Source organism: Mustela putorius, unplaced genomic scaffold, assembly GCF_011764305.1.
Source record: "Mustela putorius furo isolate JIRA1106 unplaced genomic scaffold, ASM1176430v1.1 tig00000580_pilon_pilon_pilon, whole genome shotgun sequence".
Lineage (NCBI taxonomy): Eukaryota > Metazoa > Chordata > Mammalia > Carnivora > Mustelidae > Mustela > Mustela putorius.
Window position 1 is genome coordinate 14,935,867 of NW_025421423.1, and position 60,948 is coordinate 14,996,814.

A 60,948-nucleotide genomic window follows, 5' to 3' on the forward strand; every position below is an offset into this window, starting at 1 on the left:
ATTTACTCTTTGCCCCCTCTACCAAACTATACTATGTATACATTTTTATTGCCTGCATTCTCTATTAGAATACAGGCTCCATGACAAAGGAACTCTGCTCACTGCTATTTCCCCATTACTCAAAACTGTGTCTATTACATAATAGGTACTCAACAAGTATTTGTTAAATGAGTGAATAGATAAAAGTGCTTAGTCTGCTTTGGAGCCAGAAGAGGATTTCAATAAAATTTTGGGAGTAATTTGGCTCAATGTGGAGCAGCCACTTTCCCTAATATTAATAACGAGGAGATTCCATTGCAAATCCAAGAAAGGTATAAAATTTGTGATTCTGCCTCTCATTCATTCTCTTCTAGGGATCTAACCAATAGTCCTTCTTGGAAGAATTATGAATTGCCAAAATTAACACAACGATTTTCCTTTTATTCCTTCTTCAGAATACCGGATTATCCCCCCCCCCTTTTTAAGGTTTTATTTACTTATTTGAGAGAGAGAGAGAGAGAGAGAGAGAGAGCATGAGAGGGGAGGGGTCAGAGGGAGAAGAAGATTCTCTGCTGAGCAGGAAACCAAAATGGAACTCGATCCCAGGACTCCAGGATCATGGCTTGAGCTAAAGGCAGTTGCTTAACCAACTGAGCCACCCAGGAGCCCCAGAATATTGGATTATTTCCTCTTTCCTGCATATACATTTTATAGTCCTCTGACAGGATTCCAGTTCTACCGATAAATGTATGTATCCTAGGCAAAATTACTTGGTAATATAAACCATGGAATACATCATTAAGGCCCATGTGCAAGATGAGCTGATTAACGTGTTAGGAGGGCATAGACATAAGAAAAGTTTGGGAAACTGACTTTAACATAGGAAGTTATAAATGCTGGTAAAAATTTCCCTTTCCTAAGCAGTCTTAAGATATAACTTAGCTCCCATTTTACTATGTATGCTAAGTGGTTAAATATCACAACCTAAAAATATTAAATTCTATCTTTTGAAACACTAAAAGCATTGTGAACACTAGCAGAAACTGTCAAAATTAGTTTTTTCAGAACTCTGTAAGTTTTACCAAAACCAACAACCATCTGAGGAGACATTATTTAAGAAAGATGGCTGAATCTGAGTAAGAACAGTTTGTTTTATGATATATTCATTTGCCCTATTTGCATACTTTGAGGTGAATGGAAGCAAAACTACAATATCCCAGAACTTATGAGGAATACTAAGGCACTGCAGAGAGAAATTTACAGCTGTAAACATCTATATTAAAAAAGAAGAAAGATCTCAAATCAATAATCTAAACTTCCACCTTAAGAAACTAGAAAGAAAGGGGTGCCTGAGTGGCTCAGTTGGTTGAAAGACTGCCTTCAGCTCAGGTCATGATCCTGGAGTCCAGGGATCCATTCCCTCATCGGGCTCCCTGTTCACCAGGGGGTCTGCTTCTCCCTCTGACCCTTCCCCTCTCATGCTGGCTCTCTCTCATTCTCTCTCTCTCTCTCTCAAATAAATGAATAAAATCTTTTAAAAAAAGGAAACTAGAAAAAAAGAAAGAGCAAGCTAAACTCAGTGTAAGCAGAAATAGGAAACTAATCCACATGAATGTGGAAATAAATGAAACCGAGATTTAAAAAATAGAGAAAACCTGTGAAATGAGAAGTGGGTACTTGGAAAAGATAAACAGAACTGACAATATTTATCTAGACTGACCAAGAGAAAAGAGAGGACTCAATTACTAAAGTCGACTGTGAAAGAGGGGACTTTGCTACTGAGCTTACAGAAGTAAACAAGGATTACCAGGGAGTTATGAATAATGGTTTGTCAACAAAGAAGATAATCTAGATAAAATAGAAAATATTCCTAGAAAGACATAAATTATTGAAACTGATTCAGGAAGAAATAGAATATCTGAATAGACCTATAACAAGTAAAGACATCAAAATGATAACTTTTTTTTAAAAAGACAAAAAACAAAGAAAAACTCAAGCCCAGATGGCTTTGCTAGTGAATTCTACCAAACATTGAAGGAAGAACTAACACAAATCCCTCAAAAACTTTCTAAAAATTAGATAGAGGAGGTAATGCTAACCAGTTGTTCTATGAGGCCAGTATTGTCAATACCAAAACCAAAGATGTTGTAAGAAAATAAAACTACAGACTAATATTCCTTATGAATATAGGCATAAAAATCTTCAACAAAATACTAGCAAACTGAATCCAGCAATATCTAAAGAGGTTTATACAACATGACCAAGTGGGATTTATTCCAGGAACACAAGGTTGGTTTAACATCTGCAAATCAATCAATGTAATACACTGTATTGATAGAATAAAGATCAGAAACGGTATGATCCTTTTAGTAGATGCAGAAAATGTATGTGACAAAATTCAGTACCCTTTTATGACAAAAATATTCAAGTCTGGGAATATAAAGGAACTTCCTCACCCTAATAAAACTCACAGCTAAGAGCGTAACTAGTGGTGAAGGACCGAAAGTTCCCCACTCCGCCCCATAATCAGGAACAAGACAAGGATTTCTGATTTTGCCATTTCTATTCACATTATGTATTATACTAGAGGTTCCAGCTGGGGCACTTAGGCAAGGAAAGGAAATAAATGCACTCAGATTGAAGTGAATGAAGTAAAACTATTTTTTTTTTCCTAACTAAAACTATTTCTATTGGAAGATCATGATCTCACATATAAAAATCTTAATGAAATGACAAAGAAGCCAGTAGAACAAATAAACAAGTTCAGTAGGGCTTTATGACATAAGATCAATATATAAAAATCAGTTATATTTCTAAATATTAGCAATGAACAATCCACAAATGAAAAGAATTCCACTTACAATAGCATCAATGAGAATAAAATACTTTGGAAATAAATTTCACAAGAAATAAAATACTTGGGAATAAATTTAAGAAAGGAAATGTAAGACTTGTGCACTAAAAAGTAGAAAACATTGTTGAATGAAATTAAAGAAGACCTAACTAAATGGAAAGTTATCCCATATTCACGGATCAGAAGACTTATGTTAAGATGGTAGTACTACCCAAATTGATCTATAGATCCAGTGCAACCTCTATTGATATGTCAGCTGTCTTTTTTTGCAGAAATTGACAGGCTGATCCTAAAATTCATAATGAACTCAGGAGCCAAAGCAATCTTGAAAAAGAACAAATCTGGAGAGCTCACATATCCCAATTTCAAAATTACCGCTTATCTATAGAGATGAAGACCACATGGTAATAGCAATAGAATTGAGAGTCTAAAAATAAGTCCATACATTGATGGTCAACTGATTTTCAATGAGCATGCCAAGACCTTTCAAGGGGGAAAATTGTCTTTTAAAGAAATGGCGCCAGGAGCAACTGGACGTCATGTACAAAAGAATGAGATTGGACTTCTATGTCACATCATATAAAAATTAATTTAAAAAATTAAATCAAATTGGATCAAAGACCTAAATACAAGAGCTAGAACTATAAAAGATGAAAGCAGAGGAGGGAGTCTTGTGACCTTGAATTAGGAAATAATGTCATTGATACGATACTAAAGCACAAGTGACAAAATTAAAAGTAGATAAATTGGACCTTAAAATGAAAAACTTTGTGTTTCAAAGGGCACCATCAAAAAAGGAAAAAAGACAACCCACTAGATGGCATAAATGTTTACAAATCATATATCTGATAAGGGATTTGTATCTAGAATATATAAAGAACTCGTACAACCCAATAATAAAAAGATAAAAAACCAATTAAGAATCAACAAGGGAGGGGCAACAAGGCTCAGTGGGTTGAGTCTCTGCCTTTGGCTCGGGTCGTGATCTCGGGGTCCTGGGATCGAGCCCTGCATCGGCCTCTCTGCTCAGCGGGGAGTCTGCTTCCCCCTCTCTCTCTTTGCCTGCCTCTCTGCCTGCTTGTGATCTCTGTCTGTCAAATAAAGAAATAAATAAAATCTTTGAAAAAAATACTAATTTAATATCTGTCTCTATAGATTTTGCTATTCTGGTTATTTCATTAAAATAGAATTATGCAGTTCATAACTATCGTCTTTCATAGCACGTTTTCAAGGTTTATCCACATTGTAGCATTTATCACTACTTTATTCCTTTTTCTAGCTACATAATATTCCACTATATGGATATACAACATTTTACTTATCCTCTTATTAATTGAGTTGGATTTAGATTGTTTTCCTTTTTTTGGCTATTATGAATAATGGTATAATCTTTGAAAGAGTGAGTTTTATGGTATGTGACTATAACTCAATAAAGGTGTAATAAAAATAATAAAAGTTGAAATAGGTTAAATGGGATTTCATATTTAAGACTTTCTAGAAATTTTCCATTGTTTGAGAAAAACTCTGTAGTGAACATTGTGGTTATCTCTCCAGTTCTATTTTTTCTCCATTCATTACATAACTGCTATGCAGTTTGAGTGTGATTTCCTCTACTACCAGCTTCAGTGGGTCCTGATTTGACCATTTTAGTCTCTTGCCATAGCCTAACCCAGTTAACAAGTGACATCAACGGTTTTTGTTAGGTGGGTTTGAATAACTAACACATTTTCCTTCTTCTTGCAGGGAAAACTTTCTTTTTGAAGGGAAAACTATAAGGTACAGGTAACTGTTAGCTGCCATCTTACAACCATGAGAGAAGTCAGCTGGAAGATAAAACTGACACATTGAGAAGGAAAAAGCCAAGATTATTACAGAAAAAATGGAGCTAGAGCCCTAATGGAGCTTTGGCTAACTCCTGAGTCTTTTATTTTTTAAACACTTTTATTTATTTATTTATTTGACAGATCACAAGTAGGCAGAGAGAGGGGAGAGGGAGAAGCAGGCTCCCTGCTGAGAAGAGAGCCCAATGCAGGGCTCGATCCCAGGACGCTGGGAGGCAGAGTCTTTAACCCACTGAGCCACCCAGGTGCCCCCTCCCGTGTCTTTTAAATTGTGTGTGGCCACATGACTAATTTGCTTAAGGTAGTCTCAGTTTACACCAGTTCTCCTGGCCTGATTGGTAATTGTGCCCACTTTCTTTCTTGAAAGGGTACCGATTTAGACAAATCACTTATATGGTCAAATTCCCTATAACTGGATTTTCAATTACCTATCAATTCAATTCTTAGTTAACCAAGGCCAACTGTTTCTCAGGTTGCATCCATTTAGACTGTTTTTGGCTGACTCCTGGTGTGCTCCCTCAGATTATTCAGTTGTTTAAAATACTGGGAGTCACAAAGGAACCACATGAGACATCTTGCTTTCCTCTCATTTTACTCTTTCTTCAGGTCCCAGGACTTCTCCATGAAGTCTTTTTAGACTTTCCTAAACAAAAATAATCATTCCCAATCCCAAACAGTTTCCCTCGTGCCTCTTTATCAACACTTATAAATTTCATATAATGATCTGTTTTCATGTTTATCTTCCATAGTACCCTGCAAACTTCTGGGGGGAAAAATGATTATATCAACTTTAACTTTATATCCAAAGCATGAGAACAAAGTTCTCCTGCAGCATAGTGGTTTTTTTTTTTTTTTTTTTTTTTTTTTGAAATTTGTTGAGGAGTAAAGGAAAAGGAATAACTGAATAGGAAAGCCATTTATTTACCTTGTTATCTGAACAGTCTTGTTCCTATAATTCTGCTCAGTATTTTCCATTGTACAGTGACTGGCTCTTAATGATGTCTCCCAAACCCAAATGATTACAAAATAATTACAATGAGCTATTGAGATTAGGGATCAGCTTAGTATAAAAGAGGCCCCAATAGTTGTTTCTATTTCCTGGAATTGAACAATGGACTGTTTCATGCTTCTTCACACTTGAGATAACACTTCAAATTTATGCTCACAATAAAATAAAGGTTTAAAAATAATCTCATAGGATTTTTGAACCACAAAATTGCTAGGCTGGATGGAGGGCTCATCTTCACACATTCATTCTTAGTTTGGTGCTATGCAAATGTTGGAATTTTTTTTTTTTTAAGATTTATTTATTTATTTATTTATTTATTTATTTGGGGGAGCAGGCGGGGGGGGGTGGGTGGAGGGTAGAGCACAAGCAGGGGGGCGAGGCACAGGAAGAGGGAGAAGCAAGTTCCCCACTGAGTAGGGAGCCTGAAGTGGCACTCCATCCCAGGACCATGGGAACATGACCTGGGCCAAAGGCAGATGCTTAACTGACTGAGCCACCCAGGTCTCCCATTGTAATCTTTTTTATTTTTTTTTTAAACCCAGTCTGAGCTTTAAAAAAAAAAAAAGTATATATATACATTGTCATTTAAACCCGACTCTGGCAGCTTTGCCTTCTATTAATCCTGATAGCCTGATGCATTTTATTCGGAGTATTTTAAGGTATTATTACACCAACTAATGTGAACACTTATTTGATATCACTGTTTCTTACATGTCAGAAAACCCCCTGTATATCTAAATACCTTCTTAATCTTACTCTTTGCTTGGTATAATATATATTTCAAGGCCTGAAATAAAAGGAATTTATTCATGGAATAAAAGTATCTTTGTTTGTTCTTTACTATTCAATTATATTGTTCCTATTCCATACAATTGTCATTGAGTTGCACTTGTTTCTGATTGACTAAAACAGTTATGTTGGCAAGAAAATGATAGCTATAGGATATTCTTACTTGTGTAAAATGCAAGACTTAGGGAATGTTACATGCTTCTATTACAGATAGACTGATTTGCTAAAAAAAATCCTTATAATTTTATTTTTTATAGGTAAAAACAGTAGAGGGAGAAGTGGAGGAAACAAGTGATCTAGATGAAATTAGAATGAATGAACTCTACTAAGGGATAGTAAAACTTTCATAGAATTTACATGTGGTTGAAACTGTTCTGAATATTTAAAATATGTTAACTTTATGCCTCATAACATATAGCTAGTAAATGGTAGAACTGGGATTCAAACCCAGTCATTTTGACCTTCACAGTGGATGTGTTTAAATCATAGCCTACACTAAATTCTAAAACAAAGCATTCTTTTTTTTTTTTTTAAGATTTTAAAATTTATTTGACAAAGCAAGAAAGAGACCACAGGTAGGCAGAGAGAGAAGGAGAAGCAGGCTCCCTGCTGAGCAGAGAGCCCGATGTGGGGCTCCATGTGGGGCTCCATCCCAGGACACTGGGATCATGACCAGAGCTGAAGGCAGACGCCTAATGACTGAGCCACCAGGCACCCAAGACTATTCTTTTTATTTTTTAAAATTTATTTATTTTTTAATTAATTTATTTATTTGACAGATAGAGAATACAAGTAGGCAGAGCAGTAGGCAGAGGGAGAAGCCGACTCCCCGCTGAGCAGGGAGTCCCATGTGGGGCTCGATCCCAGGACCCTGGGATCATGACCCAAGCAGAAGGCAGTCGCTTAACAGACTGAGCCACCCAGGTGCCCCAAGACTATTCTTTTTAATTCTTCTACTTGTTGTACTCTCTTAGATGAATTGTTCTGAAATGATGGCATATTTTATGAAATTCCTCTTAACTGAAACAAAAAATGTAAAAAGAAAAGAGCAAGGTGTTTAAATGGCCAGTGTATCAGCAGAAGTATATGATCTATTCTTAATATATTTTTCTATATCTCTGATGGTGAAAATGACCCTTACAGAACATTGGTTTCCAAACTAAATAATGCTAAACAAAAATCTCCTTTGCAACCTGAACTGAGGATTGATCATCTACTATATATTGTTTAAAATAACTTAATATTTTCTTGCTTATACAAAGACTATTGGTTTTGAAGTCTGATAGAGGTTGGTCCAAACTCCACCTCCCTCACTTACCAGGTGTTTGTTATGTTCTTGTGTTCAGAAAACATTGGCGTCTCATCCTCAGTTCAATAAATATTAGTGTCTCTTTCAATAAACTACCAAGTTTGTTTACACACACATACACACAGACACACACACACACACAGCTTAGGTGAAGTTTTAAACATTATAAACTTTAATAAATTGAATTGAGTCTATCTAAAAAGAAAGCAATTTTAGGGATACCTGGCTGGCTTAGCCAATGGAGCATGTGATTCTTGATCTCAGGGTCATGGGCGCAAGCCCCAAGTTGGGGTTGGAGATTACTTTAAAAACAAAAATAGCCTGGGGCTCCTGGGTAGCTCAGTCAGTTAAGCAGCTGCCTTTGGCTCAGGTCATGGTTGCAGGGTCCTGGGATCAGAGCCCCACATCGGGCTCCCTGCTCGGTGGAGAGCCTGCTTCTCCCTCTCCCTCTGCTTGCTGCTTTGCCTACTTGTGTTCTCTCTCTCTGTCAGATAAATAAATAAAATCTTTAAAAAAACAAACAAACCGAAAGTAGCCTAAAGAAAGTAAATCAATCAATCAAAATTCTTTAAAAGTTAAACCAAATTTAAAGCAATTTTTAAAACATTATGAAAAAGAAATTTGTTGACATTTATATGAGACATATTTGCAAATATCTTAAATTTAGCCTCCTTTAAGAATAAACATTAACTCTGCAACCTAGCACACTAGCACACTATGGATTAAAATAAAATCAGATACAAAATTTGAAAAGAAAAATGAGTATGAGGCATATCTTTTTAATTAGCCGTTTGGATAGAAGTTAGCAAAACACCAGTGAATGAAATGAACTCTAGTGCCCTCTGGGCACTCCCCTAGACCACACCCATACGAACAAACACACTCAACCTGCGGATTGGCAGGATCAGGCTCGGAACTGAGAGTTTGCCCAGAACCTTTGTGCGTTTGAAGGCTATACACAGTATAGTATCTCAGGATTTGTTGCTACCCATTTCGTGGGTAACAAAACCAGCGTAAGTTTAGCACCTGAGCCAATAAGTAGATAAGGCATTTTTCTAACTAATTGCAAACATGCTAAGAGGGGAAAAGGGAACAAGAATTAAATTGTTTCTTTTGTTACTAACACCACAAATTTCAAACCAATTGATTCTAACTTTGTTTTTGAAACTTCAGATTTACTCAACTTCTGGAAGATAACCTTTTTTTGTTTCAATTAATCTTATTTAAAAACATTTTTTTAACAAGGCTGAAAATTTACAGTATATCTGTCTTTTTATAATAACACATTAACCATATGGCCCTAGATATTTTAGTTTATAAAACCTTAACAAGAAAAGTTAAGGGAAACAAATCGTGATTTTAAAAATGTGTCTATGGAAGATTCTTTGTAATAATGACAAAGATGGAAAATATGTCCAATGCTGACATAAAAATCATGCTGTTGACTGTCAAGGAGAGCATGGGCATTGGAATAGGTCTTCAGGTTGTGATTAGGCAAATTAATGGGTAGTTACTCTCACTCTGTGATCTAATTGTATAATATGAAGGAGGGGTTACCGTAGTTAATGTATACATGTGTATTTTTTCAACAAAGAATATATTTTTTTAAGATTTTATTCATTTATTTGAGAGAGAGAGAGAGAGAGAGGAGAGAGGTCAACGGGAGAAGCAGACTCCCTGCCGAGCAGGGAGCCTGATGTGGGACTCTATCCCAGGACTCCAGGATCATGACCTGAGCTGAAGGCAATTGCTTAACCAACTGAGCCACCCAGGTGCCCCAAAATATTTTTAAAGTATTGGCAAACATGGGAAAAAGGTGAGCAATTTTTCCAGTGACTTGTCTCAATGTAGATTTTTTACTCATTCATTCAACAATTTTTTTTAAAGATTTTTATTTATTTATTTGACAGACAGAGATCACAAGTAGGCAGAGAGGCAGGCAGAGAGAGAGGAGGAAGCAGGCCTCCCGCTGAGCAGAGAGCCCGACGTGGGGCTCCATCCCAGGACCCTGGGATCATGACCCGAGCCCAAGGCAGAGGCTTTAACCCACTGAGCCACCTAGGCACCCCTCATTCAACAAATTTTTGAGGGACTAGAAGGTTCAAAGCCCTAGTGTTTGATGACAAACTAGCTTACAACATTTTCAATATATTTTTGAGTGGAGTACTTACTGATTTTTTAGAAGATAGACTTTATTTTCTGGAGTTTTAGGGTTACAACAAAATTGAACAGAAATTACAGACAGTTCTCATATACCCCCTGCCCAAACACATGCACCATCTCCGCCACTATCTACAACTCCACCAGAATGGTGCATTTGTTACAGCTGATGAGCCTCCACTGACACATCATTATCACCCAAAGTCCCCAGTTTATATTAGAATTCACTCCTGGTGTTGTAAATTCTGTGGGTTTTGACAAATGTATAATGCGTGTATCTACCATTACAGTATTGTACAGAATAGTTTCACTGCTTTAAAAATCTTCTGTGATCTGCCTCTTTATCCCTAGCCTCCTCCCTGGACAACCACTGATCTTTTTACTGTCTTCATAGTTTTGCCTTTCCCAAAATGTCATATAATCAGAAAGATTCTTTCACTTAGTCATAAACAGTTAAGCTTTCTTCATGTCTTTCATGGCTTGATAGCTCATTTCTTCTTGGTGCTGCGTGATATTCCATTGGACATACCACAGTTTATCCATTCATCTACCAAAGGATATGGCTCCTGCCGCATTTTGTCCATTATGACTAAAGCTGTTATAAACATTTGTGTGCAGGTTTTTGTGTGGTTATGTTTTCGACTCATTTGTGTAAACACAAAGGATGTGATTGCTGGATCATAGGGTAAGAGTATGTTTAGTTTTGTAAGTAACTGCCAAACTATCTTCCAAAGTGACTGTGCCACTCATAATTTGAAAAAAAGAGAGAGAGAGAGAGAAATTTCTACTTGGTTTTTATCAACTCCTTTGTAAAACAGGAAAACGGCCATTTTTCACCATAAAATCAATAATGCTCATTATAGGAGATCGACAACATAAAAAGACAGGTAAAAAATATTAACACATTTCATTCTTCAAAGACAAATACTTATAATCGTCTGGTGTAATTTCTTTGTCTTTTTTTTCTGTGCATAGCCTTTCAGTGCCACATTTCACACTTGATTTATCTAGAGTCTCACCAAAGATGGTGTTTTTCTTAGATACAACCCAAACCAGGAATCCTGATTGTTGAAAATGTAACTTAAAAAAAAAATGTAACACCAACTTTTCAACACAGGCTGACGGGATAAAATGTAACTCAGTGTCAACTTGCCAAAGATAAACTGTTTTGTTTCTCTGGAGTAACTTGTGTACCTGTGTTCTCCCAGCCTCCTGCGCTATCTCTTCTGGGACATGGAGCTAGAACCAATACAATTTCATTTCAGTTTCAGTTTCTAATCTGCTAAATATTTTGGTTTGGGTTTGGTTCAAGCCAAAAATGTGTTCTAACTACTTGGTATTGAGCGAGCTATTTTGAATTCTTTTCTTGTTAAGGTTTTATAAACTAAAATATCTAGGGCCATTAAATGACAGATTTGAATTTTGTCTCTGAAAATATTGCTCCTCAAAGTACGTGAATTCTAATATAGGCTAATGCTACTGGTTTGTCCCTGGAGAGAATCAGAAGCCCTGACCTTGGTGAATTAGTTTACTAAAAGAGAGGAGGGCTCTTCAGACGACCAAAAAAAAAAAGTTAACTGCCAAAAAGTAAGACCATTGGACAGGGACTTTGTTAGATTCCTATGTTGCTGAGCTATGTGGAAGAAATGTACACCTTTACAGTATCTGTGGACTGTTAGGATTACATATTCATGCATATTAATTTTAGAATACATAATACTAATATTCTATAGATACTATAGAATGATTTGAACAAGACAGTTTAACTAGGCCTAAGTACAATATAACTGATCTTTAATCTACTGATTATACTCAAGCATACCAGTTGTGTTAAGTCATACGAATATGTGCTTCTTTCGCCTTTCTTGGCCTCATTTTCCATGTTATTCATACTGTATAAAATCTTTTGTTGTAAGTTTCCAAAAGAAACATTTTGGAGAAAAGCAGAATATAACACAATGCTTTAATTGACCAAATTGATACAGTTCACTGAATCTAAGGGGGCATTCATTGTAAGACGCATTGTTATTTACATATGATCAAGAAAAAAACATCCACCAGTTAGTGTTACTATAAGATACACTTCCTTTTCAGAAATGTTAAAATAGGGGCACCTGGGTGGCTCAGTGGGTTAACCCTCTGCCTTAGACTCAGGTCATGGTCTCAGGGTCCTGGGATTGAGCCCCGCATTGGGTTCTCTGCTGAGTGGGGAGCCTGCTTTCCCCCCTCTCTCAACCTGCCTCTCTGTCTACTTGTGATCTCTGTCAAATAAATAAAATCTTAAAAAAAAAAAAAAAAGAAAAAAATGTTAAAATGTGTTAAATTGGGTTTTCTCTTTCTTTTTTCAAAAATTATTTATTTCTTTGAGAGAGAGTGAATGAGCGTGGGGGATGGGGTAATGGACAGAGGGAGAAGCCCGATGCTGGGCTTGATCCCAGGACCCTGAGATCATGACCTGAGCCAAAGGCAGACTCTTAACCAACTGAGCCACCCAGGTGCCCCTAAAGTGGTATTTTTGCCCCCCTTTTTTTTTTTTTTAAAGAAGGGAGAGGGGAGGAAGGGGAGAGATTTTAGAGAGGTGGTACTCAATCTCACAACCCTGAGATCATGACCTGAGCTGAAACCAAAAGTAGGACATAATCAATTGAGCCATTCAGGTGCCCTATGCTAAAGTATTTTTTAAAGTGAGCCGTAGGGATACGTGGGTTGCCCAGTGGTTAAGCTTCAGATTCAGATTAAGCTTCAGATTTTAGGGTTGTGGGATCAAGGCCCTGCATAGGGGGTAGGAGTCTGCACTCATTGTGGGGTGTGCTTGAGATTCTCTCTTCCCCTTCTATCCCTCCCCCTACACGGGCGCTCACGCGCGCTCTCTCTCTCATAAATAAATAAATAGATAGATAACATCTTTTTCTTTTTAAAGTGAATCTTAGAATTAATGAACTACAATGCTGGTGTTTTGAAAATTTCCATTTGTAGTTAATTTGCTGGTAGTATTCTATCCCACTACAACTTTAGTTCATCAACCAGTAACTCTGAACAACAGAAGTTTCATTTGTAAACATTGTTCTTTCTTACTGACTTTACCCCAGTAAAACAGAGTCTAGTGAATGCAGTACTGTTTCTCAGTACAGACATTAATTTAAACTCTTCTCTGATTCTAGCTTACTGTTCAACTGTAAATTAAGGTAGTTCATTTAATCAATATCAAACATAATAAATAGCAAGGATAAAGTAACCAACTTCTTTTCAAAATTGAATTCAATTCTGAAATCTCTCAAGGGAGGTCATGGATTATTTAAAGGAAATCACTTGAAATAATAAACACCGTCTAAACATAAAACAATCAAGGAACAATATAAACTCATCCAGGCTAAAGAAACAAACAGAAACATTTAATACGAGATTAAAACATCTCCCTGAACTGATTTAAAATTAAGATAAAGGCTAAATTAACTTACTATCCAAAGCGCCACCGCTTCGTTACATTTTAGAGCAGAGCTGTCCACATGCGTAATTTAAAAATTTCTGGTAACTAGCCACATTTAAGAAGTAAAACAACAAAAGCTGAAATTAGTACTTTTTAATTTAACCCAATGTTTCAAAAATATTGTTTCGACATGTCATCAAAACAAAATTTATTCAGGAGGTGGTCTTTGACATCCTGTGTACGGTTTAGACGCACAGGGCGCCTCAATACCTACCGGCCACACTTTCAGGGCTCAATAGCCCCGTAGGGCAACCGTATAGGACAGTAGCCTTAGGGGACTTTGATACTGATTCCTGATATTCCGAGTTGAGAATTTCTCTTACACCACACACTGTCTCCATGGTGCTTACAGATCTGTGAGGAGTAAGATTATTTTGCTCTCGGGTAGGTTGCGATCCACGACAACACAGCATGAAAAGCAGTGAGGGAGGAAGGCAATGGGACAGCCAAGCGTCCAGGAGCGTGGCTTGGAGGAGGGCCGAAGCCTCTCTGAGCAGTGCGGGCCGGAGAAGCGGCAGACACAGCTTTGGAAGCTGGATTTCGAGACAACTGGGGCGGCCGCCTAGAACTCCGTGTCTTTCTGCGGGGCGCCCGGAAACACTGGAGCCCGTCAGAGGGCAAGCGGCCTTCGGGCCGGACACAGGGTCACGTGCCGCCACCGCCGAGGGAGGCCAGCGCGGCGCCGCAGTGCTGGCCGCCCCGGGGCGCCGCCGCCCAACGCCGAGGGTGAGGCGCGGCCGGAGACTGGAGCCCGCGGGGAAAGCAGGCTCGCGTCCGGCAGAAGCCTCCCGGGGGCGCGCTCCCGACAGGGACGGTGACGCAGCGGGCGCGCGGGCGGCCGGGGTGGGCGGGGAGCCGCGGCGCGCACCGCCCTTTAGAGGGACGGGCGCCGCCGTTCCGGTGGGCGGAGGCGGGGCGGGGCGCGCCGGGGAGTCGGAGCGCTGGCCGCCGGTTTCGATTAGTGCGCGGAGCTGCGGCGGCGGAGCAGGGTGCGGAGTTGTGCGGCCCGGGGCCGGACGGCGAGGCGGCGGGGCGTTGGCATCGGGGGCGCAGGCGCGCAGGGTTCGGCCGGCGACCGCGAGGGTGTGGAGAGGCGAGCCAGAGCGCGGGCCGCGGCCGCTCTGACCACGGAGCCCGGCCACCGCAGCGCCCGCAGCCGCGATCGCGCCCAGGACCGAGCGCGAACGAGTGCGCGCGGGCGGGGCGCGCAGGCCCTGCCCGCCCCTTCCGTCCCCACCCCCCTCCGCCCCTTCCTTTCCCCACCTTCCTCTCCCCTCCTGCGCCCCCGCGCCGGGCGCCCACCCTGTCTTCCTGCGGGAGCGCGGTCCGCGGCGGCGGCCGGAGCGGGCCGGGCCGGGCCGGGGGATGGCGCTGCTGGACCTGGCCTTGGAGGGAATGGCCGTCTTCGGGTTCATCCTCTTCTTGGTGCTGTGGCTGATGCATTTCATGGCCATCATCTACACGTGAGTGAGGGGCTGCTGGAGGAGCCGTTGGCCCGGGGGCCAGGGCCAGGGCCACGGGGTGAGAGGGTGGGAAGGTGGGAAGCATTGCGCTTTGGAGAGGATTGGATTCGGGTGGGGGTGGAGAAAGCTAATGCTCATATGGTTCCCCCCATTCCCTTTCCCCTTAGACCAGCTGGGGCGGGGGTCCTTGAGGGGGAAAAGTGATGAGTGAGGGCAACGTTTTGCTGGGCTGCGGGAGACTGCACGGCCAGGGGGGAAGGAGACTGTGCTCTTTCTACGTGTCGGGCGGAAGGTTGCTTGCTTGGTTTCATTGTGTTGGGAATTCGTTTGATTTTTCATCTGGGCCAAGATGTATAGTATGTTGTTGCTGTTGCTGTTTTTTCGATCTGGACGACATTTCTATTATGATGATGATCGTTGCCACTCTACTGGGGGCTGCACACAGCTACCCGGAGACCTCCCTGTGGATTTTCTTCTTCCTGGAAGAGCGCTATGCTTTTAGATAAGGTGTGGAGCACCTGTCCAGCTTAAAAATGTCCACCAAACCTCCGGGCTGATGTTACAGCCTTGAGTAGTCAGGTCAGCTTGTACATTTCATTGTGGTTTTCTTTCCTTTCGTCCAATTCCTTATTTATAGTGTTGTTTAGATTTGTCCCCTCCTCACTCACACCCCTTTTTCGTTATTCAACAAATAACTCCTTGAGGCCTACTAGATGCCATTCACTGGGGACACAGTGGTGAGGAGGAGAGAATTCTTGGCCTCATAGAGCTTACATTCTAGAAGGGAGAGACAGATAATAAAAATTCGAAGAAGGTTATTTCATATCGTGCAAAAGTCTGTGAATAATATAAAACAGGGTGGTGGGATGAGTAATGACAGAGGGTATGTAGCTGGTTTGACATTTCAGTTTTTTAAATGTTTTTAAAATAAAATCTGTTTTTCTGAAGAAATGGAAGAATCGCATAGAGCACTTTTTTGATGTGGACTCACTGGCATTTTAGCCTGAAAAAGAAAAAAAAATGACTATACGTAGTAATCTTTATCACCAACTAGAAGAGGGTATGTGTTAGTAGAGGAAATGGAAGGACGTTTAAGAAATTTGTTGCTTTACCCCCCTTTCTTACTACAGAAAAAATATGCTTTTTCTTCTGGAAATTCTGCATTTTGCTAGTATGGAGTGGCATTTCCTGGTATTAGAGAAACATGCTACATTGTAGAAGACATACCAATTTGGATATTGCTGATACTAGTTTTTATAGTTTGTGAGCTGTTGTCGCTGGACACTTTGTGGAGTTCTTTTTTAATGTATGAGTTCTTAAAAATCAATTTTGTTACTTTTTTCCAATCATAAAAATTTTTAAAAAATGCTTAATATGTAAAGAATTTAGACAATACAGAGGGGAATAAAGAAGAAAGTTAAACACACACATCAAAACTCCATTACCTTGTTAATCTTTTGTGACTGCTCTTCCGTGTGTGTGTGTGTGTGTGTGTGTGTGTGTGTGTATGTGTGTGCGCGCGCACACCTGTAGAGAGAGTGAGAGGGGAGGGAGAGAGAGGAAAGAGGAGTCGACATGATTATTGTTCTGTAGCTTGCTTTTAAAAATTAATCTATTTAGGAAATGCTTTTTGGGAAGCTCTTTTGTACAAGGCACTATTCTAGGTACTTGAAGTAAGGTTGCAGAACAAGACATCCAGGGTTTGCCCAACCTGTTCACATGGAGTTTCCATGTAAAGTGTTATGACCATTTTTTTCCATGTCAATAAATGTATGATCTCTGCATCATTTTAAATAGATGGTGACATTTTTGTTTACGAGGTACTAATATGTATTTGTTGTTATTAGTTGACATTTAGGTTGTCAATTCATAGAGATTACAAACAACACTAGAGTAGATTCATTTGTGTATATTTTGAGAGAGGATGTCCTTAGGTTATGTCCCTGAAAGAGGAATTACTGGGCCAGAAGCCTGTGCATTTTAAACTTTGATACATACTGCCCTGTAGAAAATTGTATCTGTTCATAGTCCTGGTAACAATGTATGATGGTACCCATTTCCCCTTACTAAAATATCAGGCTCTTCGCTGTTTCCTGTCTTTTATTTTCATTCCTTTAATTACTGGTTCCATTGAATGTTTTCCATATATTGACATGCTAGTTACATTTAGTTGTAAATTATATACTCATAATCCTTTGTGCTGCAATCCATTGCCCCATTAGTCTTGATATGAAGATTGTTTTTCTGTGATAGGTTGCAGGTTTTTTCCCCTAGCTTTTTTTTTTTTTGGTCTTTCAACTATGTTCATATATTTAACATGGAGAAAAATATGTGTGCCTGTGTTTTGGGTTTGCAGGGCTTTTAAAAAAATGTTTCTGATTTGTGTAATTTTATATGTATTTCTCCAATTATTATATAGTTAACATGTTTTTCTTTAGTAATCTAAATTTTCTTTGTTTTGTATTGTTTTTACATTTTATCATGTGATGTACTCATTTTACTTCATGGTATGATGAGAGCCAGACCCTTAATTTTAGGTTCACCTAAATATTTAGCACTTGTCCTCGAATCACTTAGTGGATTATTATTTGATTGTTCCATGGTTTTGAAATACTGTTTTTATTATAGACTAAATTCTTCTGTATACTTACATATATGTCTCAAGGCTCCCAGTGCTGTTTCATTGATCTGTTCCTGTACTAGTATCCACTGTTTTAATTAACGAAATTTATAACCTTACTTCTGGTGAGGCAAACCTCCCATTCTTTTCCAAACTTTATTGGCTTTTACACATTTTTACATTTTTACTTACACATTTTTACTTAAAGGTGTAGTTTAAATTTTTTTTCAAGACCCTAAGTAATTTTGTTTTTTAAGTGCAATTTTTGAATCGGAATTGTTAAATTTACAGCTCAATTTGGGAAAATTGGACTTCCTTCAACATAGGACTATGATATATCCCTTCCTCAATTATATATACATAATGATAAAGTCATACTTATTTAATTAAAATGAACGCTAGCGATGTAGCGTGATATTCCAAGTAACCTGTGCTGTTAGACTGAGACAACTCCATAGTTGTTATATTTATTTTGTGCCTAGTGATGCACAGCAGAGTTTTCTTTAAATATTTTTTTGTTTGAGAATAGTGCAAATACCTAGGTTAGTTAAAATACTATAGAGAGGCTTTGTATTTATTTTCCAATACCTCATGTAGTTACCTTTGTGACCGATAGTAACAGGATCCTGAAAATAGAGGAAGAAAATGCAATTAGTTTATAAGAGCTTATGATGAACAGCTAATTAAAGGAATCTTGTGAACACCTTTCTGAAATGGGTAATTCAACATAGAGCAAATAGTCAGCAGCTTAATTTATGTATAAATTAAATCCTGATCTCTCTCCCACCACCCACCATTTTTGGATAAGTTCCTTTCTTTTGGTACCACCTTCAAAATTACTTAGGTGTTTGGTCTGATTACTTTCTTAATGAAATAAAAATACATCCCAGTTTAATGAGTTATTTTTGGCAGAGGAGTATGGTTTGTGGCCCACCCCGCAAAATGTCTTTAGTGAAATTGCAAACTAGTTAGCTTAACATTTTGATGAGGAAAGCTAAAGAACACTGGAAACAATATTTTGGTTAAAACAGTGTGCTGACATTCTGTATTTTATTGAAAAATAAATTTTCTAAACACATGTTCCTTGTCTCTCAAATCTTTTTTGAAATAAGGTAAAGTGTACATAAAATAAGCAAATATTGAAACTCTCCTACTTTGCACTTGTAACTGGTGGAGATAGAACCTATTTCAAAAACTTATATTGCACCATTATCTGGTTGTCACGTTAAAGAGATGAATCACGGACCCCTAACTGTTAAAAGCTATTAAGTCATGGAAATATTATAGTAGATGGCTAAGGAAAGCTAAAAACTTTAAAAAATGAATTGATTAATAAAGTTAAATACAGTGTTTAATGGTATCTAGTTAATTTAGATTCAATGTTCTATTGAATTGTGTCCCCTTAGAAAGAGACTTAGCTAAGTATTGGCCTGTGTTAAAAAATGGAGTTCAGGGGCACCTGGCTGGCTCAGTTGGTAGAGCATGCAACTCTTGATGTCAGAGTTGAGAATTTGAGCCCTATATTGAGTGTACAGATTACTAAAAAAAAAGAAACTTAAAAAAAAAAAAGGAGCTCAATATGATTAATGCAATAAATAGTTCTTGCTCAAGTTACTCAGATTTTACAAATGTCTCACAATTCCTGTAAGCCTGCAGTTTAAAAAAATAAAAAATGAGGGGTGCCCCGGTGGCTCAGTTGGTTAAGCCTCTGCCTTTGGTTCAGGTTATGATCCTAGGACTTCTGGGATCAAGCCTTGCTTGGGGCTCCTTCTCCACAGGAAGCCTGTTTCTCCCTCTCTGTCTGCCTGTCATTTTGCCTCCTTGTCCTCTCTGTCTTTGTTGTATAAGTAAAATCTTTTAAAAAATTTAAAAAATTGAGATAATTTATAAGCTAGAAAACCCTCTTTTCTTTTTTAAAAAAGATTTTATTTATTTGAGAAATGCGACCATGAGTGGCAGGGGTAGGGCAGAGGGAGAGAAAGAAGCAAACTTCTTGCTGATCAGGGAGCCCGATGTGGGGTTCCATCCCATTACCCTGAAATCATGACCTGAGCCAAAATCAGGAGTGGGTTGCCCAGTCCACTGAGGCAGCCTTCCTTTCCCATTTTCATACTGAACTGATGCTTAGTCATTTTGTAATATATTCTAGATGACAGACTTTTGTGGGATTACTGCCTCTAGCATTCAAGATAATAGTGAGATTAGAGCCTAAAATTCAGGGCTCTTATTCCCAAGATTTTTTTTGTCCCCTAAAAATAACTAATGATTCTAACCTCAGGCAGAATTGGTTAAGTGATCTTTGAGTTTTTTCCTTTTTGAGAGCTAGTGTGGTTTGATAGCTTGGGAGCAGCAGTGAAGCCCTACAGAAGTCTGGAACCAGTAATTTTCTTCTCTTTTTAGCCCTTGGGAGCCATATTGCTTCATGATAAGAGTATCTGAGCGAGGCACCTTGCCTTTTTCCCTCCATCTCCCTATTTTTTCTTTTCTCCCTCTCTTTCCATTTCTCCTTCTCATTGGATTATAGTATTTTGTCCTGTTTGTAAAGTTCTAATGTTCAGTGCTAGGTTTTATCTTTTTAAGTGACAGGAGGTGCCAGGCTTCTTGTGAGGAAATACTTCTTGTATCTGTAAATATTAACTGCCCTCTAGTAGAGCAGAGGTCTTTCCCTGGAGTTTCCTTTCAAGTTCATACTACCTTTTCAAACCTTCTTAGCACAGCAGCTTTTATATTTGCTGCCTAGCTTTTTAGTGGAATTTAAATGCTTATTGTATCAGATGTCTGTGAACATCCTATCAGAAACGAATTGTTTTTAATGTAAATTTTAGCATTTCAAATGTTATTTTTAGATAGCTTGATCTTTGCCTTAAATTCAGTAATGCATTGGTGTTCTGAGCGGTAGTGGAACCTGAGTTGAGAGTTTCTTTTCTAGGTTCAGTTCTGAGGATGCTTTTGGACTTTGGTCACGTGTTGCTCTGTCAGGGTCATTGCTGCCAGGACAACTTCCGGGAGAATGAATGAAGCGATAGAGCCCCCCCGCCCTTTTAAAATTATTTTATAAACATATAATGTATTATTAGCCCCAGGGGTACAGGTCTGTGAATCACCAGGTTTACACACTTCACAGCACACACCCTCCCCAATGTCCATTACCCCCCCCACCCCGCGGTCCACCCTCAGTTTGATTTGTGACATTAAGAGCCTCTTATGGTTTGTCTCCTTCCCGATCCCATCTTGTTTCATTTTTTCTTTTCCTACCCCTCAGACCCCCCACGTTGCATCTCCACTTCCTCATATCAGGGAGATCATATGATAGTTGTCTTTCTACAATTGACTTACTTCGCTAAGCATAATATCCTCTAGGTCCATCCACGTTGGCGCTAGAACCCCTTTAACCTGAGCCTGGGAAGATACCAAATTTAGACGATAGTGTGATTGCTTTAAAAAGCAAAATGACAGTTGTAATTCAGTGATTAATATTCTGTGATGGTTTGTTAACTCCATCATCCCACCCTTTTCCTACATCAGGAGGGCAGTACCCTTTATCTCTACTCTAGATAAGTGAAACTGTCTCTGTTCACTGGTATCTTTACCCACAGCCATGCTCGGTTTCTACTTTATTTTTCTTAAGCCTTATCCTCCTGGAGCACTGATACTAGACCATGTGCTTAAAATTTTACCATGGTTCCCCCACTGCCTTCAGGTTAACATTCAGGCTCCTTAACAAGAGACGTGCATAGTTCTTTGAGAACTGAGCCCTTGTACCTAGGTCTTCAGCTATGTGTGTGTGTGTGTTTTTTTTTTTTTTTTAAGATTTTATTTATTTATTTGACAGAGAGAGATCACAAGTAGGCAGAGAGGCTGGCAGAGAGAGGGGGAAGCAGGCTTCCTGCTGAGCTGAGAGCCCAGTGCTGGACTCCATCCCAGGATCCTGAGATCATGACCTGAGCCAAAGGCAGAGGCTTAACCCACTGAGCCACACAGGTGCCCCAATTCTTCAGCAATATTGAATTACTGAAATTCCCCTGTATATGCTGTGTGTTTTCTTTAGAATTCTTTTTCCATCCTTTCCTCCCCCCCCCCCTTTTTTGGTTTAACTTCTCATTCAAGTTTACACTTTAGCTTTTTTTTTTTTTTTTAATTTAAAAAAAAAATTTTTTTTTTTTTTACAGAGTTCAAAGGCAGGCAGAAAGAGAGAGAGAGAGAGAGGGAAGGAGGAGGAAACAGGCTCCCTGCTGAGCAGAGAGCCTGATTCGGGGCTCCATCCCTGAGACCCTGGGATCATGACCTAAGCCGAAGGCAGGGGCTTTAACCCACTGAGCCACCCAGGCGCCCTTAGGCTTTAGCTTTTTACTGTGTTAAGTGGCTCTTCCTCCTCCTCCTCTTTTTCTTCTTCTTTTTTGAGATTTTATTTATCAGAGACTGATAGGGGAAGTGAGGGCAAGCAGGGTGAGCAGCAGGCAGAGGGAGAGGGAGAAGCAGACTCCCTGCTGAGCAGGGCGCCTGATGTGGGACACCATTCCAGGACCCCCGGATCATGACTGGAGCCAAAGGCAATACTCAACCGACTGAGCCACTCAGGTGTCCCAGGCACCTCTTTTTATATTTTAGTGCTTTGAATTTATGCATCTAAATTGTAAATGTGTGCTCAGTTGTCTCTTTTTCCCAATTAGATTGTAAGCTCTTGAGGGTAGGGGCAGCGTCTTATTTACTGTTCTATGTCCAGTGTGTATTAGGCACTCAGTTACTGCTGGTTGAATGAATGAACTCTGAATTTTTTCCAGTAGTAATGATGGATTTTTCAGTGTCATTAGTTTAGTGTCATTTGGTCCTTGTGATCTGAGGTAGGTGGTCAGATTTGGGGATATTTTCAGTAGTGATGGGCTTCAGTGAAATTTATTGGATCAAATGGAATCTTTATTTCACTATTTCTAATGAATAGCAAGTTAAAATAGGAAACAGGGTTCTGTTAATGTTTACTTAGAAATCTGAATCCCTCCCCCTCCCCAGGGTTTTCCTATGGGAATGCCTGTCTGGTGATAAATAATCTTTACACTAAGATCTGACTTTGAGAGGGTGCAGAACCCAGTGCCCTCCTCAGTTGGTGTGCAGATCATACGTGTCCCCGCTTTTCCTCCATTCACAGAATTTATTTTATATACAGAATAATTTAAACATCACATTCTGCTTTAGGGAATTTTTTAGAAGAGCATTGGGATAGTCCCATTAGTTTCCTTTTATTTGAAAAGAGTGTAAGCATATGGTATGTTTGAGGGTCTCCTATGTTTCTGAGCACTGTGTACAGGGACCATAGCTTCTGCTAGGTGCCTGGCTTGCTTAGTTACTATTAGTGAAGCTCTGTGCTCTTATCTATTTCTCCTACACTAGGGCAGCTCTTTTGTCCCCAAAGAATTAGTGAGTTGGGGGGCACCTGGGTGGCTCAGTGGTTAAAACCTCTGCCTTCGGCTCAGGTCATGATCCCAGGATCCTGGGATCAAACCCTGCATTGGGCTCTCTGGTGAACGGTAAGCCTGCTTCCCCACCTCTCTCTCTGCCTGCCTCTCTGCCTACTTGTGATCTCTGTCTTTAAAATAAATAAATAAAATCTTAAAAAAAAAAAAAGAATTAGTGATTGGAGTGTTTTGGGTAAAAATTAATAAAGATCTGTGACTTGTTTTCAATGGTAATAGAATCTTTTGTATTCTGTGTTATGTAAGTCTATGGTCCAGTGGAAATAGTTTGTGTTTTCCTGTAACACTCACTCACTGTTGGTTGTGATGTGTTCCGTGGGGAAGCTTGTGTCTGCCGAGTTCAGGTTGTACCAGAAGGTGTGCTTTGTGTTGCTGAAGAATCCCATTTTGATGCAGTGCTGTTGTTGAAAAGATCCGTGCATTACGGAAGTAGCATGAGTCATGACACATACTCATCATAAACACACGGTAACAGTCTTGCAGGGCACAGTCACAAGTAACAACAACAGAAGCCTTTAATCATGGGAAATCGCAGGCAAGGACTCTGAAGTAGGGGACCTGCTGATACAGCAGTCAGCCTCATTTCACATATTCGCAAGCTTGGAGCAGAGAAGATTAATTCTGAGAATCAGATAAAGTGGTTCATGGGAGCCACCCAGCAGAACTGTAAAAAAAAGCACGGTCTGGGGCTGGTAAGCAAGGTGAACTTTGCTATCAAGGAATCCACGTTTTCCTTGGAAGCCTTGCAGGAGGATCTTGGGCTGCCTCTCCCGGAGGTGTCTCTTTGCTGTAGATGCTGCTGCCCGCCCACGGAAAGGGCACAGCCTGCCCACCCTCCCGGGACTTTCCCTTCACACCAGGCGTGCCTCCTGAATGAAATTAGGAGAGGAGCCGGCAAAATAAATCATTTGAAGTGGTACGCCCTATCAAATGAAAAACTTGAGAGGAACAGGGAGGGGGAACTACAAGCTTAGAAGGATGAAACAATAAGCCATAGAAAGAGTAACAATTTTAGAGACTGAGCTCTTAGGAAATAAAAATCACCCAAGATAAAAGAAGGCCATTCCAGCAGCTCAGAAGTTTTGAAAACCCTAGTGCCAAGAGGCGATTAGATCTCATCAAGCTAAAGCTGCTATAAAATCCAGCAGAACCTCCCAAATATTTGAATATTTCTTAACAGGCGCTTTGAGTTCTTTGAAGTGTTCCCTGAATAGATGTCCTTCTAGCTCACAGTGGAAAGCAGGGCCCTGAAGGCCTCTCTCTTTTTTGCGATTCATCCCTCACGACCTTTCGGACTTCACTTACTCTGAGGAAGCACCCCAGCTCCCGTCACCCTACTGGCAGGGACACCCCTGCAGGTGCCCGTGCCTGCTGTCAGCACCACCCCCCCCCCCATGGTGATGGGTCTTAATTACAGGAAAGTGAGTTTTGTGACAGAGTGACTACCTTCTGATTGAGACTTTAATTCAGAAATCATTCCTCGGGAGTGACATACAGAACTTTTCCTGTGCTTTCTGTCTCCCTAGCATTGCTCAGTCACATTTCAGGATCATTTTAATCTTTAAAAATGAAACAAATCAAAAACATTGACTGGATGTAGAGGAGGTGCATTCCTTTTATATCCAGTGTGTTCCTGAAAATTTGATCCAGTCAAATTTCTGAAAACCAAATGGACATAGGTGTTAGGGGAGATTCTGTTTCATAAAGAACTAAGATTATTATCAAAGTCCCAAATTCATGGTTCTGCTGGGCCCGAGGCCTGGGACATGCTACCATTGGATTGAGGGCTTTCCAGGTGCTAGGGGTGGTGTGGAGGGGCCTCTGCCTGACCTGGACTAGCAGGAGAAGGGTGCCTTGTAGCGTTTGCTCTGGGTACCGCCCTGGGCATGGTGATTTTATGGTCAACAAAACACTGTCATCTGGAATCCCTCAGAACGTCTCCGTCCTAGAAGGCAGTGTGCTCGGATTACATAGTAACTGGGAGTTACTCTGCTCATTGTGTCTGGCCTTCTCTCCACTCTGTGGCAAGCTCTCCCTCTCGCAGAGCCAAGGGAAGGGTTCTTGTAGCACTAGAATCCCACATTTTCAGTGAGGCTCTGAGGGTAGAGGAATTCAGAGAAGCCAGGACTGTGCAGCACCTCTGCCCAGTGGAGAACGTTTCCAGTGGTTTGAAAGGAGAGCTCAGGCCACTCTTCAGTGGCTCATTGGTGATATTTATGTTCCTCTCTGTTGTACTTCTTTTGTCTCTGTGCTTTTGGATCATATGTAGAACTTTAAATTGGTTCCTAAATACTGGGCACAATTTTAACTTATAATACAATTTTAGCCTAAATGCTGCATATAATTTAAACTTTGCGTTAAATCTGTCTTACGCCCTCTTTCTACTTTGCTTTAACCATGATTTGGGACTTTTGATGATTCTCCTTTCCCCTTTTATCTTTCTTAATACACAAGGATTGTTTTATGTTTTAACCCCTCCACCCCCACCCAGAGAGCTTGGCTGGCTCAGTCATTAAGCATCCAACTTGATTTTAGCTCATGAGGTCATGATCTCAGGGTCACAAGACGAGTGCTACGCGGAGCCTGCTTAAGAGTGTCTCTCTCGGGGCGCCTGGGTGGCTCAGTGGGTTAAGCCTCTGCTTTCTGCTCAGGTCATGATCTCAGAGTCATGGGATCGAGCCCTGCATAGAGCTCTCTGCTCAGAAGGGAACTGCTTCCTCCTCTCTCTCTGCCTGCCTCTCTGCCTACTTGTGATCTCGCTGTCAAATAAATAAATAAAATCTTAAAAAAAAAAAAGTGTGTCTCTCTCCACCTGCCCTATACCCCTCAAGTGTTCATGCTCTCTCGCTTGCTCTCAAAGGAAAAAAAAACCAACAGACACCAACATGGGGGCACCTGGCTGACTCAGTCCAAGGAGTCTGACAGTCTTGATCTTGGGGTTGTGAGTTTGATCCCCATGTTGGGTATAGAGTTGAATTAAAAACAAAATCTTTAAAAAATAAAAGTATATTTAAAAACCGCAACATAATGGCTTAATATTTAAATATCTATGAAAGAATCTTTAAATATATATATGAGTTTCCAGTTCTTCAATTCTGGTGAATAGGCCTCTTCAATGTTTGACAATTCTAAATCTCTTACTAGAACTATGGTAACTCAGAGAAGTGAACTATGGTAACTCAGAGAAGTGAGAGATGTCCTTGAAATTAGCAGTTTTAAGAAAAATTGGCAGTACTAGCTATCATTGAATGCTTACTGTGGGGCTCAGTCTCCTCTATTTCTCACTACTAATTGTCCACACTTAAAAAAAAAAAGAGATATGGGGCGCCTGGGTGGCTCAGTGGGTTAAGCCGCTGCCTTCGGCTCAGGTCATGATCTCAGAGTCCTGGGATCGAGTCCCGCATCGGGCTCTCTGCTCAGCAGAGAGCCTGCTTCCCTCTCTCTCTCTGCCTGCCTCTCCATCTACTTGTGATTTCTCTCTGTCAAATTAATAAATAAAATCTTAAAAAAAAATGAGATAAAGAAGTATTTTACCAAGGATACTCAGTTACTTTGCTATGAAACTGGCATAAAAATCCAGGCGATCCGCTCCAGCCGGGGCTCTGAAACCAGCGTGCTGCTCTGTATGGCCAGTGATAACCTAAAAATAACCCGGGAAGTAATCCACAAGGATAGAGTATCTACGTGGGACTTTGCTTTGAGGTTCTGATAACTGGCGACACCGAAAGTTCTGTGGAGGGACCCCCTACTCCTTTTCTGTAGCTTTTCCCATTCTCAGGCCACTTGAACTGCTTCACCGCGGCCTTGTTCTGCGCCGTCCTGGAACGGCTGATCTTCCTTCGCTTCCAGCCCTTCTTGCGTCCTTCTCTTGTCACAGTTACCTAGTCTTCCCAAGTCCATGGTCTCAGCTCGGCCTTCCCTTTGGAGTCCCCAGGGGGAGGCCTTTAAAAAAAAAAAAATACTGCTTACCTTAGCCCTAGACATTCTGATTTAACGGTCTGAGCAGCAGGCTTTTTTTTTTTTTTTTTTTTTTTTAAATAAAGCCTCAGGTGATTTTCTTGTGCAGTCAAGGCTGATAACAACTGCCCTAGGCTGTCTGCCCACAGTTGTGGCCTCCACCTGTTATCTCTTGGTGTTGTTGGATTCTCCCTCTTGCCAGAACTCCAGAGTTCATCACTCCATCAGCTTGCCCCTCGCCTTCCCTCCTGTCAGTCTGCCTTGTTATCCTGAGCCCATCTTACAATTTATAGCTTTTCAACTTTCAAAATCCCGCAGAGGGCAAGCACACAGCCCCATGGGTTAGTTCTGTGACACATTCATGGTCTCAGATCTCTGCCGAGCCTTCAGCGCTGTCTGGCAGTGCTTTCTTTCTTTAGCTCCTGTCACCCATTACTGGCAGAACCTCCTCGAACTCCTCACCCTTCTACCTCAGTCTTGTCAGATTTTCCTAACTCCTGCTCCACACCATGGGTCCCCGCGTGCCATGAATTATTTTAAATGCTCTCTCTTTACCTTTGGCTGGCTTGTTCCCCTTACTCTGTGTGCTCAGGTATTAAAGAAGAAAATTATTTTTCCAAAATTAAACTGAAAAACCTTTCTCCATCTAGTTCCTTTGGCCAGAGTAACTTACTCAGATCAGATGTCAGGAGAAACTGTTACCACATTGCACTTCTCATTCATTTGCTTCTCAGCCTGTTTTCATTGACCTGCCCCTGCCCACGGTGCTCCAAGGGCCCCAAGTCCACCCAGTGGGGAGAATTCCAGTTCTTGTCTTGACCTCTCAGCTGCATTCACTGTTGCTCTTCCTTGAACACTTTTTTTTTTTTAAAGATTTTATTTATTTATTTGACAGAGAGAGAGTGATCACAAGTAGACAGAGAGGCAGGCAGAGAGAAAGGGGAAAGCAGGCTCCCTGCTGAGCAGAGGACCCCTCCCCGCCCCAATGCAGGGCTCCATCCCAGGACCCTGAGATCATGACCTGCCAAAGGCAGAGGCTGAACCCACTGAGCCACCCAGGTGCCCCCCTCTTGAACACTTTCAAAAAGAGAAACAGCTTAGCCAAATAAAGCCTTCTTTACTAAGTCCTTTTTTCCTGCCTTTCTGCTTCTTGGGTTACTCACTTACAGTCCCCTTCGTGCATGACCGGCCCTCTCTCTGTTCCGTTGATCTGTGGCTAACTGCTGATGGCACACTTTGCCCACAAGAGCTCATGTATTTAACAAACTCTGGAGGGCTCCATATTTTTGTCTCTGAACTATCCTTAACTTCTGAGCTCTGTATATGCTTATTTACTCTTATTTAGTAGGTGTTTTTTTTTCTTAATTGAGATACATGTACTGTTCATTATTATTTTGCTGGAGCCTGGAGAATTTGTAGTCTGCTGTAATGTGGCTCACTGCTGGCCTGCATCAGAATCATTTGGGATAATAACTGATACTGGCTTGTGAAAATACAGATTCTGAACTTCTGCAACTGGTCCATTAAACCGGCTTTTACTGTGAGGTATTATATATGTAAATTTTGAAAAACACTCAACTCCTGGCCTGGAAATCGTTTCTAGGCAGTAAGCCTGGGCCGTTGGAGAGCTTACTTCATTTGTTTTCCATGTCGCAGGAGACCGGATCCTCCTTCACCGTATATCCGGTTATCTTAGAAAACCATTGTTTTCCAGGGGCGCCTGGGTGGCTCAGTGGGTTAAGCCTCTGCCTTCGGCTCAGGTCATGATCTCAAGAGCCCTGAGATCGAGCCCCACACTGGGCTCTCTGCTCTGCATGGGGCCTGCTTCCTCCGCTCTCTCTGCCTGCCTCTCTGCCTACTTGTGATCTCTGTCAAATAAAAAATCTTAAAAAAAAAACAAACCAAACCATTGTTTCCCATGTTTTGTCTGGTTTTTAAAAAATTGCTTCAGGTGGGCAAGCAAATCCAGTCCCTATTTCTTCATCTTGTCCAAAATTTTAAGTCCAGGGGTGGGGTGGGGTTTAGGCCAGGGTTTTTGATACTTGTGTAAAGACAGAGACAAGGCTGCAGACTGTGTGTATTAGCCCCAAATTGGAAATAACCCAAACGCCCATCAACGGAAGGTAACTAAATAAAGTGTGGTGTATTAATACAAGGAATACATGCTGTAATAAGAATGAAAGAACTAGGGGCACCTGAGTGAGACAGTCGGTTGAGCGTCGGACTCTTGATTTGGGTTCAAGTCATGATCTTGGGGTCATAAGCTCGAGCCCTGTGTCAGGCCCCATGCTCTGCAAAGTTGGCTTGAGGTTCTTTATCCCTCTCCCGTGCCCACACTCCCGCTTGAAAATAAATAAATATTTTTTAGAAAGTGAATCAACTGTAACTAAATGTAACAGCAAAGTTGAGTCTCACAAACATTGAAGTCAAAGAAACCAGACACAAATGAGTACATCCTGTGGGATTCCATTTAGATAAAATTTTAATGCTGGTAGAATTAGTGTGTTGGAAGTCAGGATAGTGGTTACCCTTGAGGAGGAGGGTAGTTAGTTGGGGACATGCCAAGGGCTTCTGGGGTTCTGGTAACAATTCTGCTTCTTGATTTGGAGCCACTGGTTACATGTGTGTTTCACTCTGAGGAGATTCATTGTGCTGTATACTTACATGTGGTCTTTGCTGTATGTGTGTTACCCATCAATAAAAAATACTGTCCTCCACCTTCTAAAAGAAGGACAGGCCCACAGCCAAATACATGATTTGGAGGAAGAACTGGATTCCTAGTGTAGAACCTGAAGGATCCTGACAGAAAGCAAGTCACCTGCTTTAGGCAAGTGGTGGCAATGGGCACCCATGATAAAGCCGTGGCCGGCATGTGGATGCATGTGTTAGGCTCAAGTTCAGTTCTGAGTGATCTAGAACTCCTGCCCTGAGATACCAAAGTTAACACTGGTTTGAAACCAGTAGCCCTTGTAGATCCTGTCAGAGCCACCCCACTTGGAGGACTCCACCACTCGGGCCACTTGTTGAGACTCTGGGCAGACAAGCTGTTGATCATATTTTGAAAAATACTGATTGGTTTACAAAACACTGGCTATGGGCAAGGCACCCACCAGCATTATTTCTCCAGGTGGCAAGCCAAGTTAATATATTTCTTGCTTTAGAACATAGCTTGATTGACTATAACAGTTTTATATGGGGAAGAGCTTCTGTACATGTGCGACTCCCCCATGCGACCGCAGCCCCCAGACAGTCAGGAATTCCCCTGTTCATCGCCGTTCTCACCAGTGCACAGGATAATGGGTGGGGTACATTTGGGGTTCAGAAGTGATTGTTCAGGAGGGGGAATTGCTGAGTAGTCGTGGAACACCACTGTGTGGTAAGCACAGTGCCGAGTGACTGTGTGTGTGACTTAATGGATATTTTACTGTTTCTGATAAACTAATGTGTAACAAGGGGCTTTCTCAGTTGTGTTACGTAAATCGAAAGAGTATTCTCCAAAGTAGGAGTCCTGTATCCTAGAGTATACGCCATGAGATGACTCCTTGAGGTATGAAATACTGGGGGGTGGGAGAGGAGAGATATGGGAGAAACACAAATAGGAATTTTTTTTTAAAGGTCCCATAATACAGTCTGGGTTATCGTTATTTTGAGTAGAAATTTCATATACAGTATTAACCAGTTCTCTTCATCATAAACTTGGAGACAGCTTCATTGCTGTTGGGTGAGTCAGAATGTGTCTGATAAAACATTGCATTCTTGATATGAAAAGATCTCCAAAGGATAGAAGGTATATCTGTATTAGCATTTAAAGTAAAATGTCTTAATAAAGAAGAAGGGAAAGGGGAAATGGAATCCATTCTAGACTGTTTAACACTGTTTAAGTTATCCTTGTTGTTTTTAATCTGAAGACTTGCCAAATTCAGTGGGTTAGTAGGCTGGGTTTCTCTGTGTTGGTCATGAACTCGTGCATGTTTTGATGAATTTAATAGCACGTAATGATCATGCAGTGGGAAGAGATGAAAAATTCCTGGGATTTCAGGCCTTTTTATTTTATCCTCCATGTCGCACACTGTTCCATGATTTCAGTGTCTTTGCGTCCCATTCACTTTGTGCCTTCAGGATGTGGCCCATCCTGAATAATTTCTTTGAATCTAGATTCCAGTTCTCCAGTTCTCTTTTGAACTGTCTATGCATTCTTCTGTCCTGTCTGTCTATTGAGTCTCTAGTGTCAGTGATTATAATTTTTATTTCTCTTGGGTTTTGTTCAAGCAGCGCAGGTAGTTTGCCTTATGGGTTCCAAACCCATGTGGTTGGGTGTTCTCTTGGAAGACTTTTTCCTTTTATTCCACTTTATTCAGGAGTGAATCCAAGAAGGCAACATCCCCATCTTCCTACTGTGGGCCAGCATTTTTCTACTTTGCCTTTCAGAGATTCCGTATTTCCATAAGGTGGACAGAACAGAGTTCCCTCATTCTTGCCTTCATCTCTGAAACATCACGGACCAACAGATGGCCCTGGGCCAAACAGCCAGCTCTCCCTCACTCAGAGATTTCTCCTCATTTCCAACCTGGGAGGTTCCTTTATTTTCCTAACAGTTCTGTTACATATTTTAAAATGTGTTTTTAATGCATCTATATTAAACATTATAAATATTATGTAAGAATTTGTATGTGTGTGTTGACTTGTATATGCAGTTTTTTTTTTTTATTTTTTTTTTTTTAAGTTTCTGGAAAGATGAGTAAGAAACTAATAATGCTGAGCCTGGGGGGCAGGGGTGAAAGGGAGACTTCTTTCATGTGACTGTCATAATATCGTCAGTGATTTGAACCATGTGAATATTACTGTCAATCAATTAAATATATAAACTTTTTTTTCTCCAGCAGTCTATATGTTCTGTATTGGATAGGTTTCTCCAAATATCTCCAGTCTGCCATTTTGTTAGGTATGGAATAGTGGTCATTTTTGTGGTTATATAAATTTTTATTTATTTTATTATTTTTAAAATTTTTAAAAATTTTTATTTGTTTACTTAAAAAAGATTTTTATTTATTTATTTGATAGAGAGAGAGATCACAAGTAGGCATAGAAGCAGGGGGAGGAGGGAAGCAGGCCTCCTGCGGAGCAGAGAGCCCCACATAGGGCTTGATCCCAGGACCCTGGGATCATGACCTGAGCTGAAGGCAGAGGCTTAAATCACTGAGCCACCCAGTTGCCCCTATTTTATTGTTTTTTTAAGAGAGAGAACGCATGCGAGAGTGGCAGCATTGGGGAGCAGGAAGAGAGAGAATCTGAAGCAGGCTCCATCTCACACTCAATCTTATAACCTGAGATCATGACCTGAGCCAAAATCAAGAGTTGGATGCTTAGCCAACTGAGCTGGTTAGGCACCCCTTATTTTATCTTTTTAGAGAGAGAAAGAGAGTACATGCATGTGTGTGGGGTTGAGGGAGGGAGGGAGAGAATCCTAAGCAGGCTCCATATTCAGCACAGGCTCAATCCCATGACCCTGAGATCTCATGACCTCTGAGCTGAAATCAAGATTCGGACGCTTAACCAACAGAGCCACCCAGGTGCCCCAGTGGTTATATAAATTTTAGATCGTGGTTTTTACCTCTGTCCAGCCTCTCGATGAACTTGCTAGATGAATATTTTCCAAACTATCTATGGCAGAGGATCAGCTCTTTAAAATTTTTCCAGTCTGGCACGGACTGATACTTCGGTAAACTACAATAAAAATAAATACTGATCACATGCTTGGGTGGCATGTAAATGTCAGATTGCTGTAAATGTTTCTAAACGCTTTCTTTCCATTTCTTCTCATGGCAGACCAGTAAAACAACTTGCGTACTAACTGCACTGTGGAGCACTACTGGAAATGGCGTCCCATTATTTTCCAGCTTTTGGGGGCTGTAGCTTGATACGGATACCATCTTGTTCTTTAAAAAAAATCTCTTACTGTTTTATTTATTTATTTTTTTAAAGATTTTATTTATTTATTTGACAGACAGAGATCACAAGTAGGAGAGAAGCAGGCAGAGAAAGAGGAGGAAGCGGGCTCCCTGCTCAGCAGGGAGCCCGATGCGGGGCTCGATCCCAGGACCCTGGGATCATGACCCGAGCCAAAGGCAAAGGCTTTAACCCACTGAGCCACCCAGGCGCCCCTCTCTTACTGTTTTAAATGTTTTCCATTGTAGGTAACCCGTTTTCTTTCTGTGAAATGTCCTGTGGCCTTATCTGAAACATCAGATGTTCTCTGTGGCACATCCCTGCCCTTCAATTAGCTGAGCATGAACACATGGCTCACTGCTCTGCCTGACGTCAGTGGTGTACTTTTCAGAAGTCATTCATGGATTAATAGTGTATTTCATCAAATCAGAGATGCATTGATGCTGGCGTTTTCTTGATCTTCTAGAAGGTTTCGTTGGTTGGTTTTCATGCTACTAATTTAGGACTGCCATCTGGCTGCCACCAATTGTTAAGATGCCTTCGATTTCAGAGATGTTAAAATGTGGAAGAATGTGTGTCTTAAAATATCTTGCGCATGGTCCCGTGATTGTTCTAACCTCTAATTACTGTTGAGTGCTTGGAGACTTGCTTATAAGAAAGAGGAAAGACTACAGTGACTTCCTTTAGAAACATCACCACTCTACCGAAAGGCATCTCTTCTCTTTGTTTTCACACCACGAACATTAACCAGGGCACATTCTTTTTTTTTTTTTTTTAAGATTTTATTTATTTGTCAGAGAGAAGAGGGAGAGAGAGCGAGCACAGGCAGACAGAATGGCAGGGAGAGGCAGAGGGAGAAGCAGGCTCCCTGCCGAGCAAGGAGCCTGATGTGGGACTTGATCCCAGGACGCTGGGATCATGACCTGAGCCGAAGGCAGCTGCTTAACCAACTGAGCCACCCAGGCGTCCCAACCAGGGCACATTCTAAATGGCGTGGCTTCCCTCCTTAGGAGCCCTGTGCTGTCGTACCCTTGGGATGGATCAGCTCGGAGAACCTTGGCCAACTGACTTGTGTTTTGGTGGCACTGGTGTATCTTCCAATGTCATTAATAGACATTTTGCTCATCATAGAGATTTTTTCCCCCTTAATTTTGAAATTCACTCTGTTCCACTCCTGCCGTTCTGATCTTGTGAATATCAGGAGGTCTGCTAGTTACCCCAGCTTGCCATGCTGGCAGCGTCATGCTTCTTTCAGTTGTGTGTTGTGTGGACTGCTTCTTACAAGTATTTCTCAGATTTTTCTGGTTACATTTCTCCCTCTTTCTGGGGAAGATGGGGATTTCCCCCCCCCACCACTACTGTTGTTGCAGTTCTTGGTCCACATAGATGGCAGGCTGGGAGGAAGGGCAGTTAATATGTGGGCTAACTATAATTCAGTTCTTCACCATGTATTTATTTATTGGCTGCGTACTCTCTGCTGGGCATTGTTCTCGAAGCATAAACCACAGTCTTAAGCTCCAGGCTTCATCTGAACATTCATTCTGCTTAGTTCCGGTTTTCCTAAACTGGACATTTATCTGGTTACTTTCCTTCATTTTCAGATAGCTTTTTAAAACTGAGAATTTAATAATTTCTTCTTCTTCCCTTTTTTTTTTTTTTTTTTTTAAAAAAAAGATTTTATTTATTTGACAGAGATCACAAGTAGGCCAAGAGGCCGGCACAGAGAGACGGGGGTGGGATGGTGGGGAGAAGCAGGCTTCCTGCTGAGCAGAGAGCCCTATGTGGGACTCGATCCCAGGACCCTGAGATGATGACCTGAGCCGAAGGCAGCAGCTTAACCCACTGAGCGACCCAGGCGCCCGAACTTAGTAATTGCTTGATAGCTTAACACATTAGGCTGATTTAGCACTAATGTGTTCTCCAGAAATGATGTATACATCCTTTGCTTTTTAGCCGATTACACCTCAACAAGAAGGCAACAGACAAACAGCCATACAGCAAGCTCCCAGGCGTGTCTCTTCTAAAGCCACTGAAAGGAGTAGATCCTAACCTAATCAACAACTTGGAGACCTTCTTCGAATTGGATTACCCCAAAGTAAGTACAACCTTGTACTCATTAGGTATGGATGAGACCTCTTTTTTTGAGGTGGGGGGACTTTTCTCTTGTGGTAAATGCTTAGAGAGGCATCTTAAAAAAAAAAAAAAGATTTTATTTATTTATTTGGCAGATAGAGGTCACAAGTAGGCAGAGAGTCAGACAGAGTGGGGGTGTGGGAAGCAGGCTCCCTGGAGCAGAGAGCCCCAGGGCTCAATCCCAGGACCCTGAGATCATGACCTGAGCCAAAGGCAGAGGCTTAACCCACTGAGTCACCCAGGTGCCTCCTCTTTTTAATTTCTTCCCTCTAATATTCAACCTGTAGTTTCTTAGACAATTTACTAAATCAAGAGATTATGTATCTAGCTTTATTGTAGCTTTTAAAATTGCTTGAAACACTGGTTTTGAAGGTGTCTTTACATTTCAGGCAGGTAGTTGCTTGACTTTTCGGTCCATGTGTATTTTGCTTGTGTCTGTTTTGACCCTCAGTGTCTCAGTTTGTCCATAGTTTTTGCCATTTGGAGGCTCTTCCCCTCATTTCTTTAGGACATCTGAAATTGTGAGAAGGAAAATAAGATACACACCACATTTCTCATGGTGACAGGTTTTCACACTCATTTCTTTCCTTTTAGCTTGTACTTTTCTCAGTAGCATCAACGAAAAGAATAGAGAAGACACAGATGTGATGTAGCCTTAATACAACTCTTACTAAGTATGTAGACATGAATATACTTTGGTTATTTTTTTAGTGTTGTTTTTTATATTAGTGCTTTTAAGTTTTGGAAGTCTAGGTGTTTGAAGCTAATTTGAAGCAAAATAGTTACTTCTTCTAGTTTGTGTGTGTGTGTGTGTGTGTATGTATGTATGTATTTAATAATTTTAGAGCTCTGATTCATGCATGCAGTACCTATCCAATAAATTGAATATGTAATTTTTTAAAAATAAGATTCATACTTGATTTTTTCAAACTAAAAGTGGAGAAAGTATCCTTTTGTAATTTAGAAAGAATGATACAAATAAATTAATTGCAAAATAAGTTTTGCAATAAGAAAAATGGAAGGTTTTTAAACCTTATGTAAGTAAGTGCAAAGAGAATTTTTCTACTGAAAAATACTCATTATTATTAAATATTTTATTGATTCTAAGCTAGAATCATATATTTGTCCTTGTGAAATTTAATGTCACATTTCAGTTGTTTAATCATCATCCCACCCTTTCCCCCCATTCACCCACTCTGAGAATTTGATTATGGACCTTTTATTTTGGGTCCTTGGGAGATGATAGTCATGGAATTGAATTGGTCATGGAAGTTAATGTGGGCTTTAGTTGTAGAAAGAGTGTCTAAGAATAACCCAGGAATATAGTATCCATTAATCCTGAACATTTGGGATAAGTCAATAGTTGATTTCTTCTTCTGAATGGAGTTTTTTTTTTTTTAATTACAATTTGATATTATCTCAAGAGCTCTAGTTTTTTGCTTCTTTTTCCATTTTTATCATTGAGGTATTTAAATCGATCGTGGAGAAAATGGTTTTGATATATACTATAAAATGAGGAAGCACATATATAAGAGATTGTTTTAATTCTTTTTTTCAGAACTTTACTAATTATAAAAGTACTGTTTGTTAGCTGTGTAAATAGAAAATAAAGAAAGCGGAGGGAAAGTGCTAAGGACCTGTAATCTAAAGGAAAACTTGGACCTCATGGCATTTTTATTGGCTTTTTAAAAAGACCAAGCCCAGTGGCAAATGTTCCACAGGAAACTGAAGTTAAACCACTGAAATCCCACAAATCTGAGTGTGAACAGGCAAGTGGCTGTGTCACCCAGGAGGCATGTAGTCCTGAAACGAATTATTTGTGTGACTGCCAGGCCCAGTATACTTTACTATTGGCTTTTTGTTGAGGGCGAACGTTGTTTTCCAGAAGTATGTCTGGTTTCAGTCCGGACATACGATTTTCCTGCTAATTTGATTCAGAACATTATAGACCACTGTAGAAAAAGAACATGTTGAAGTTCATAACTTTTATTTAATTTGGGGTACGTGCAAGAAGATTTACTACTGGTACTTGCCCTGAATTTCTGGGCTTAAATTTTGGTGAGAAGCGTTACTGTACTAATTACCCTGAAACATTTCTGTACTTGGCATATCTTGTCAGTCCACTATTTCGGGTTGTTTTGTTTTAAGATTTTATTTATTTGAGAGAGAGAACGCATCAATGGGGTGAGGGCAGGGACCTTAAGCAGACTCTGCACTGAGTGCGAAGCCTAACTTGGGGCCCCATCCTAGGACCCTGAGATGATGACCTGAGCCAAAACCAAGAGTTGGGACACTTAACCATCTGTCACTCAGGGGCCCCAATCCACATTTTTGGATATTTATTCCTTGGGGTGTTAAAAAAAAATAAGAATGAAAAAGTCATATAATTGATTTTCTGCAAAACTGAGCACTTAGCTTGGGTCAGTATAGACTGCATTTGGGGGGGAGATTCATCCACAGAGGGAATAAGTAGCAGTTAGCTTTACGTTAGTAAATTCTGGCCCTATGAAGAGTTTTTAAATTAAATGATCAGAGTTATTACAAGAATGAGGCTGTGGTAATAGTGGTGGGTTCCCCCCCCCTTTTTTTGCAAATACAGAATTGGTTTAAAATGTTACAAGTCTGGTGCCATGTTTGGACTCTTTATTGCCAGTGGTGTAGTTATCCTTAACAGGAATTATTTCTTACTGAATGGTCTTCTAAACAAAGAATTAGAGAAGACAGAAAAGCAAATCCATTTTCACAAGACCAAGCACAACATATGTGGTGAAACTAGTAAATCTGCAAGATAGGAATTTGCCAAGTAAATTTGGAAAACAATATAGACAATTTCTTGAAAATAAAGAAGTATATAACATTACCTGTCTAGACTTTGAATTCAGAGCTGTGTTCTTACAAAACATCTCCTTCCTGGCATCTGTCTTTCACTCAGAAGTTATCCTAAAGATGAATGCATTAACTTAATAAGTGTATTAATCACTCCATGCCAGAGAATGTTCTAGGCATTTGGGCTCTAAATATGTTATGTTGGAAAATTCATATTCTGCTGTCATCCAAATAGCATCATAAAATTTTTCTGTAAAAATGATGTGTAGTGGGGCACCTGGGTGAGTCAGTGGGTTAAGCCTCTGCCTTCGGCTCAGGTCATGGTCTCAGGGTCCTGGGATCCTCTTCTCTCTCTGCCTGCCTCTCTGCCTATTTGTGATCTGTGTCTGTCAAATAAATAAATAAAATCTTAGGAAAAAAAAAAGATGTGTAGTTATTTGTAGAACAATTCAAGATATTCCTACTTGATATGCAATATAATTAATGTCATTAAAACAGTTTTCTATTTTAAGAGGATGTTTTATCTTATTTGCTGTAGTACACAGTTTATATTCCTAATGTCTACAGGGCTGAATCAGTGGGGTTTTTCTAATGTTATTTATATACCTAAATCTAATACTATATATGCATTATAATTTATTCATGCATAATTTATTCATGAATTTATTCATAAAAGCTGAAAAGTAGCATTCATGATTATTGCGGTTTTCAGATACTCAATTCTTAAATATCAAAGGGCTGAATCCGTATTTGTGGATTTCCTACTACACCTCTCTTGTCCTCAGCCTTTTATTCGTTGCACCGTTTGAAAAGGGAAACAGAAAATTAGCCACTTTAGCTATATGTATAGTAACCTTAGTAAAGAGTTGTCGAACACTAACATTCTCATTTAAACTACTTTGAGGTTTATTACTAGACTTTATGTATTTATACTATGCTGATTTATAATGGAATTCACTGTATCTTACAGCCCTTTCAAATCCATAAAGTAAGTGTTTTCTTGAGATATTTTTAAAGAGTAATATTTTTAAGATTTTTTATTTATTTATTTTGACAGAGATCACAAGTAGGTAGAGAGGCAGGCAGAGAGAGAGGGGGAAGCAGGCTTCCCACTGAGCAGAGAGCCCAATGTGGAGCTCAGTCCCAGGACCCCGAGATCATGACCTGAGCCGAAGGCAGAGGCTTAACCCACTGAGCCACCCAGGCACCCCTAAAGTATAATATTTTTAATAAACCTTATGTTTTTGAACATATATACTTCTGCCCGATCCTTTAGATAATACAGAAATATCCAGGGGCGCCTGGGTGGCTCAGTCAGCTAAGCCTCTGCCTCTTAATTTCGACTCAGGTCATGATCTTGGGGTCATGAGATCGAGCCCACGTCAGGCTCTTCGTGTAGAGTCAACTTTGTCCCCTTCCCTGTGCTCCTCTCCCCCACCCCCATCTCATGCACCCTTCTGTCTAAATTAAATAGACAGTCTTCTAAAAATAATTTCAGAAGAAATTTTTTGTATCCTTTAAAAAAGCCTTTAGCCAATTTGATATGTTCGGTCTGGCCAGTTGCAGGGTAGTTGGAGTGACTTAACTATTCAATTACAGAGATTCCTAGCGAATAAATGTTCAATCAGACTGAAGGCACAGGTGAGTATCATAGCTGAAAAATGAACTTCAGGTTAAAATCGAATACTTTAGAAAATATTTGAAATGCTTACCTCTTATTTGGTATGATTTTCAGTATCAGAAACAAGCAAAAGTTAAATGTTTAGTAAGAATCTGAACATTTCTTAGATAATGTGAATTGAGTTTTATTTGCACTCTGGCTAATCAGGTGGTTTTTGATTTTCATTTTAAGAGGTATAATCAGTAAAAATAAAACTTCAATTTTTTAAAGATATTTATTTTAGAGAGTGTAGGTGGGGTTGTAGGAACAGAGGGAGAGAGAATCTCAAGTGGACTCCCCGCTGAGCACGGAGCCCCATGTAGAACTCCGGCTCTCAGGACCCTGAGGTCATGACCTGAGCTGACACCTAACTGACTGAGCCACCCAGGTGCCCCTAAAATAAAAACTTTAAATCTTGCATTTGAAGAAAGGTCAACTCTGCCTCCTTTGAAATCATTTCTAGAACTAATATTCTTCAAAATTTTCTTTTGCTAGGGGCAAAAAAAAGCTAAGACTGACTTTTTGATTATATTTTATGGAATTATATCACTTACGAACATTTCCTTTCACCGCATTAGCTCATACCTGCAAAACAGCATAAATTATAAAAGCATTAAAGAAACCATGCGGTGTTGGGAAAAACGAGGAATTCTTTACCGCGAGCCTGGCTGAACAGCTTGCTCTAGTACGAAAGCCAATAGTTACGTTTACCCTTTGGAAGTTCACTTAATCTTTCTGATCTTCATTGTTAAGGACAATGCCTTTTGGCTGGTTCAGCCAGACATTGTTTTGAGAGTCGGGCTGGGAGGATGACTGATGCTTTATAGGACTTAAGAGTCAACCCTTTGGGAAGTTCAAGGGTGTGGCCAGAGTGGTGTCCTTCCCATCCTCAGATTTTTATATGGTCCCTGGAGACTGGGTAGTTCTAAAGTTGTTTTCAGTACCTCCTCAGTGGCAGTTTTGGTCCGTCATCATTGGAAAATAGGTAGGTAGTTGATAGAATGTATAATAATAGTAGGTAGAAAGTATGAGGGAAGTATAAATTGTTTTCCCCTCTACTTAATTATTGAGAAAACATTTTCTTTCTTTCACTTGAAAAATCGTGTTACCTTCTTTGACTTTAGTCCTGGCCATTTTCATACTCAGTCACTAATTTCTATATTGCCAGTTTTTTAAAAACAAATTTTTTTTTTTTAAGATTTTATTTATTTATCGGGGAGGGGGGGAGCGAGCACAGGCAGACAGAATGGCAGGCAGAGGCAGAGGGAGAAGCAGGCTCCCTGCCGAGCAAGGAGCCCTATGTGGGACTCGATCCCAGGACGCTGGGATCATGACCTAAGCCGAAGGCAGCTGCTTAACCAACTGAGCCACCCAGGCGTCCCTATATTGCCAGTTTTTGCTGGGTTTCCCATTTACCTGAGCTAGTCGCTGTATGTTAGACACATAAAAAGTTATGTTCTTAGCTCTTTTTATTTTTTAGGACACATAGATTTTTTTTTTCATGGACATAATTAACCTCCCGCCTCTGCTTAAAAATGCCCACCCCATATTACAAAGAGGATTGGTAGGAAATTTGTCACAGGGTCAGCATGAATTTAGCAGCACTCTTGAAAAAAAAATTCCTGCTTGGAATACTTAGCCCATAAAATATTATAGTAGCATCTTTGTATGTGAAAGCAAATACTTTTTTAAAAAATTTATTTATTTATTTTTAAAGATTTTATTTATTTATTTGACAGATCACAAGTAGGCAGAGAGGCAGGCAGAGAGAGAGGGGGAAGTAGGCTCCCCAATAATCAGAGAGCCCGATGTGGAGCTCCATCCCAGGACCCTGGGATTATGACCTGAGCCGAAGGCAGAGGCTTTAACCCACTGAGCCACCCAGGTGCCCTAAGCAAATACTTTTTAAAAAACTTAGTAGTGGGACGCCTGGGTGGCTCAGTTGGTTAAGCAGCTGCCTTCGGCTCAGGTCATGATCCCAGCGTCCTGGGATCGAGTCCCGCATCGGACTCCTTGCTCAGCAGGGAGCCTGCTTCTCCCTCTGCCTCTGCCTGCCATTCTGTCTGCCTGTGCTCGCTCTCTCCCCCCCCCCTCTCTCTGATAAATAAATAAAATCTTAAAAAAAAAAAACTTAGTAGTTTACTAAATGGTAGGTTAAAGATTAAATACTCAAGGTATTTGATAAACCTGGCTACATGTCAGAATCATCCCCGAGTTCTAATTCAAAAGTTAGAGTGGGGCCCAGTATACTCTACTTTAAATAAATATCCCAGGGTAACAGACATAGCCAGTCAGGTGCAAAGAAATGACTCCCTAACCTACTAAGTGGAATAGAACCCTGGGTATTTCTTTTCCATTGTTAGATGGCTAACCATACTTTTCAGGATGATAGATTTTCTTTCCCTTTTTTTTTTTTTTTTTTAAAGATTTTATGTATGTATTTGATGGACTGATCACAAGTAGGCAGAGAGGCAGGCAGAGACGGGGTGGGGGGCAGACTCCCCGCTGAGCAGAGAGCCTGATGCGGGGCTCCATCCCGACTCTGGGGTCATGACTGGAGCCGAAGGCAGAGGCATTAACCCACCGAGCCACCCAAGCACCCCAGGATGATAGATTTTCAATCAAATTCTATTTTATTTCAGAACTTACTATACAGCAAAAAACGAATCTCGTTTTGTCCTTTTCATGTGAAGAGTTTGGGGAAACCCTTTAAATCATAATGGGAGTTGATATGTAATTTATAGCACCTTCACGAAATAATAAATTCGGAGACCGAGCTTCTAGAGAACAGAGTGGGTGTTTATTTTGTTTGCTTTCCATGTTGCTTTTACATGGAGCTACTACTCCTGGGCACCCAGTGAGTGTTTGGTAAAGCTGCAGTGATGGAGGCCACGGAGAAGCTCGAGATGCTCGGTCCTGCCTATCTGGGAATGGCAAGACTTCAGCTGTCAGGGCTGCTGGGCCTTTCCTTATCTCTTCTGCTTGCAAATAGGCCCCTGTTCAGGGAGAAGCTGCTCTCTGTTAAAGCAGCACTTGACGTCTTAAGTGTTTGCATCCATTATGAGTACTCTCTTAACTTCTAAACTCTGTGTGTACCATTGCTTGTTTTTCCTCATGCCTTTTTTCAGTCAGTAAATACTAATAATGTGCTTATTTTTGTAAGAGATTAATTTACATAAAATGTGTTCTTTGACTAGTATGAAGTCCTCCTTTGTGTACAAGATCACGATGATCCAGCCATTGATGTATGTAAGAAGCTTCTTGGAAAATATCCAAATGTTGATGCTAGATTGTTTATTGGTAGGTAAAAATTAATTCTGCAACAACCCTTTTGCTTTAATAGTATTAAGTATCAGTAATCTTTGCATTAAACTAGAGTGAAGTTACTAGCATGTTTGCTTTATGCATGTTGGAGTAGCAATAGGATGTGTTTATATCCTTTTGAGAAAGCTTTAGTTCTAAAACAAAGGGTTTTTTCCATTTCTGGAATTAACAAAACAACAAGAAAAACCCTACTCCCTCACCCCCCACCCCACCCCCACTGCCATTACCCTGTTATGTTTTTCTCAGTCAGATACGAGAGTCTGGTTTTTCTTATTGTTGTTTCTTTAATATTTCCAACCTGTGGGCTTTTCTATATCTTATTCACTGTAATTGAGAATGAGTGATAGAATTTGCTTTTATGATATGACAAAAAGAATATACGTAGATATTTTGTATAAAGGATTTTTTCAAAAGCCTATAGGCTTATTCTGAAGACTTGTAGAGAGATATTTGCTATTAAACATTGATTCGTACTACTGATGCATTAATTTAAGAATCAAAAAACTGATCCTAATACATTTTCAAAGAAATTAATTCCCTTTGAGAATGAACAATTTCTTTCTAAACATATTGTGAAGAATAAGGAACGTACAGCATAATGTTAAAAGTATGTTTGTTTAAATTATTATGTGAAAGTACTTTTCACTTCTCTCTACCCTGTATTTGTATTCTAGAAAATATTCTCAGTGTTTCATGAATCTTTCACTGTTGCACTTTACATTTCTAGGTGGCAAAAAAGTTGGCATTAATCCTAAAATTAATAATTTAATGCCAGGATATGAAGTTGCAAAGTATGATCTGATATGGATTTGTGATAGCGGAATAAGAGGTGAGCTTCTTTTTACTTATTTCATAAAACTATTCCTTTGATGATAAAATGCCAAAAGCAATCTGAAAATATATTTATCAGTCCTTTTTGTTTGCCTCATGAAGTAATTAATTTCATCTAATTCATGGTAAAATGTCAAGTTATACTTACTAAGATTAGGAACTTTTTAATGCTAACCTAGACTGTTAGATGTATAAAAATATCTTTGCTTTGGAGAGAAAATTCCAGCTATTAAAAAAAAAGTTGTGATCCATTTTACAGTCCCTTTTACAAGATTTTTCATAGTTGTAAATTTTGCCTTGTTCATGCTACCCTTATCTTCTACTTTATTTTATTTATTTATTTTTTTTTATAAAGTCAAGGAAATTTATTTCCTGAGGTCATGACACAGGAAGTAGACTCAGCCACATCTGTGGAGCTCTCAGAGTGGAGGCCAGAGCCTTACTGACATGCTGGATGAGCCAGGAGGCTTGTAGGGAAATGTCCAATTACCTCTGTTAGTGTGCACAACAGCGGAACGCTGTCCCAGAGCAAAAGGTGTCAGGAAGCAGATCCTGAGCGCACACAGGGGGCTGGCGCGCCCAGCTTCACTGCGAGACCTCGGGGAGGGGGAAGCGTCAACAATTTATGGAGGGTCCAGCTGCTGAGTCAGTTTGAAACAAACCATGTGTGGTGGGGTTTGGGTCAGCAGGCTGGAGAGGTTTCTGCTTTCTGATCATTATACTTTAATATGTTTGACACCAATAATATACTCTCTCACACAAAGGGACAAAAATTAATAGGTGAATATATTACCAGAATACGTACATAGCTTATTTTAGTAGGAAGACGTTTACATACTGAAATTATAATTTGCATCTTAGCATTTTTAAACATTTATATTCTAATCACCAGTTTCTCAATCTTGGCATTCGGGGCCGGGTAATTCCGCTGTGGAGGCTCACCGTGTGGGATGGTGAGCCAGCAGCCCTGGCCTCTACACACTGAATGCCAGGAGCACCAAACACTGGCTCTGAGCATGGCTAACGTTTGCTGCAGGGCAGCCGTGGAGAACCAAGGCTCTAGAAGATGTGTATTGAAGGTCCAGATACACTTCATAGAGTAGATTTCGTTGGTGAAGACTTGAGGGAAGTAAAGTCATTTAAAAAGACAGGAGATGTTTGCTGTTTGAAGAGGGGACCATGATTTAATTTCTTTTTATTAGTTTTAAAAAGCAGATTTGAAAATTAATGGAAGTGTGTCCTGCCTGATTCATCAGGACCAATACAGATCACTCAGTTTGTGGCCAGAGATGGTGTTCATTCTTCGTGTTTGCTATCCTAAATTATTTTTATCGTATCGTTTTCATAACATACATATGCATCTCTGTGGAGTATCATCTCATTCAGTTCCCGCTCTCAATTTGACAAGATAGGACATCTCATACCGTCTAGGAAAAGTGGAGGCTCATTTCCTGTGGTTTGAGAATGCAGGAACCAGCGTTAAGGACTGAGGTCCTTTGATCTTTGCTCCTGTTCCTTTTCTGTTAGGACACATTATCTCTAGTCGAGTTTGGAGGTTCTTAAATAGGGGGAGTAACGTTTTCAGGGTATAGCCTGTTTCTGATACATGTTAAGTATATATTAGACTGAAAATGTATCATGTAAATTAGGTTATCATGTATTAATGCCTTTTTTGAGATTTTGTATTCCAATTAGGAAAGTGATGGACAATAGTTTTATTATATCCAAATATAAAAAAAAGACTTTAGTAATATCTCACAAATACATTTCATGTTAGTGGACTCTTTACTAAAAGGAATTTCTTTTCTCTTTCCCTTGTCACCTTTTTGTCTTATAGTAATTCCAGACACACTCACTGACATGGTTAACCAAATGACAGAGAAAGTAGGCCTGGTTCATGGTCTGCCTTATGTGGCAGACAGACAGGGCTTTGCCGCCACATTAGAACAGGTAAGTATCGTGGTCGTGTGTCATATTCTTACTGTCACGTCCCTCATCTACCAGAAACCTGAGACTAGTTTAAGTTTGAGAGTTGGGATGAGCTTCCCGAAGTTAACTGTAATGAAGTCTGCTTTAACCTGCTGGCATCCTCAAGATGAGAGTAGTAGTTTTCTTTCTTTCTTTTCTTTTTTTTTTTTTAAAGATTTTATTTATTTATTTGACAGAGATCACAAATAGGCAGAGAGAGGGAGAAAAAGGAGGAAGCAGGCTCCCCGCTGAGCAGAGAGCCTGATGTGGGGCTTGATCCCAGGACCCTGAGATCATGACCTGAGCTGAAGGCAGAGGCTTTAACCCACTGAGCCACCCAGGCACCCCGAGAGCAGTTGTTTTATTAGTGACGACCTCTTTGGATACCTGGAATCACAGCTGAAGTTACTGCCCTCTGGCAGTGAGTGGATGTGCACGGGAAACATCCTTGTGGTCTCATCACCAGTTGAACACAGTATATTCTTTCTCCTTACGGCTCTCTCTCTCTCAGTTCTAGAATCAGGTTCTAGACTACTGACTTACATAAAAGCACATGGCATGTGGTTCTTTCAGAGATCCAGTATGAAAAGAATCTTTTTTAAAATATCACAGAATATTTTAGTTTTTAAAGATTTTATTTATTGGTTGTCAGAGAGCGAGAGAGCACAGGCAGGGGAAACAGCAGGCAGAGAGAGAAGCAGACTCCCCGCTGAGCAGGGAACCGGATGTGGGACTAGATCCCAGGACCTTGGGATCATGACCTGAGCTGAAGGCAGATGCTTAAGGACTGAGCCACCCAAGGCGTCCCCAGAGTATTTTAAATATACAAAAAAGGGAAAATTATTTGTAGAAATCATTATAAAATCCATTTGATGTCCTACTTTTTTTTTTTTTTTTAATTTGAGAGAAGAGAAAGCATGCTGGAACTTGGGGGCGGGGTGGACAGGGGCGGTGTTGGCACAGAAGGAGAGAAAGAGGGAGAAGCAGACTCCTGGCTGACGTAGAAAGCCTGACATGGGGGTGGCCCTGGATCCCAGGACCCTGAGATCATGATCTGAACCAAAGACAGGTGCTTAACCTACTGAGCTACCCAGACACCCTTACTTGATTTTCTTTTAAAGATATTTCTAAAAGTTACATGAGAAACTTACTTTGCATTTTCCATTTTTTCCCCTCTTTACCCTATAACAAATAGAAACTATAGATTGTGGACAAATATAAGAAACAAAAAAAATAAAAAATAACCCATAACTCTACCAGGTTAGAGAAGTTTGTTTTTTTCCCTATGTGCATTTTTAAAAACAGTTTGAGATGGTACTCTAAAAACTGTGTGTATCTGACTTTTGTCACATCATTAGCTTTTCTCCTTATCATTAGAAACCTTTTTTTTTTTTTAAAGATTTTATACATTTATTTGACAGACAGAGATCACAAGTAGGCAGAGAGGCAGGCAGAGAGAGAGAGGAAGGGGAGCAGGTTCCCTGCTGAGCAGAGAGCCCGATGCGGGGCTCGATCCCAGGACCCTGAGACCATGACCCGAGCCGAAGGCAGAGGCTTAACCCATTGAGCCACTCAGGTGCCCCCTCTTTAGTAACTAATTATAAAAGTGATTTTTATTTACTGTATCACAGTCTATCATATGTATGTTCTGTGCCTGAGTTAACCATTCCTGGGTTGTTACAAATTTAGGAAGAAAAGCTTGCCTTAATGTCATCAGGGAAGGATACACTGTTGTAGTCTTTTAAACATATCAACTTGCTTTTAAGCATATCTGCACTTACATTATTTTATATTGGAGTCTTGTGATTATCACAGATCTGAGGGGGTAAAAGTACATTGTGAGTGGAATTTAACCTCTGGCAATTGGAGTCAGGAGCTCTTAATATTGCCCATGAATATATTTGTCCTATTGTAAGAAATTGTTAAGTCTTTAAATACCAGAATTTTTGTTTAGTGAGAGAAACTCTGAGTAGGTACTTCAAAATAAAATACTTTCTATTCTTACATGCCACATAGTATTTTTGTTTTAGAAATATCCAAGTTGATGTGTGTGGCAGTGGTAATCCTCTCCCAGATCATGGTCAGTCCCTTAGGTTAAATTTAATCCTTAAAGGGCCCTTTTGTGGGACGCCTGGGTGGCTCAGTTGGTTAAGCAGCTGCCTTCGGCTCAGGTCATGATCCCAGTGCCCTGGGATCGAGTCCCACATCAGGCTCCTTGCTCCGCAGGGAGCCTGCTTCTCCCTCTGACTCTGCCTGTGCTCGCTCTCACTCTCTCTCTCTCTATGACAAATAAATAAATAAAATCTTAAAAAAAAGGGGGGGGGGCCTTTTGCCTTACTCAGAGTGAAGGAAGGGAAGTGGAAGGATTATTCCAGTCTGTAAAGAAATCCTGGGAGCCATTGATATAGTTCTTGTTTCCGCCTCATTCTTAAAGCCCCACATAGTAACTGCTTAAGGAATTAAGATGTGGGCATCTGGACGTACTTACTTGGTTCAGTTCAGTCCCACAAACACCAAAAGTTCACTGTAGTCTGGACATAGGGTAGGTGACAAGAATCATATTCTTCATTACCCCCGATAATTCCCTTGTTCCACACTGTGTGCATAGCTGCTGCCATTGAGAGAAATCACCCTTCTCCTTTCAAGCGAATTAGAAAAGGCAGCATATCTCAGATGTAAATAATAGGGTTTTATGCCTCATAATTAGGGTGATGATCATTTTATTCTACCACTGGTTTAGCAACTTGCATAGTTCATGACTTCAAAGCATATCTAGGGAAAGGGGGAGTAAAATGGGAGAAAGAATTTTAGTATCCACCCTGTTTATGGAAAATTCATTGAAACATAACACTGGGGGAATTGGGGAAAAGCTTGGTGACTTGGGCAGAAAGCAGCTAACTATGAAAGGAATTAAAATAGGATTGTCCTGTAGGTCGATATACTTATAGGTGGTGTTTGTATGTGTGTACGCACGTGTGAGTACATGTGACCTACAGTCACCTACATACACCTGTATGTGTTGGTGTATGTGTGTAGTTACACTAATGTCTGTATAAGATCTGTATATTTTTCTTCATAATGGTGCTAGTAAGAATAGTCAGTCTAAGGGGCACCTGGGTGGCACAGTCAGTTGAGCCTCTGACTCTTGGTTTCGGCTCAGGTCATGATCTCAGGGTGGTGGGATCAAGCCTCCCATTGGGCTCCTTGCTCCGTGCGAAGTCTGCTTGAGATACTCTCTCCCTCTGCCACTGCCCCCTGCTCACATGCTCTCTCTCTTGCTTGTTCTCTCTAAAACAAACAAACAAACAAACAAACAAAAGGAATAGTCCATCAAGTAAGAAATTACTGATTGTCCGCTACATGTAAACATTATTTTGTAATAACTTTTATTCTGGTAGTTTATATAAGAATAATAAGATAGTCATACTTAAAGGAAGTTTGTTAGGAAAAAAACGTTTATGACTACCATAGTGTTTTGTTTTGTTTTGTTTTTGCCAGAGATAGAGAGAGTGAGTACACACAAGCAGGCAGAGAGGCAGGCAGAGGCAGCAAGAGAAGCAGGCTCCCTGCCGAGCAAGGAGCCCGATGCGGAACTCAGTCCCGGGACCTTGGGATCATGACCCGAGCCGAAGGCAGTGGCTTAACCAACTGAGCCACCCAGGCGTCCCAACTACCATACTTTTAACATAACATTCTGATTATACATATATGTTTTTGCTCTTGTGTTGGCAGGTATATTTTGGGACTTCTCATCCAAGGTCATATATCTCTGCCAATGTAACTGGCTTCAAATGTGTGACGGGAATGTCTTGTTTAATGAGAAAGGATGTGTTAGATCAAGCAGGAGGGCTTATAGCATTTGCCCAGTACATTGCTGAAGATTACTTTATGGCCAAGGCCATAGCTGACCGGTAAGCAAACTAAATTACATCAGGCTATAGTATTTTTAGTATCTGACTTATGTTGGTTGATTGTATTTGTTAAACCTATGGGTTAAGGGGCTGTTTCATTTCTTGCTAGTGAGTACAGAACAGGTAAATATTTTTAGGAAGTAATTCCTATTATTCATAGATATGTTGTGAAAGAAATAACTGAGGAAAATAAGTGCTCTGATTCTTTCACATTCTTTAGTGTGGCATGACATTAAAAGGAAGCTTCTCTGTGATTATAAATTTACATTATTATAGATGTGAATTTCTATGTGTTTTAGAAGAATTGAAAATACTAGTGCGGTCATAAGCCAGCAGGTGAAAACTGAAAGAATATGATTTTACGTTTTGAAATTTCTCCGTAGATTATGTGATGCTTTGCTAAGAAGCCACCTAACAATTCACAGAATGACTTAAACATTTCTCTGTTACAAGATACTCATTTGCTTTTAAAGGGGTTCATTGCCTTGTGTGATAATTTAGTAAAGATAAGACTTTGAAAATTGAGGTGTGCTTTTAAAATTCTTAAATGATGTTATTCAACGTGGCTCATAGTTCCTTAGTGTTTCCCATGAGCTATAGAATGCTTTCTGTTGCATTTCTTACCGAATAGCCTTGTCGATGCCCACGTGTCACACATACCCCCAGCCCACAATTGCATTGGTGGCTTTTGGTTTTGGTTTTGTTTAGTAGTGATCCGGGACCAAGCTATGAAATACAGAACCCATGTCACCTAGCACTTCCAGAATGTCTGTGTTTTAAGTTTCTTAAACTGTGGACTGAGGGGTGGTAGTTCTTCCAGCAGTAGATGGTGCTGTCACGGAACCTATGTAATTGCTAAAACATCGTAAGGATGATACCCCCCAGCAGGTGCTAATCCTGAGAACTAGGCTCCGGCCGAACACCAGCAGTTGCTTTCACTTTATAGTGACCAGTAAATGCATAGTCAGTCATGCCTGCATGTGTTCATCGTCTTGGTACATTTTATAATTGCCTTAATTTTCAGAGGCTGGAGGTTTGCGATGTCCACTCAGGTTGCAATGCAAAACTCTGGCTCTTACTCCATTTCCCAGTTTCAGTCCAGAATGATCAGGTAAATTAGCTGGTTTTCTTCTTTTTTGGCTAAAAGAAAAGGGTGGGGGAGGGTGTGATTTTTACATGGTCTAACTCGGTATTTAAAATACCTAAAAGGCAAATTTTACTTAGTTCTAGAAAAGAGAGTTTAGCATCTTTATTAAATGTGTTGTCTAAATATATTTTTTTTGCTGTGTAACCCTGAAAGCATTCCGTGAAGAGCTGTTGAGGTGGGTGGGGGTGGGGTAGCTGGGTGATGGGCTTTAACGGGGGCACATGATGTACTGAGCACCGGGTATTATATGCAACTGATGAAACACTAAATTCTACCTCTGAAACCAGTAATACAGTACATATTAACTAAATTGAATTTTAAATAAAGAATTAAAGAGATGTTGAGAATTTGATTCTTTAATGTGCTGATCTCTATTTTCTAACTTTCTATTATTTATTTGACAGAGAGAGAGAGAGATCACAAGCAGGCAGACAGGGGTGGGGGGGAAGCAGGCTCCCCACCCAGCAGAGAGCCCGATGTGGGTCTTGATTCCAGGACCCCGAGATCGTGACCTGAGCCGAAGGCAGAGGCTTAACCCTCTGAGCCACCCAGGCACCCCTGTATTTTGACTTTTTTATTTGTTAGAGTGTAGGCCATACAAATAAATTTATGGGCTTTTTTCTTTGATAATACTAAATACAAACAGAAAAGAGTTTCATTAAATACTCTTTAAAGAGGAGGGCCTTTATATAACAGGATAAAGAGCTGATCATTTGGGGGGAAAATTGATTAGTCTTGTAACCAGGGTGGTGGTGTTTAAGGAAAACCTTTTTTTTTTAATTTTTAGGTGGACCAAATTGCGAATTAACATGCTTCCTGCTACAATAATTTGTGAGCCAATTTCAGAATGCTTTGTTGCCAGTTTAATTATCGGATGGGCGGCCCACCATGTATTCAGATGGGATATTATGGTATTTTTCATGTGTCATTGCCTGGCATGGTTTATATTTGACTACATCCAACTCAGGGGTGTCCAGGTATGTGGATAGGCATGAAAAGGTTGGCAGTCATTTGGAGAACTAAAACTATTTTCATTTAGAAAGGGTTGAAGCAGTCTTTCTGAGCCATTCTTTGGCTTCCTACCAGAGGTTAATAATCAGGTTTAAACATTACTTTCCTTAGTAGAATGCGGATGCAGAGCTTAACATAATTTTCAACCTTCTGTTGGTAGTTACACTATGACTTTTTTTAAGGCTCCCCCCAAAATCATGTTAATAAAATGACTCTCATTAAGTCTCCCCCCAAAATCGAGTATTCAGATTAAACTATGTCAGTCTAGCCTTGATTTTAATGCCTTTTCTACTCATCGTTAACACTTTTTAATGGATACAGCTTGGCAGTTAAATTATATCAAGAAGCAGGCTTGATTTTATATAGTCTCTATATTAAGAATGAAACTGAAGAATTTTCACTTTTTTAACTGTGTCTAGTTCGACAGTTGGTCAGTCAGTTCTGTGTGTTTTCTTTTTTTCCAATCCCCAGGGTGGCACACTGTGTTTCTCAAAACTTGATTATGCAGTAGCCTGGTTCATCCGTGAATCCATGACAATATACATTTTTTTGTCGGCATTATGGGACCCTACCATAAGCTGGAGAACTGGTCGCTACAGATTGCGCTGTGGGGGCACAGCGGAGGAAATTCTCGATGTATAACGACAGCTTTGTGACTGTACATAAAGGAAAAAAGAGAAGTATTATAAATTATGTTTATATAAATGCTTTTAAAGATCTACCTTCTGTAGTTTTATCACATGTATGTTTGATATCTGTTCTTTAATTTATTTTGCATGGCAATTGCATCTGTGAAGAAAAAAAAAAAACCCACATCTGTAGTCTTGGCCAAATGGTACACTTTATTTTGTGGAAGTAGTGAATCAAGAGAACTGGTTCTAGGAACCTGGGTTTGGTTTTTGTCGTTTGTTTATTTTTAAAAAATAAATAAATATATATATATGACTATATGAATGCTCTGCAACAAACACTATGACAGTATCCTTCAGTAGAGAAAGTTTCTTATTTGTGAGTACACTCTGGTAGAACATTTACAGGACGGCAGCAGCTTTGCTTTGGGGTTTAGGAAAGACCGGAAAGCAATCCCTTTACGCATCTAAAGTGAAAGGTGTGCAGTGAACAGCCCACAGTGAGGTACTAACTAAGAAACTTTTTCATGCTCTATGCCTACCTCTTGTAGTTGTTGCAGAGCAAATATAAATTGTAATAAGGTAGCTAGGCCTTGCAAAAACAAATGGGAAGACTTTAAAAAATAATAATAATAAAAGAGCTGGAGTCTAGTATTTATATGAATCTGTGAGAGATATTTTTTTGGTCTCACTGCAATGAACCAAAAGTGGCTGAGTTTGGTTTTTAATTGTAGCCATGTATGGAAGGCATCCTTTTGACCAACTCTTGTTGGTTCTGTCTTGAACCATTGTTAATCACTGTGCTGGTAAACCTTTCCTTCCCGCTCCTCACCCGGCCCCACCCCATCTTTCCCCAACTTTTTTTTTTTCTGGGGGGTGGGGGGGGGCTGGGGTGGTTTTGTTTTAGTGTGAATGGATGTTTTGATAGTTGTGAGGAAAAATGCATTTCAGACACATTTCACACATGAGCTATTTTCTTACACAGTATGTCTTATTGTTAAAAAGAATGTAATTTCATGATACAGGTATTTAATATCTTTTTTAAGTAAGTGAATATTCTAGCCATCAAATAAATTGCAGTAGAGTATTAAGTGGGGACGGGGTGAGTTTTACTCTTAAAATTAATCAGTATCAAACTAAGTCTACTGTGTGTGTGTTTTTTTTTTTTAAACTCTTACAGTTAGTCTAGTCTTATTTAAATTGGATTTTTGTATTCCAGTTTGTATGACGGAATAGACTAGATCAGCGCTAGTTGTAAATGCATGCTGTCTTTTACTCTACTCTCCCCATCCTGCCGCTAAACTTGCTTGTCAGGTTGTGCTTAACTTGTGGTGAACTGGACTAGTTTTTATTTTTTATTTTTATTTTTTTTAATAGGCAAAATTGTAAGGGACAGTGCATAAGCCTTTTTTTTTTTTTTTTTTTTTTTTCCTTTTTTCTGTAGTGGAATTTTTGCTTTTTCTTAGGATTGGATGGCATGTTGTCCTCATGAACGCCTGCTGCAGGGCTTGACGCTGGCAATACGGCCACTTTAAATTCTAAGTTTCTCCAGTTTCCGTGCCAGAGCATAATGTGTAGCCTATCAGCAATAATTACGTATTTCTAGAAAATGGACACATTTTCACTACACTGAGCCAGTTTATTTGTCTAATGACTAACATACATGGTTTCCATTGTAATGTATCTATTAATGTGTATATACTATGTATACACATTATGTATAAGCTTTTCTCTGGGCCAAACTGCTTCATTTAAAAAAAAATTTTTTTTCTTTTTTTGCGCCTTATGACGAATTTGTTTGGAGGGCATTTTCTTCATGAACAAAGGCTTTGATGCATACTCCTTTCTATGTGAAATGGGTAGTATTGTTCCCTGAGGAAAGTTGCACAGTGAAAACCAGTCTAGTTGTGACCCACTTTGTGTTTTGTTTTGTTTTTTTTTTGTTTGTTTTTTATCTCTATTACACAAGTTGAATTTTGCTGAATATGTTTGTAATTTGTTGGTTTGTTTAATGAAGTTTGGTTGAGGCCATCTTTTGCACTGCTGAAGTGAAATCTTGCTTATTACTTAGCTTTTTGCTAATCTCAGTATGGGCAATGTAACAACAAATCCAAATGGCTGGACAGACTTCTTGTGTTTTGTAAATATAAAAAATGACTGTTCTGTATGTGTGTTATGTGATAAAGTGAAGCTTCAGGCTTCACTTAGAGTGATTCTTTGTTTAGCAAGTTTAGAGTGGTGATAATATGGTAAGAAATACTATAAATGTTGAAGAAAGCATCACAACAGAACTGTAGGAGTCCAAATTTAATAAACTGTTTAAAAAAAAACCAACAAGTGTCTAGAATATACCACGTTTTATTATTTAAAATCATTGTATTAAGTTTTTTGTTCAAAATAAAAATTTGAATACAATCAAAACATTAACAATAATGTATTGTTGTTTACTGTCTTTCCTTCTTTTGGTATTTTCACAAATAACACGTTCCACCATTCACATCAGAATTACTGGGAGAATTCTGTCGGGTGATAATTTTGAAATCTTCCTCTTTACCTGTGCTACAGTCATGCTTTGGCATAACATGGGGCTTTTGTACATTGATTGCACATTAGAACCACCTGGAGAACTTTAAAAAAAAAAAAAAAAACCCAGATGCCTGGGCCCCACCCACAGAGATTCTGGTTGTTATTCTGGGGTGAGGCCTGAGCTGTCCTTGTTCTGAGCAGGCAGACCTGAGAAGCACTGGCCCAACCTGGAGAAGAGACCCATGGGCCCTTTTTGCCCACCCCCGCCCCCCAGCCTTAGCTCACAACCTGACTTGGCCTCTTAGATGTTACCACTCCAGTGGCTGGGAAAGGCCCAACCAAGGAAAGGGAAGGAGTGGCTCTGGGGCTGGAAACCTAGATGGGAGATTGACTAAGTGGTCCCACACACCATCCAGGCCAGGCTCCTCCAAAGCTGGAGGCATTTACAGACCTGTTTCACTCTAAGTCTGTGAGGGAAGAGTACTTTTAACTGGGGAGTAAATGCCAGGGAGGAAGAGTGTAAAAGGAATTTGAAACGATGAAAATGTTTTGCTATAAAACAGCAGTGATGGTTGCACAACCTTGTGAATATACAGAAAACCCTGAATTGTATACTTGAAAAGGCAAATTTTATGGTCTGTTAACTATATCTGAATTTAAAAAAAAAAGGAATATTGAAACCACCGTTAGATGTACAATTTCCCTCTAGTCTTCTGACACCTGTTCAGGGTTCGAGAGAGCGTACAGAACTGTTTGCTCGTTCTTCGGTATCCTTGCTCGAACCCAGAATGGCCAGTTTCAAGATCTTTCCAAAATTGACAGATGAAAATACTGTACCTCATTGTTTAAACGGAGGTTTTTTTCGTTTTGTTTTGTTTTGCTTTTAAGATTTTATTTATTTATTTGACAGACAGAGATCACAAGTAGGCAGAATGGAAGGCAGAGAGAGGAGGAAGCAGGCTCCCCGCGGAGCAGAGAGCCCGATATGGGGCTCGATCCCAGGACCCTGGGATCACGACTTGAGCCGAAGGCAGAGGCTTTAACCCACTGAGCCACCCAGGGGCCCCTTGTTTTGTTTTTTCTAAGTGGGATCCGTGCCCAGGACAGAGCCCAATGCAGAGCTTGAACTCAAAATCCTGAGATAAGACTTGAGCTGGGTTCAAGAGTTGGATACTCAACCCACTGAACCACCTAGGTGGCCCTCAACATACAGATTTTTTTAATGACTGGCAAAATTGAGTATTTTTTTAAATGATTTATAACTACTGGAATTTTTTCTATTTCTTGGTCTTAATTAAGCAAGGGTCTTAATGCTTCCTTATTGAGTATTCCATGTCTTTTAACCCTAATAAACAATCTACATTACCAGACAGAACAATGCTAAAATCTTTGCATTTAGGATACTGCTTTCCCAAGACAAGATGGGATGGGCGTGGAACTAACTGTGATCAACGTTTGTGCAACCAAATGGCCCACACCAGTGTCCCCATCGAAAAGATCACCCTTCCCAAATGTGGTTTCCTTCCCTGTCTTAGAACAGAACCATTTTCGGGACGCCTGGGTGGCTCAGTTGGTTAAGCGGCTGCCTTCAGCTCAGGTCATGATCCCAGCGTCCTGGGATCGAGTCCCACATCGGGCTCCTTGCTCAGCAGGAAGCCTGCTTCTCCCTCTGCCTGCCGCCACTCTGTCTGCCTGTGCTCTCTCTGACCAAAAAAAAAAAAAAAAAAAAAAAGGAACAGAACCATTTTCAGCTTTGAAGTAATAATATTTTCACAGTCTGCATGTATTCACGTTTCTGACATAAAGCTTACTTGGCCTCTGAATACTACTGGTTTTGTGTGTGTGTGTGTTTATACATTTCTGAGCTTTATTTGCTAGTATTTAATGAAATATTTTCTAGGCTTTAGAGGGAGGTTATGCTAACTGCAAAGTCAGTTGGGTCCCCCCCCCCCCCCCCCGCCAACCCCCATGCTCCAGAAATTATTTAGCCAGGGATGATCTGTTCCTTGAAAGTTTGAAAGGATTTATCCATAAAACTTCATGGGCTTGGCACTTCAATAACTTTTTCAGTTTATTTCATTGGTACTGAGCAGTTCACATTTTCTATGTCTATTATAAAGTCCATTTTAATCATTTACACGATAGAGCTGCACACAGCATGTTCATAATTCCCTCGAGACTCTTGCTGGCTGCAGACGCTGCTGGGCAGGCGGTTTGCAGCCCCTGTGCTGGTTGAACCTGGACCTCTCGTCTGAGAGCAGCGTTGCAGGCAAGGCCATCCCTCCTGAGGCTCCCAGTATCCTCATAATCTAAAGAAAACCTGGCCCCATCACTCCTCCTCTTAAGACACTTGAATCGCTTGATGTTACCTTCAGGATAAAGCTCAAGGTTTAGGCCATTTTAGGGTACATCCTTGCCAACACCTCCCCTCTTGCCCTTTCTTGCCAAACCTGCTCACATTAAACTCACTGTAAACTTCCTGCCCTTTCCCTGACGTCTGCTCTTTCCAGCTCTGGGCCTTTGTGTGTGTTGCTTCCTCGAACTCCGTTCCTCCAACCTCCACATCGCCCGTGGGACTCTGCTCAGGTGCCGGCTCCTCTGTGACTTATCTGCCCAGGTTATGGACCCTGTGCCTGCCTCCACAGCCTCACCCTGCACTTCTGCCCCAGCACCTAATACTAGTTATTTTAATTGGGCCTATAGTTGTTTGTGTTCATCATTAAATTGGAAATACCAAGGGTAGGGAGGGTTGGTAATGTACTTGGCCTTGTGTCCCGAGCTCCTGGCTTAGGACCTGATACAAAGTCCGTTTTCCTGACTGAATGAGCAAATAAAGAAAGGCGTGCCTGTGTCGCTAATCTTCGGCCTAGAGCTAATAACATAATAGGAATGCAGTCCGTGGAGCCAGCCTATTCGGATCCACTTCCAGCGTCGCCATTTGCTTCCTGGACACGCTCTCTGTGCCTCAGTGGACACCAGCATGATCAACTTCTCAGGGTCAGCGTGAGAATCAAAAGGAGTACTGCGTTTGAAAAGTCACGTTCTCAGTAAAAGCTTGTGTGCCGATAAGGATCTCAAGTCGCTAAGTGAAAACGAAAGCTGAGTTACAGAGTCAACAAAGTAGCTCTTCTTCCGCCAAGGGAAAGAATTGTTCACAATCTGATGGAGAGGGTTGCATGATCTTTTGTAGGGCAACTGACCCCTCAGCCCTGGGTGGTTCAGAGTAAATATTCTAGCACTCAAGATGAGAATCAGTCTGATTTATTTAAACTGTTCTAAACAGTGCTATGGTAGCCCATATAATACTATTCCGAATGTCAGAGCCAATGGCCTGAGCTGCAAGGATTGGCGAAAATTGCAAGACCCCAGTGCACAGACCTGCATTCTGACCAGAACAGTCCAAAGAATCTAAAGGCTGAGGATGTGGTGTTCACAGCAGAGTGTGGCAACACCCCTGTGTGGAATGGGGTGCACCCGTGACAGGGGCAACATTCAAGGAATTTTACCTGGCTGCAATGTTTCCAGCTATCAGTCTTTTATTTTATTTTATTTAAGATTTTCTTTATTTGACAGAGATCACAAGTAGGGTGAGAGGCAGGCAGAGAGAGAGAGAGAGGAAGGGAAGCAGGCTCCCTGCTGAGCAGAGAGCTCAATGCAGGGCTCGATCCCAAGACCCGGGACCCTGACCTGAGCTGAAGGCAGAGGTTTTAAATCACTGAGCCACCCAGGCACCCCCCAGCTATCAGTCTTTTAAAGGGCAATTCTCTGTATACCTCAAAGAGAATTTTCTGGTGTTCTCTGCCTCTGGGCACTGAGAGCAGCGAGCATGGAGCCTGAGGTCCCTAGACCTGGCCATCTGAAGGGGAATTTTCTTCCACATGGCTTTGTGGTTTCCCTGGTTCCCAAGCTAGTACAAGAATTTATTTTTTAAAGATTTTATTTATTTGTCAGAGAGAGAGAGAGAGAAAGCACAAGCAGGGGAGCAGCAGGCAGAAGAAGAAGCAGACTCCCTGTTGAGCAGGGAGCCTAACATGGGGCACGATCCTAGGACCCTGGGCTCATGACCTGAGCCAAAGGCAGACGCTTAATGACTGAGCCACTCAGGTGCCCCTTTCACAATCACTTCTCATCTCAGTCCCTCCCAGCTAGGACCACTCAGCAATAGTATAAAGAGTCCAGGATGCTTGAAATCACTGCATGAGGATCCAAATCTGGCTGCTGCCATCCGTGCTGTGCTCCTGTCTGAGAGACACTGGTTTGATTCCACTGACAGCAGTGGTGCTGGAAAGACTGAGCTTTCTTCTATCAGAGAACAGAGACCCCACCCCCAAAGCCTCAACAGAAATGTCAGGCTCCCTGTCCCTGTTACTGCTGGCCCATATTACCGTGGCAGCCAGCCCACCACTGCTCGAGGGAGTCCAACAGCTGACCTGCCAAATTATCGGGCAAAAGAAATTGCAAACGAAGAGAACACGTCATTTGCAAGAAAGAGACCAAGCTGGCCAGAAGATGTGGATAAGTGGAGGCAGAATTAATAAAAGAAACAGAGGGGAAAGTTCAATTAAAAAACCTAATGAGTGGGAAAACATAATGAGAACGTTCAAGAAGACGGAATTAGAGCATAACAAATGAAATTATGGAACTAAAAGGCAAGATTTCTAAATATAGAATTTCAATGGAGAAATAGTGATTCTGTCTAAAAATTAAGTTCATATTTGGGGGGTGGGAAGGTGTCTCAAAAACCCAGCGCCAAACAAAACATACTAAATGCAAACGTGCAAAGGTCCAAGATGTAAAGGACCAGTAGGAGTCTAACAGTAAGAGTCCAGGGAGAAAGGGGAGAGAGAAGAAACCTGAAGACATGATGATTTCTATTTAAAGGCCCCCCGCCCAGTGAGTTTATTGAAAAGACACGCCCACAAGGAAGCATCCCGGTGAAAGTTCTGAGCTTCAAGAATGAATTTCACCCTCATCAGCCAGAAAGAGCAAGTTACTGACAAAGGAAAGAAAGTGAGGCCAGCATTGGACTCTCCGCAATACCAGAGGCTTTGGGGAGGCACAGGAATGAAATCTACGGCTAGTCGGGCGGGGGCGTGGATTATGGTCAGAAAGGCTCACGTCCAGTCAAAACATTATTATAGGAGGGCAAAAAAAAAAAAAAAGGCATTTTTGGACACGGTGGGTCTCAGAAAGTACACCAGCCATGTTCTCTGCCTGAAGAAATTAGTCAGGAAGGTACTCAAGAAAATAACCCCAATCAGAAGTCTTTGCGTGGAAGAATTGAAAGAATTCAAGGAAACTGGTAAATAAGCAACCTTGTGTTACTCATGTTCTGAATGGATTGTGCTGGTGTGACGTGGAATAATGAGAAATTTTTGAATCAGGTAAGACTTTTTTATAGGCGAAAGTTCAATAGCCTTGGCTAAAATTCTAACTTATCTTTAAGCCTAGGAGGAGGGACTTGAAAGGCGATGAGGAGTAAAAGTGGTTTCAAGCTTTGTTAAGGTTTGCCAAGTCTCGAGGAACGGGCTACGGTGCCAAGCCACAGGGCACAAGAAACAACTTCAAATTGCTCCTCAGACATGCAAAGTCCTTTGTCCGTCCTTCCGCTGAGGATTTCCTAAGAGTACTAGTAGTATCTCTTCAATCTCTCTCTCTTTTTCTGCCTGTGTGTGTGTGTCTCTCTGTCACCTAGTGGTGTGCTTTCTTTACCTTCTTAGCTCTAGTCCTTGTTTTTGCTCCTAGCCACATACATGTCTTACTCTTGACCCAGGGCAGATTAGCTACAGATTACAAACTTAGCTCCAGGCCCACCTGTTTAGCTCCAAAACCCATCAAGATGCTCAGTTAGATAAAAGGAACAATGTCTCCCTTAGAAATAAAAAAGGACTAACAGAAACCTTGTGGTTGTGGTCTATCTTTTGATAGAATCCACCCTATTAGAAGGCTGTGCACATTCAAAGTACCTCTCCTCCCTCTTCGTGACAGAGTCCTGGATGACGTTCAGGGTCACTGGGAAGTGATAGGGTTGGCGTAGGGGTGGAGGTGGGGACCCTGAGATGAAGACGGATGGAAAGACAGGGCAGGAGCATGCGAAGCC

General features: G+C 40.6%; 1 protein-coding gene across 1 annotated transcript; it reads left to right on the top strand.

The window, feature by feature from the left end:
• Positions 1–14,402: 14,402 nt before the first annotated feature.
• UGCG (UDP-glucose ceramide glucosyltransferase) lies at positions 14,403–54,749 on the top strand. Its single transcript, XM_004747805.3, has 9 exons — positions 14,403–14,891; positions 34,836–34,977; positions 42,699–42,801; positions 43,553–43,654; positions 45,494–45,606; positions 49,357–49,535; positions 50,560–50,646; positions 51,470–51,659; positions 52,165–54,749. The coding sequence occupies exons 1-9, from the start codon at positions 14,794–14,796 to the stop codon at positions 52,333–52,335; spliced, it is 1,185 nt and encodes a 394-aa protein (XP_004747862.1). The 5' UTR covers positions 14,403–14,793; the 3' UTR covers positions 52,336–54,749.
• The last annotated feature ends 6,199 nt before the right edge of the window (positions 54,750–60,948 follow it).

Excerpts from the sequence above, each read along its gene's own strand:
- UGCG (XM_004747805.3), top strand. The coding sequence starts at position 14,794 with ATGGCGCTGCTGGACCTGGCCTTGGAGGGAATGGCCGTCTTCGGGTTC. Across the intron at positions 42,802-43,552 it reads TGATGCTAGATTGTTTATTG|GTGGCAAAAAAGTTGGCATT; the intron begins GTAGGTAAAAAT and ends TTACATTTCTAG. Across the intron at positions 49,536-50,559 it reads GCCAAGGCCATAGCTGACCG|AGGCTGGAGGTTTGCGATGT; the intron begins GTAAGCAAACTA and ends CTTAATTTTCAG.